This window comes from Halichoeres trimaculatus, unplaced genomic scaffold, assembly GCF_033239565.1.
Source record: "Halichoeres trimaculatus isolate MK-OKI-2021-1 unplaced genomic scaffold, fHalTri1.1 fHalTri1_scaffold_10, whole genome shotgun sequence".
Taxonomy (NCBI): domain Eukaryota; kingdom Metazoa; phylum Chordata; class Actinopteri; order Labriformes; family Labridae; genus Halichoeres; species Halichoeres trimaculatus.
Genome location: NW_027437187.1, coordinates 16547645 through 16619658, shown reverse-complemented (window position 1 = coordinate 16619658; position 72014 = coordinate 16547645). Strand labels below are relative to the sequence as shown.

Genomic DNA, 72014 nt, shown 5'->3' with positions numbered 1-72014 from the left:
CCAGAGGAATCTTAGCTCTGTCGGCGAAGGTTGTGTCATGAGAAATCACTCATCCTAAATCCCTTGACATGTCATACTCGTACAAAAGGGCCCTCACAGGGAAGAGTGAGGAGTTTTTTGGGGGGATGAGAGGGTGAGTTGGACAGAGAAGAAGGGGTTACAGAGGGGGAGGAAGAGGGACACTCAGGGAGAAGGGGGTACTGGGGTCACAGCAGCACCTTTCAGCCAAAAGAGGGGCCTGTGAGGGGACGGCCGAGGCAGCCATCCCTGCTCTTGGCTGGTACCATGTGAAGCTCTCTGCTTCCTCTCTCTTCCTTCTGAGGGGCTTTGTTTCACACGCAAACAGTGGCAGTGGCCCCAACTCGCCCGGCCAAGCGCCGCATCCAAACTGGCAGGGGCGAGAAAAGACGGGAGGGGGTTCAAGAGGGAGGGGGTTGCGAGGATAGCGAGGGAGGGAGGGCAGTGGGCATGTCCAGAATGCCCGTTCTTTCAGGCCACTGATGTCATGCCTGTGCCCACCGTGGGAGAGCAGCGGAGGGACCAAGGCGCCCCTTTCTCTTTCCCCCCTCCACAGTCTCTTTTTCCAGGATGAATGAATCTTTCACAAGCGGCAGCCCATTGTGTCCCATAATCGACAGCGATTATCCCGATTTTATGCTGCCTTCCCAGTGCGAGGAGGTTCCCTGAGTGCTGGCATTGAGGGCCGCTGCGATGCAGCGAGGACCACGAGGGGTTGTCTTAGCAACGATCTGCAGCTTAGAGAGAAAGGGATGAAGGGGAAGAGGAAGCTCGCAGCCACACACACAGACACGCACACTCACCCAGCAAACAAACACATCGCCTGCATGTATAAAACAACTTCATGGAAAATTGTCAAACTCAAATGAACTTCAATGTTTTTTCCCCACCGAAGACAATTTCATGTATTAGACAGAAAAAGTAATAAAAACCATCAAAATGAGCCTGTTTGGAGTTCTTTGCACGCAATTAACGAGCTACTGTCACATGCTTCGACACCACCTTCCACAACGTGCTTTCAGAGTGATGAACATGTTTGCACCAAGAACCAGTTGTGTGGTTAAACATGTCGAGCCCAGGTTGTGTAGATCTGGAGGATGTAAATGAGAAGACAAGTTCCCACTGGTCCCTGAAGAGGCCCGTTCTCATGACTGGAGCATCACAATATACTGTGAGGTAAAGACAACTGGAGCAGGGCCAAGCTCCGGATATATCTGGCCCCCTCCGGGCCTCACAGCCACTTGCCATGCAGTGGGAAGAAACAAGCTTACACACACTGGGTGCCTGGGAGCTGTGAAAAAGCCCCCCTACCACCACCACCACCACCACCACCCCTTCCCCAAATGAAGCTCTCAGCAAACACTTCAGGTTGTGCTGTGCATAGGAAGTGGGAGATAAATTCCAGCATCCAAAGAAAGGGAAGCTTTGTCACACCACGCCTCTCGGTGATGTATCCCTGGACGGTGGTTGGGATGCCTCCCCTGACAGATAGTGATAGAAAGATGTGTGGACTGTCATTTAAACCGGATTATTCCAGCAGCAGCGTAACCCACTGTTCTACACAGAAGACCCTTTAAGTTAGGTTCCCATCAGACTGTTTACCCCATGTTACCTCAAAACTCTGCTACATTCACCCCAAATACCAAGCAAAAATCAAAACCCAGATTGACGGTCGTACCCAGCATGCATTTCAGCAGCAGTTTCTCAGTCAGATCACCCCTTAGAGAGCAGTTTAGTCAGATGGGAGAATCTGTCTTAAATCATATAATTATCTGCTTTTGCTGAACAAAGTCTGCATGCAGAGTCACTAAGTGGCTCATATCAAATATGTTACTATGCAAACCTTGAATTGTTGCTAGATTCTGATCAAAGCCTGGCATCCGGCCCAAGAAGCTGAACAGCAGATTTATAAAAATGTTAACATGAGTCATTTCCAGGCTGTCACTTTTTGTTCATGGCTGAAGTGCTACAGCTTTCATGAAGTCTAGAGCATACAATGAATCCTTGAGGACATAAATCTACAATGTTACATAATGTGTCTGTAAAGAGACAAATTTCAACACAATAAAAAGAAAAATAATGTTTTTTCATATTTGCTTTGATGACTAAAGTAGAGAATTTATCAGTAGCTTGGTGACATGGTTAAGAGAGCTGTTTGAGTTATACTGAGAGAAAAGGAAATCGACAGAAAACAGAGTGTAAGTGTTACCTTATATGTTTGCACATGATATTTTGAATTCAGTTATTAATATGTTCCATATTTACACTCTGTCTTCTCTATCATGTCCATTTTAAAAGCATAATTCTTCGCTAGCTGTAACAAGCAGCCTGCAATAGTGAAGTGGGATTTTGAGGATATAAAGCAGCATGGTAAACATTCAGTGCCATGGTCAGTGACCCCTCTGGCTCTGTTTTAACAGTCTGTAGCACATGAGCCAAAGCGCATTGAACAAGGTCAACTGATGTTTGAATGATCCTACTTTGCCGGTAACGATTAACACAAGGTGTATGAGATGCAGGGCGCAGAGCCAAGATTAAATCACTTGAAAATGAAAACGTGCGTTTTGTTCACAACCTGAATCAACCCATCATCATTTTTCCCTTGAGAGCCAGGTGAGCCTGCAGGCAGGTGTTTTACTATTTGCACAGCAGATTCTGAGCCTGTTCTGAGGCTGAACCCAGCACGTTCAACTTCTCTTATCTCATAGTGTCCTATGGATTGATGCATGATTTATATTCATTTGCATGTCTCTTGCACAGCCTAACTTTGGAAATTATTTTAAACTCAGGATACTCTGATAAAATCAAAAATTATCCAATAATGATCATCCCACTGGAGAAGACATTGCTATTTATGTGTTTCTTTGGCAGGGTGTACTTTGTTCTGCCTGCCTAAGGGGAGCAGTTCAGTCTTTATTAATATCAGTGGGCAAAAAAAAGAGTTATGTTGGGGGATTTTATAACATTCTTCTTTACTTTGTACTATGAGTGGTAGCACTCTTGTGTCTCTCTGTCTATAAATGCAAAGGCATGCAGGTTATAAACTTGTATGACCATCTTTCTACATTACTCATAAACAACTAAATATCAGCAAAGGGCTGATATCAGACTTTTCTTTTTATTTATTTATTTTTTGGCCAAAGGCTCAAATGCTTTCTGCTTTCCTAAGACAGCAACACAGCACCTTTGCACTTGATCACATCTATTTTGAAACCAACACACCCAACAAGGCTGCAAGTTTAGTTAATATTCACTTTTGTACTTTTATTTTTTACTCACATGTACATGGCAATATGTTTATAAAAACTCCATGCTGATAAAGCTTTTTTTTTCAATTTTTTTTTAAATTTAGTTTATTTTTTTTTTCATATATAATTTCTTTTGAATTTGAAGTCACACAATCAAGGAACTAGGGCTCATAGTCTGTAAACCCCAGCCCAGGTGACCTGGAATATAGTGCAACATTTTGGATCTTTACCACAACATATACTCAGTCTGCTTTGAGTTGAAAAAAATAAAAACCATCATTTTCCAGACACTGACCTCTGAGAGTAAATCTCAGGGTGTTTTTTAAATATAGGAACAAATCTCCTTTTTGGTTACTGTCCATCATCAATCATCCAGTGCTGCCATTTGTGAATTGCTCGGTACGTTACGTAACACCAGTTACTCTGAAAACTCCTTTTGATTCTCTCATCACATTTTCCATTTTTATTTTCCTGTTTTACAATCAGGGTGCATCAAGCATCCTGGCAACGCATGACTGCACCACACTGTACGTGCCTGTCCCTCAGCATCCTCTAAGGTTTTCCTTTGTTTGACACAACTCTTTGTGTCCGTAATGAGGCAGTCATTAGAGAGAGCCTCTGGGAATCCTGAGGCCAGTGTCGTAGTCTGCATAGGTCTCTCAGATGTGACCAGTCCCAGTGTAATTATGTGCTAACAGCCTATTATACTGAGGAGCGGTTGTTACAGGGCTGAGTTGGGTGATTCCCATTCATCCAGATAGCAGATAGGAGCAGAGGGATTTAGTTTGATGGCATCTATTCTAACACTCAAATATAATCAAATTCTCGCCTTCATGTCTTTCCCACTCCAAATTTAGGTCTCTTTTTTTCCTTTTCAAGTGAGCCACTCAAAAAATCTTTGGCAGTCATGTGAAAATCTCACATTTTAACTCTTTCTTCTATCATTTAATAGGAGTCATATTCGTGGTGCTATTTTCAGCCACAACCAAAAGGATTTTGTTAAACGACATGTCCACCATCGCTCACCCTCAGTCCCTATTTTCCATCAATAGTGGCAGGGATGAAAGGTCAATAAAGAAAAGATCATCCATAGTCATGGGAGATTTTCTTCGTACAACCTCCTCTGATAGACCAGTGGTCTCACGCATCCATCTCAGACCCACTCCCCTTTCATCCCTCTCCTCCTATATCCACTCTGTGTTCACGCTAGCTGCAGATGAAGCCATGCTGCTATCATTAGCAAAGGCGCATCTGTTTAGCAGAGCTTGCTATATAGCTGAATGCTGCTTTTGATGGCTTTGGTCCGATCCCCACAGGAGCTCATTAAATCTGCCAGTAAGGCAGGACCACCCAACCCACCCCCCTCTTCTACAACCACGGTGCGGTATACCCACAAGCCGAGAGGAGGACGACAGAGGAGGAGAAAGGGGAAGGTGTGTATTAGGCGGAGGGAAATGCCATATAAAGATAGATGTGTAACAATGTATGGGGGAAGGGTGGAGGATAAAAAAGGGGGAGGGTGGAAAAAAAAAGCAAGGTGTGGCTGATGAAGGTGGGGATGGAGACAAAGAAGTGGGATGGAAAACAGATGAGAAAATAAGTGAAAGCAGGGAGGGAGGGTGGGACAAAGGTCAGATTAAAGCAATCAATTGAAGTGGAGAATGAGATTGCGCATGTCGCTACACATCCAGCATATGAGGGGCTTCTGTGTTATCAGGTTATGTGTGGATACATGAAGAGCTGACATCTGTGTCAGGCAGCTGGCCTGCAAAATGAGATTACTGCACAAATTATGTTTCATACATCACTGGGCTCACCTGCCACACTCGGAAAATTTCAATATACGTAGACAATGAATGCTCTCACTGTCTGGCCCCAATCTGGCTTGCTTTCCTGAGAGTATAAAGCACGCATGTAAACACACACACGCACGCACACACACACACACACACACACACACACATATACACATAATATTGCAGCCTTGTCTACACTCATAAATCTCAGTTGGTCCAGTCCCGTGGTATTGGAGGCGGGGTGAGAGGTTTACAGTCTCACTCAGGATTTGCCAATAAGAGGACTAAGGAGGATGGATGTTCTCTCACTAATTAAACACTGGAGCCTGTGGGGACCAAGCACTGCCTGCAGCTACTGCCCTGCCCCTCTCTCCTCACAGCACCTCACAGTGTTGACAGAAAGGGCATTCCTGCACACGCACACACATACACACACACATATAACTCATTACATCAGCCTCCAAGGATGGACAACTACTCTCATACACACACACACACACACACACATGCAACATCTCTAGCACATGACTCACCAATTCCTTATGGCGAGTCTTTATTTTATTTATTTATTTTTCTTTTTTTAGGCAGCTGCGGGGCTTGTTGGGACATATCCAGACATGACAAGTGAAACTCATATCTGTAACTACTCCAACCACTAAATTATTATGAATTTGTAAGTAAGGCTGTATCCTAAACTCCAGTGATGCCATTTTTTTTTATGATGAGAAATCCACCTTTAGCTGTATAGCTACAACAGGCTCTGCAGACCTGTTCGCTAGACACAAAGATAAGCTTTCACGGAAATTCAGTTTCACACAGTTTAGCATGCTTTAAATCCCTCTTGAGGTTTTTGTATTTGAAACATGTCGACTCAGTTAATAAAGTGCCATATTAGAAGTTATCTCAGGGCGAGTTTTCCCATATGGGAAATGTGCCATATGGTCTGCACTGGCTACATGTCATGCTAGGCTCATTAATGTAGCTGAAACTAAAACATATGTAGACATGGCCCAAAGTGATATCATCTAGTTTTGATGCATGAATTGTGAGCATTGTGTTTCTCTTTAATTGCAACACTCTCTGTCTGTGTCTCTGCACTGAAGAAACTGTTTCACATCAGCGCTGACCAGAATACAATAGGGAAGCATATCAGGAGAGCAGGGAAGTGTGACAGAGCTGTCACTCTCTTTTACTCTCTCTGTCTCATTGTGTGTTTTATGTGCTACCTCTTTTCCTCATTGCAATCCCATTTTTTACTGTCTCTCTTTCCACCCATCTGTTTCTACAAGGTATCATTGCAAGTACTACACACCCCATCAGATTGCTTTCATCCCTCTGCTAAGCAAGTCTGACATATTTTGTCGAGAGATTTATGGGACCACACTCTTCTCTTGTTTTCAGACAACACAACTAAAAGGAGACTAAAAACTGCAGTGGAGAATGAAAATGTGTGAAACTCATTGTTGCCAAGCTGTTCTAGCTCAGCAAAGAGAATTTTAAACCATCAATACAAATGAAACATCCTGCCAGAAAATCTGCAAATAATAAGCCTTGAGTTTGTTTCTTTAATGAGGAAACGTGCTGTCTGTGCTGTGGGCTGCTCTCCTTTCAGGACCACTTCAATGACTCTGTTCTTTCAGCACCACATTTATAAACATCAACCAAGAGGAGTTTTCTCTCCAAAGCCATGAAATGAGAGTTAACCACAGTCTATTACTGACTGCTGTTACATGTGAGAAGCCCCAGAGGGACCCCTGCCACTCCACTCTTCATTGTTTTTCTTTCCACGTCATCTTTCTCCGCATACTTTGTCAAACTATGTAAATATTTCTTCAGTAGCACGCAGCACTGGAATGCCATTGAGTCTGAATGCACGCGTTTCATCTTTTTCTCCAGCACCTAATTATGACAGTCTGCCTGTGGTCACAGTCAATCATTATCAGAACCTCTGGGCAAAGCTTTCTCCTCCACACATCTCCTCAGTCTGATCCCAGTTACAGCTAAATCCCCCGAGCCTGCTCATGTCAGCCCGCTCTCAGGGTGGTAACCCCCCCCTCCCTCCACCCCTTTCAGTCCAGATTTAAGGCATACGACACAAATTCCCCGAAATCCCGCTTCTATGTAATCCTCATACAATGAGAGGAATGAGGGATTCCTGTCATCACAGGATTCATCCAGAAAAAAAACAGGATTGTGTTCTTGACATTTCTATAGAAGCTGAAACTAAATTGATTTAAAGTGACGTTTAATTTGGAATAAATTAAGATGATTCTTTGTCTTATTGACGCAAGCTCATAGATAGATAGATAGATAGATAGATAGATAGATAGATAGATAGATAGATAGATAGATAGATAGATAGATAGATAGATAGATAGATAGATAGATAGATAGATAGATAGATAGATAGATAAAGCTCCTCATTAACTAGTGCATAATGCAGTGAGCCAAAACGCCTGAACAAAACCCTCTCTGTGTTCGTTAGCCATTGAGGCCGGCTGCTCTTGGAACACGCCACCCCTACCAGAATAATGGACCACTTTACAGGCCTCCAAGTTAGTTCACAGAATCTCGAGCTGGGAAACCGCTAGCACGGGGTTCATAGGAAGGAGGGGCCATTTAATTGTTTCCTTCGCTTTTTTTTGTTTTTGTAACCCCCACCTCCTCCTCTCGCTCCTCCTGAAAAGGGGGCTGACAAACATGCAATGAAGGGGATTGTTGTGTGTTCCGCTGGACAAGTGGGCGAGGTAAACAAAACAGAGTGTAGGGTCTTGGGATGGGATAGGCTGAGCTGTAGGGGAGCAGCACACATGCAGAGGGAGGATTGGTCAGGGGACCTGTGAAGTAGGAGGGGTGAGGGTCCCGAGGGTGAGAGAGCAAACGGGGTTTATTCCGGAAGAAGTGGGAGGTGGACATGGGTGCCGAGGTTAGTCCTCCGAGTGTGGGCATTGTATCTGGTGCTGGAGTTCTCATGCATGTCCCGTTTTTGGCTCCCCAAAATGTCCGAAAGTGATGGAGCTCTCTGCGATTAAGCGGACAAGTGGCAGCTCCGCTCTGCGCTCCCACAGCTTGGGCTATTTACATACTCAAGAGGAACATTAATGCCAGCCGATCTCCCCTAGCTGAACAAAGAGGCACACAAACCTGCCTCAGAGGCCCATTACGCACTTAATTGAGGATTTGTGGAATAGCAAAGAGGGAGCAAAGGAAGGGGAAGGTGGAGGGGAAGCTGGAGAAGTGGGAAAAGGTGCTAGATTTACTTGAATATGAACCCTTTTTGCATCCTTTAAAAGTTTTTTTTCACTGTGTCCAAGGTTCAGTCAGACTTCGGCTGTTGCCAGAAGGACCATGTGACTTTCATATCAAGATTCATCTTCATCGCCATATGGAAACTCCAGGCAACATCAAATCCTTTATCCATCCTCTTCCTTTTGATTCCCCAACCACTGATCCTCTTATTTTCCTCATGAAAGCTTTGCTCTACAAAAGAAGCACTGGAGGAGTAAAGCAGCTTGAGCAACTGTACAAAATGAATTCCTGCACAGCTGATCAAAAGTTACACGAAACATACTCTAACACACTTTAGACATTTTAAAATCTCTGTTGGTTTCTGAAACTTTCAGATATGTATGTTGCAGTTAAGGTTTGTAAGGGAAACAAGTAAAAAAAACTTATTGCTTCATTGGTGTTAAATGACACTGAAAGTTGAGATTTTGAAGAGTGACAGGATTAGCAAAAGTGGCTCCATCTGATAACAAGCATGAATCTGTCAGCCTCCATCTTGTGGTGTTAACCGTCAGATGAAGTCTGCTTTTTGTTTCGTACGAGTCACTTAATGTGCTTTAATTATGATCCTTTGGTGGCAGTACAATGGACTGATTGTTCTCAATGGCATGGTCTTTGGTGCCAAGAGAAAAAACAAAACAAGAACCCCCCCTACCCCCAATCCGCCCCTTGTTCATCCCTTCTTCTCTTCACCAATCACTCAGAACAATTTTCGTGACTCCCCCTGCTGACCTGAATTCCAGTGCAGCAGGTGCCAATGGGATGTGGGTGGTTTGGGGTTTTTTGAGGTGGAGGACAGTGACAGTATGGAGAATTGGGTGGGATGAGACCATCACTGTTCCCCACAGGAAACACAAGTTCAGCCCTCTCTGGGCCCCTTAATAAAGCATGAAAATGGTAATATCAGATCATCTGTTGAATCAGGAGCCTTTTGAAACAAATGTCTCTAAAACTACAGATTGAAGTGTTTCCAGTGGGAGAGATGACAATATTGTTAACTCAATCACTTCAAACATTTTGAAAATAATTTATTGTTGTGTAAAAGAACCTCAGGCTGCTTTGTGTGACCCAACTAACTCATTAACCCCTGTACTGTGTACAGCTTTAAGACTTTTGGTGGGTTATTAGTGCATGTTTGGGCTTTTCTGGCTCTGAACTTTTGACCTGTGATCACCTGATCAAACAAATGAAACTCAGGTGTCTTCTAATTTCTATTTGGAAAACTTTACAGAAAATTTTTGTTTTACTTTTACACATTCAAAGAAAACAAACAAAAGACTCAAATTGAAATGTTTATTTTCCTTTTAGGATTTTTTTTCCAATGAGGACAAGAAAAAGATCTGTTTACACAGCATAAATGTGAATTTAACTTTTGGAAACTCTTTTCAAACAAATTTCCGGTTCCCTTTTTACTTTTTGAATTCAAGTGTAAACATATTTTTAGCATTCATTAGCATAGATTCAGGCCTACAGGTTCTTCAGATGTGAACGTCACGAAACACTTCAAGATTTTCTTGTCCTTTTCTACATTCTTTAGATATTTTTCTTCATTTAGGTACTTTTATCATTTTTCTGTGTTCAATTTAAGTTTTATTTTATTATTTATTTTAAACCCTCTAAAATCTAAAAACCTCTGCATGGACTCATTTGCTTGTTGTGACTAAAAAAGGGTTTATTTGTTTTTCTTATCTTTTTTTTTTTTTGCTATCTCTTATTTTTTCCCTTTCATTTATTTATTATTGAATACTTGGTACTTTCAATATCTGAGAGTTAGTTACAATGTACTGCCTTTATATGTGAGTAAAACAGTTAGAGATGAAGAAAAACACAACAAAGGGATGTGATTTAGGGATTTAGTGAAGGAAATTAGCACTGGCACATGAATTATAAACACATTAATGACAAATTTAGAGGAAAAAGTTAAAATTTGAACATTATGAAACATATGTACCATAACATTTATGGGCCTTAGTCTCTTATTTTCTGAAAAATAGAAATTAGAAAAAAAAATCCACACAGCCTGTTCCTCTCTTTGCACACATGCCACTTGAGGATCGCAGCTCCTCATCATAAGACATATTGAAAATAGAGGAGAAAGACATTAAACTGGTCACCAATGCAAATTATAAACGTTGAATTATGCACATATTGTTCAAATTAGACTTTGTACACCATTCTAAGAAAAGACACCTCTTGATACAAGCTTCAATCTACACATACAATTACATACACAAAGTAAGAAATAGATGGAAAGAGTTCATCTCAAAGATTAACCCATCTACCTTTTTTCCCATGAAGTTGCTTCTTTGGTCTTAAAATTATGATGAACCTGCAGTGGCGGTTTAATAACCCAGGAGAATCTCCTTTCTGATATTTCTGAACAAACTCTGCCCAGTTTTTCTTTGCTTTTCTATTATCTATCTGCTCCGCAGTCCTTGTGTATTTCCTTAAATGCCTGAGTGAAATGATTGTAACAACCACATCGTGGTTGCAAAAGCAATATCTCAGCTCTCATAAACTTTTAAAAGTTCTCTTATTCTGCAAAATTTTAAGGACTAACGGCCATTCAAATGGCGCTTGCACAAACGTGTTGGGCCCAACACATCCAGAGTTAAAGGGTGAATCTAAGACTGTGTCCAACCTGCATTTTAAGCTAACTCTTACTGTCATGTGGCTATTTGGCTTTGTAGAACTACAGCAGGTTAATGCTGGCTAATTATATGAGACATTAAAATGAATAATTTTATTTAGCATATTTACAAAGTAGTATTTTGAGTTGAGGACTAACATACAGTGTTTGAGTTTTTTAGTCTGTGCTCCATCCCTGACCCATCAGCACAGATTTTAAAGGCTGTTTAATGATGGCTGCTGTCTCATAACAAGACTGGAGAAATGCTTTGACCAAGGCCAGCAGAGATCTATCGTTTTGCCGCCCAGCAGCAGACTGCTGAGTGAATGCCTGTGTTTCTGTTCCTGTGCAGTCATACAGAAGTGAAGGGAGCCAGGCTCTTTGTTTGGTCAACCCATGGGAAAGGCCTCACTCTCTTCTGCTCTCTGAGAACCAAAAACACTGATTCTATAGGGCCGGGCTACAAGAGCAAAAGAAAAAGGAAGCAAAAGAGCATGAATCCCACATTTAAAGAAGATTCACATCAGGAGTACAGTGATGAAGAGTAGGCAAGGAAAATCAAGTACAGAAACAGATGCAATTATTAAGTTAATTGAGAAGGAGTGAAAGAAAAGAAGTGCTAATGGCAGTAAAAGAGGAGTATTGAGAGAGCGGGTAAAAGAGAGACAGAGATAGACGAGCATGAGGGTGGTAAAGAGTGAAAAGAGGAGCTGGATGGTACTTTGGCAGCTTCAGTGTGTTCCCAGGAGGATTACTCAAGCACTAGATGCCATAGACTGCCAGCAAGACCACAGAGAAGCTCCATGAATGGAGACACACAACCACGCACATGCATAACAACATCCACTCATCCCCGACTCTCTGCTGTATCCTGGTGTGTATTTCACCCGTTTCCTCTCCCTTATCTTTAGCTTATACCTAAACTGTTCTTTCCTCTTTCTTCTTAAGTTTACTCATCCACTTTCTCACCTCTCTTTGTTTTATCACTCTTTATTTTTATCACTCTTCCCTGCAGGCTCTTCAAGGAGCAGAGAGAGTTTGACTTGGCCCACCACAGACAGGTAACATATGCTCTGACTCCGGGTGGCTTGTGCAGCCCTCAAGGAGGAGAAAGCAACTCCATCTTCCTCACTCCATCCTTTGAACGTTTATCTGTCTCTAACAAAGTAGGAGACTGTGCTTTACTGTCTGTCCTCCCCATCTCTTTCTCTTTCTGTCACTCCCACTTCTCTTTCTCTCTCTCACACTTCTGGCAGTGTAAAATCTCACTTTGTCTGGCTAGGACTGAAGTGTCTCCACATTGTTCTTGGGTTTTTTATTGTTCCTCTCAGGCGTTATACTGCTCTGGTGTGCGCTGTGGAGCAGCGTGCAAAATATAAAAGCGGCAATGAAAATAGGCTGACGCCGTTTGCTGCCTGTTCTAAGATTCCAGGCGTTAAATATAAACATGACTAATTCACACTGTGAAAACAAGAGTATATTTTCCCATTCCTACCCACATATGAGCATCCTATAGAGTTGAGATTGTCTTACAGCTTCCTTCTCCTTCCTTCTCTTGATCAGTTCATGCCTGCATTCTGGTGATGGCTCATTTCTCAGATTCGTGCAGTTTTCCCAACAAATCCATGCAGCAGGTTATTCATTTAATATTTCTCACAGTGGACTACTTGAATCAATCTAAAAGTACTATTTGAATTGATCTTCTAAATTTAATCAAAGCACAGCCAATGAAGAAGCAATCAGTTAGTCAGCATATTGATTTTTGGGACCCGAGTGTGCACACTTTCCTTTCCTTTCTGTATTATTTACCCTGGCTTGCTCACAACTACCCTCCCCCTCGTGTTCGTGTGTGTGTGTGTGTGTGTGTGTGTGTGTGTGTGTGTGTGTGTGTGTGTGTGTGTGTGTGTGTGTGTGTGTGTAACAAGGAATATTAGACTCAAAGACACACTCACAAACACACACGTTCATGTAAACATCTTCACTGCCCTGAATACCCTGACTGATGTCTACCCTAATTAACGTAGCATCCTCACAGATGGTTAGCAGAACAGATTTAGAGAGGGAGAGATGATTTGGAATCGTTTCACTTCATGTGGGTGATCGGCGACGCCGCAGGGTAAGTCTGGACGGGTGTGGGTGCCGCTGTATGTTGTCTGAATGCACGCATGATTGGGTTGGGGGAGGGAGGCGGGGGTGATTTCATGACTCAATGTTGGACCTTAAAGTCCAGTAAATTCAATTCAGAGACATGTAAAAAAAATATTGCTAAATATAAGCACACTTTTACTTTTGAGAACAGTTCTTAATGAGAGACTCACTTCAGGAAATTTCAACTTATCAAGATCATTTCCATTTCATTCCAATTAGCAACATGAATCCGCAAACATAGAAAAGCTGCTTATAGCAAAACAAAAAATCCATTTTTTTTCTAGATCCACGAGGCCATGTTTTCAACAGTTTTCAGACAATTGGAATTCTCTTAGCTCAAAATTACTGCACGGATTCCTTTACAGTCATAATGCTCCTCTGTAAACATGTGATAATATGCATAATGCGCCCAATCAGACTCCGTTTCGTGTGGATACTAAATCTCAGTTAAAGGAATTAGTTGTTATGGTTGCACATCATACAGATATGCATTTGCTTGTGAAGAGAAAAACATCACCCCCCCTCTTCAAGCTGCAGTACATGCAGTTACGCCATCGTGCATTTTAGCATGTGTGAGCTTGCCTGGTCTGTCGTGTTCATTCATGTAAAGCAGCGGATTCCACAGTGTTGTATTTTAAAGAGCCGCCTCTGGGAAAATAACGACGTATTAGATACATGGACACTTTCGCTGCCAGGATCCTCCCAGCAGTTACACTAAAAGCCAGGCCTCTTCAGACCCCGATGCACGTGTTACAACCAGGTGTTCTCAGCACCACCAGCACAACCCAGCAAACAGGTATGGGCCCACAATGTGTGGATGAAGAAAGAAACCGCACCAGCTCTTATTGTTTACGTGCATCAACATGCCGCTGATAGAAACGCCCAGAAATCCATGAAAAGCATTTTTTTTTTTTAAGTGTCAAGAGGAGTAATGCTGAAGGCGACCAAGTGAAGGTTCCAAGAGAGTTGGTTTCCATGGTGACACTCATGGTGCAATTGGAAAACTGTACATGTGATCTAAAGGGTTAGTGTGTATGCGGTAGGATATGAAAGACAAGAAGGGCTGCAATGATAGCCCTAAGGTGATGGGTTGGACTGAAGCTCTTTAGCTGCCCTCCCTTCAACCAACAACTCCATACTAAGAAAAGATAGATACATAAATAAATTAATTAAAGCATCCCTGCTATTAGGGTGGGGAAAAAGTCACATATTACACATATTTCATCAACATAAAGGTACATCATGGAGTCAAGACTCAGCTTGTTGTCATGTTGCTAGTCAAAAATCACTACAGGCCTAACTGGATTCTCAAATTTCAGATTCATTGTTCCAGTTTCAAGGAAACACCAGAAATTTCTTAGAACAAGTGTCATGAACTCTGTTTTCACAGCAAGTGCTCTCAAAGGCAGTAAGGAAATTACTCAATTTAAAGCAACTTTCCCTTTTTTTCTTTGAAACATCAGTTACTCAAGGTGAGGAGAGAATGTCTGGGGGTCCCTTTTCATGGTAGGATAACACCCCTCAGAGGAAAACATCTCAGGTAAAAAGTGGCCCCTGGTGAGTTAAACCTAAAGCTCTGCAGTCAGAGTTGCCTGTGGCTGTTGTCTCATCAAAAGAAGAGAGACGCATTTTGTCTCCTGTGATGTTCCTGTGCCTGACAGAGCACGGTGATGCAAACTGTGATCATTTCCCCGCTGAAAAATCCGCGGCTTAGTTACTTCTTTTATATATCCACGCGCGGTTTAAGCGGTAACCTGTGACACCAGGAGAAGGATCAAGCACCTCTTTTGTTCACGCGTAACGTGCAGCGCGAAGCTTGTCGCTGTGTGTGCGCTCCGGGACTTTCTCTCTGCATGTTGACACTTTAATGTCTTAATCTATGACCATCTGTGCAACACAAAAAATGATATAAATACAAAACCAAATGGTTGATTCGAGGGAGATCTGACAATTTGGGGTTTTATGTTTTTCAAATGATAAATTTCCTGGAATCACACGTGCACCTGCTGTGCTTTCCCATAAAAGCAATTTCAAATGATTTGACTGTGAAAATAATTAAAATATATGAATAAATAAAGGCCCAAACACGATCACGAGAAACGATCGGTAGCCTACCACCAATGCCCAAACCAGAGCACGTTTATTGATTTTCTGATCTGCTGTGAAATAAACACAAACAGCATCTTACCTTTGTAGAAAACCCCGATGAGAAAACTTTTTGGTCTTGTCCCCTTGCAGGGTCTAGTCTCATCCGCTTCAGAGAGGCTCAGCCACGGCGAGCTGCAGGGCGCACGTCGGGTCCAGGACACAGGGGCTCTTCACAGACCACACGGGGAGATTTTCTGACAGTAAAATCCGAGGAGCTCCGCAGCTCAACGATCCAACTGAATGAGCTCTGCCTCACCTCACTCCTCGGCGCTTTACTCCCCCACCCTCCTCCTCCTCCCGTTTCCCCCCTCTTTGTCTGTGCTGCATGGGAATGCCAGCTCCCGTTGGTTGATGATGCAGCCTATACCGTTCCCATCCCTCTCTTTCTCTCTCTCACCCACTCATTGTCACTCTGATTTCGGAAAACACCATCGAGGCTGATGCAAAATCTGCTCATAGGGAGCAAAACTTCCTTTACCATGTGAAAATCCCTTAGAACCGACAGGAAGCACCCAATTAAGTCACACATTAACATGCAGAGGGTGTCCTGCAGATTCCCTGAGCCTCTCTGCCCTTATTGGACTGTCTTTGATGTTTTTATGACCTTTATTTGGAGCTCTATCCAGAGACTCATTAATGCCACAGTTTTATTTCCATGTCTAGAAATAGCCAACCTAAGTATTTCTTTAATCATCAGGAGCCAATGACATGTACTGCAGATCTGATCAGAGGCTGCAGTCAGACAGAGTGTATCTGGCTGAATATACTGACTTTAAAGATAATCAGTCTGAGTCAAAGCAACAGAGAAAGTGGCCATGAAGCTGGGTGGATTTTTTATCACATATTAGTGTGGTACTCCTTTTGGATCCACAAATGACTCAGAGTGAAGAAATGTGCCAGTCGTATCTTTAAAAATAAGCTTGCAGAAAGTCAAGGTTGGGAGATTTGCCAAAGGAATATATAAAAAAAACTTTAAAAAAATGTGTTTCAGTTAAAGCTCTGAGTAAAGGCAAATTAAAATTAGTGCTTTAGCAAATAACCATCAAAGAAATCCTGGTGAGCCACCATCACATCCAGAGAGGAAGTACCAACACAGTAACAACAAGCTGATGCACAGAAGTGGTAGAAATCTGGTTTCTGTTGGCTGTGTTTCCGAGGAGGCCAATAAACTTTGCAGCTTGCAGAACATGTGCCTTGAGTATTCCAAGTACAGGGGAGAAAAGGTCTCACAATATGACAGATTGAGTCTCCTGAGAAGTTGTTATTGAAAAGATGTATTCAAGATGTACAAGCAGCAGTAGCCACAGCTAGCTTAAGCTCACAAAAATGGTTGCGTTGTGTTGATTTGCCATGGATTCACCACCTGCACAAAGTGTAAAACAAAACAAAACAAAATTAAAAAAACATAAAATCACAAAATTACACTATCTCCCTGATCACATTTTTTTTTCTGTGGTAGACCAAGGTGTACACATTTGGAACAACGTTGTGCATTGCATCTACTTTACAGACACTTGTGGTTGCCACCTGATCAACAATATCCGTGACTGCTTTGGAGCGCTCCAGTTAGTCTGAACAAGAAAAAACAAGACATCAGCTCTTTTATTTTCTTGAGTGTATTGAATTTTCTTTAGTGATTTGAATAAGAATTGGTATGTACACCAGTTTCCTTGTTCAACAAACCTTATACTTTCTTACCTACAGATTCTCATAAAATGTAATAATGAATAATCTTTGTAGTAACAGGCATCAGGAGCAGATCATTATCAATAATAGGTATTTGCTCCAAAGAATCCATAACATGCATCCTTAATTTTGCTTTATAAATGTCCAAAAATGTATGACCAAAGAAAAGGGATACATTAAACAAAGAATAACAATATATATTTTTTAAAAAAAAACAGATTTCAGAGAATGTCACAATATCACAAGCAAGCTGTAATTTAAGGAGAATAAATTTTATCACAAAACCACAAAACTATGTGAATGAATTTGTAAACTTACAGAAATAAGTTTGTAAATTCCCATATTTATTCAGTACATTCATGGAAAAAAGTGACAAACTGACAAGAGCAATCTATTAATTTTTGTCTTTATTCTTGTAAGTTAATACTTTAATCTCATAAATGCACAATTTTAGATGTGTAGAGTTAAAACAAACATCTTATGTGATACTGAATAAGTCATAAAAGAGACATTATGAATGTATAACTGTTAAGTTTTGCATTGAGTCCTTCAATTAAGCTGTCGAGTACTGAAAGGACAAATGTTAACAGACTTTTTCAGTGGAATGTTTAGGTAAATAAATAGAAGATGAGGAAATCCTGGCAGTGGGTTAAGATGAAAATATTTGCAAAGCTAGCTTGAAAAATGATGGGTTGAATGATGATCAATGCAGGGAGATGTTTTGAAGGTGGAGATCTTTTCTTCATCTGTTAAGTTCAGAAATGTCGCTGTTAAAGGCTGATGATGTCTTTGGGATTACGCATTAGTTTTGGATGCCTTCCAAACCAATCAATCAATTTTTACTGGTTCAGTGCCAATTCACTCATGATGGCTGTTGTGTTAAGAACCTGTTCAAAAAGGGCAATACTCTCGGTCATATCAGGATAACATCCAGTCCTGAAGCACAGGCAGGATCAGTCTGATCGCATCGTAATCCACCTTTAATAGAGCAGTTTCAAGCAGTGTGTTCGAGAAAAACTTTATTTTAACAGGAAGTAATCCTTAACTCTGGAACACTGTCAGTAAAATTACAAACAACTTCTCTAACACCAGGTGATTTTTACCTGACACATAGTGTGTCCCAAATCGCATACTTCCATACTGTGTACTCAAAATTTTCAAATTGAGTGTACTAAGCATACTACATACTCACTGGCTTAGTGCGCAAATTTTGAGGGTGTAGTGCTGTCCCAAATCGCATACTGCCGAGCACCGTACTTACCGGGAATGATGACATGGAGTCGACCTCTTCTTCTTCTACATCTAATTGTGACCAGCTTCCAGCGTGTTTCCGCCAAATACCGCCACTATTTGCCAGCGAATTTTCAAAGCCTTTTCAGTAGTATATTAAACACAGCTAATAACACGATCAGCGGTGTAGAGTTTATTAATGGGGGTCGGTGCAGCTGACTGAAGCTACCAAGAGAGCTACGCTGGGCACTGCGGCAGTTAAAATACATCCACAAATTAAATGTCTGAGTGGTGCTTCTGGTCATGTACTCACTGTGCAGGGTCTAACCCGCTTGTTATTATATTTGCCTGGTTCACCGGGTAATGCTAGGGCCCCGGTAACTGTTAGCCCAATGAGCTGTAGCATTCGAGATAGCTGTTAGCTCAACTAGCATTAGCATAGCCCAGTGTTTCTCAATCCTGGTCCTGGGGACCCCCTGCCCTGCATGTTTTAGATGTTACCTCACTCCAGCACACCTGATTCAAATGAATGGCTCGTTATCAGGCTCGAGCAGAGCTTGGTGACGAGCTGATCATTTGAATCAGGTGTGTTGGAGTCGGCCTTTTAAAATCACTCCAAAATTAGTGAAAAATTAAGAATTTAAGAACTAAAAAAATTATTAAAGAAAGAAAGAAAGAAAGAAAGAAAGAAAGAAAGAAAGAAAAAAGGTTAAATAAGAAACAGGAAACTTGTTTTTTGGTCCACCCATTCATGGGATACTTTAGACTTCCCTGGTAAAGGCACAGTCTCTTTGACACACAAAGAGCTGCAGGAGAGAGTAACAAAAAATGCCTTTTTTCAACTGGGTAAGAATGACCAGATGGCAAATTTTTTTTTTTCACCATATTAATTCCTTTTTGAAATCATCACTTTGTAATATTTGTTCATTAACACTGGACCAAATAAGGATAACATGAAAATCCAGAACCACTCTTGCTAACTTCATTTCTCATATGTACTCAGCACATTCAGGGTGGTAATGGAGTAGACCCACTAGTTGACCGCAGACATGGCATCTGTGTCGTGTCTTCCAAGTCTAGGGGGCAGTCAGCACACCTCAATGAGTGACCACTTCTTTCTCTCTCAATCCGAAGGTTGGGGTTTGATTCCAGTTCCTGCAGTCACGTGCCAAAGTGTCCTTGAACAAGTCACTGAACTCTAAATTGCTAGTGTCTACTGTTGAGTAGTGGTGTGTGTAGTGGTGTGTGTTGTATGTTGTTTTAGACAAAAGACATCTGCTGATTGGAATTGTAAAATTGTAGAACATGCACAGGGGCCATCTCTTGGTTTTTCTTCCATAGCTGTAGTGAGCACACATCTGGTCTCAAGTATTGACATCCCCTTGTTAAAAAATCAATCACTTCAGGCTTACCAGCGGGTCGTATGCTTGGTTGTGTGTGCATGGATGACAGGAGCTGGAAGGTAGGACACCAAAGGTAAGGCGGCAAGATCGCCTGATTCTATACACAATCACTATTGCCGGAAGAAATCCAACCAAAACTTGCTTCACCCTTCATCACGATTGCACAATTGTTAGCCTGGAAATCACACAAACACATGCCTATACGGAAAATTGGGTTTTGGATATGCCTTCACAGACATCAAAGACAACGCTAAAGCTATCCAGGAAGCCATTACATTCAGGCAAATCCACATAATGAAAATCATGAAAATACATTTGCTCAGGTGAAAATCACCTGGTGATAGTGTTCTAGGGTTAAGCAAGACCAGACTCCAGATTCATGTTGGACAGACATCGACCTTGACAGGGCTTAAGCCTAAAAGGGATCAAGGGAGATAGAGAAAGAGACAGATATTACCAATAACACCAACAACTTAAAAAATGAGTATATTTAGACTTAGAGATACAGTATCCATAACGAAGGTGACAGTGTGTGTACTATTTTCAGTAACTTGGCCCTGAGTCTGAAAGACAAGATTATTAAGGCAGTTAAAGTCAAAATGTATTTATATCATATTCTCCTTGGTGACTGCTCGGTCTTTCCAGTTTGTCCACTCTCATCAATGATTGTACCACTTACATCTTGATGAAAGAACGAGAATAAATAAGAACAAAAGAAATTCACTACTATCCATAGTGCTCTTACAAAGCGACAGAAGGAAAAAGGACAAAGGAAGTCAGATGCTTGGAAGAACCATCTTCCCGGGAAAAATGAAAATATTTTCCCCACCATCCCACTGACACATTAAGTTTCCATAAACTCACCTAAAATGACTTCTACTGAGAGAAAAACCTCCCACACTGGTAATTTAGCAGCAACCAAGGTCATTTCCATATTCTACTCGTTAAATGACTTATAAGAGAAGTTAAACTAAATTGTTATTGCATTTATGGTCTGGTGCTCTGTTTGCCTTTGTAGCCTATTACTGTGAAACAAAATGTGAGTATGGGGAGTGATAGAGCAAAGCCCTGAAACTGCACCATGCTGACCAAAGCTTATGAGCAGTTAAAATCTGTTGACATTACTCCAGGGTTAAACCTGAAATGCACAGGAAACATTTTTGAAAAGGACTTGCACAATTCCCCATTTAAATAAACCTTCCTGTTTGTTTCTTATGATTGGGCTTGAGAGGACACAGGAAATTGACAAAGAAAAGTAAAGCCTATAGCCACTGGTGCAGAAGTGACATGACAGATTATGTTAATATTTCTTGGTAAGAGTTCAGTGTTTGTCATTTCAGCTTCATCAATAAGAAAAACAAATGTTGAAAACCTTTGATTCATGGGGAGGCTGCAGGCTTATTGGTTCTCCAGACATTGGATTGAGATTAGGATGTTGCTGAATAAAGTTCTGAATTCTGAGTGTGTGTTTTGGTCTGTCCTCTCTCAGGCAGTCCCCTAAATCAGAATTGTGTTGTTTCAACAGCACAGCTTATCAACAACCTGGTCTCTAAAGTGAAACTGAAACATGGATTCTTATCTAAAACAAATCTTGTTCCCTTTTTAGGTAAGGATAGGTTTGATTTCTGACACTTTTTTTTAATCTTTGCTGGACTGTGGTGATCTGTTGATATGAGTATATCCTTGGTCTGTATGTTTACTTGACCAAAACTGATACTCATCACGACCTGCACTCTCAAAATGTTCTTCAGGTGTCGGTCCACAGAGTTTGGGCTGAATTAGGCTAAAGGCTTTTAAATGTTGCTCCTAACTCCTGGAACAACCTTCAGAAAGATCTGAAACTGCTCCAACTGGTCACCTTGGGGGAGTTTAAATCTAATTTAAAAGATTGTTAAAAATAACAGCTGTGGATGTTTTTTTTTATACACCTGTGCTCTTTTAAGAATTGTATTAATTGTTCCTGTGTATGCTCTGTAGGTATGATTTATAGCATTGTTATTGTAATTAATTTGTAGCAAATGCTAATTGAGTGTGCGCAAATGTACTGTTTGTAACTGACTGTATTCTGCTGTCTAGCTCAGGTAACTCTTGTAAAAGAGATTTTAATCTCAATGAGGCTTTGTACTTGGTTTAATAAAGGATTGTTACATATTATAAACTGTCCATATTTGGAAAACCACCACAAACATATCCTCTGAACAGACAGTGCAGAATGTGAAGGCAAGTCATATGAATCTCTAAACGTTCTGGGTTTGATTTGTAGTCAGAGTCAATTTGCCATTTCTGTCAGACAAAACCTTGTGTGGAGTGCCACCTTACCAGAAGATTATCATTTGATGATAACTTTGCTTTTTACCAGTCTAACCCTTCATATTTCTTCATTAAAATCTTTTTTTGGCCTTTTTTCAATGTGGTGACTGTCCTTTGAGATGTCTCGTCTATATCTGCCTATCACTCTGAATCAAAGAACTTTCTTTTTTCAAGAGAGGAATGCCTGAAGAAAGAATTTATATTCACAGATGTGGTCCTCACACAGGGGAAAATCTAAAATCTATTTTTCCTGTCATGAACTTATCTTTTGAAAATAAAGCTAATTACTTTTCCAGTTGTTGTCTGTTTCTTTTGTTTTGGATTTGTTTTGTTTTTGTTTTGTTGCAGCAAATGATGTGTTGTCTGTTTATCTAAATTTTATTAAAAGTTTAATACCCCATGTATATCATGACACATTAACTAACTGCTAAAAACTTGAGAGCATTTTTTATCTCTCAAAGCTTTTTTGTCACAATGTTATTTGGGTTGTTTATGTATTTTGAGCTTGAATCCAAGCTTGTCTGATTTTTATTTAGATGAAGAAAGCTGACTCACAATTCAAACATACTTTAAATGATGTATCATTCTTGTAGTGGTTGACCAGAGAGTGCTTGGTGTAGAAGGAGGTTTCTTCAAAGAGTGCTTAAGTCAACAGCTGCCGGTTATTGCAGTAATTTCAACACATCAGGTTGAAAAACATATCAGTACAATCATCTCTACAATATGGGATTAAGAGGACTAACACTCAAAACTTTGTGGATATGCGCAGATGTCTGGCTCAGTTTGATGCCCCTCAAGTCCCCAACTTTGCAGCTCTATTGGAGTCCACCTGTGGTAAATTCAGTGGATTGGACATGATTTGGAAAGGCACACACCTTTCTATATAATGGGCACAAATCAAGCATGAAGTCAAAGTAATTATCTGTAGACCTCGAAGACAGGATTGTCTCCAGGCAAAAATCTGGGGAAGGGTCCAGAAAAATTTCTGCTGCTTTTAAGGTCCCAGTGAGCACAGTGGCCTCCATCATCTGTAAAGAGAAGAAGTTCAGAACCACCAGGACTCTTCATGGGCCTGGCCACTCATCTAAACTGAGCAATCAGGGAAAATGGGTCTTAGTCAGGACAGTGACCAAGAACCAAGTGGTCACTCTGTTAGAGCTTCAGCAGTCCTCTGTGGAGAGAGGAGAACCTCCCAGAAAGACAACCATCTCTGTGGCAATCCACCAATCAGGCCTGTATGGTAGATGGGCCAGGTGAAATCCACTCCTCAGTAAAAGGCATGTGGTAGCCCAGGAGTTTGCCAAAAGGCACCTGAAGGACTCCCAGGCCATGAGAAATAAAATTCTGTGGTCTGATGAGACAAAGATTGAACTCTTTCAGGTTAATGCCAGACGTCATGCTTGGAGGAAACCAGGCACCGCTCATCACCTGAAGCATGGTGGTGGCAGCATCAGGCTGTGGGGATGTTTTTGAGCAGCAGGAACTGGGAGACTAGTCAGGATTGAGAGAAAGATGATTGCAGCAATGTACAGAGACATACTGGATGAAAACCTACTTCAGAGCACTTTGACCTCTGACAGGGGCAACAGCTCATCTTTCAGCAGGACAACGACCCTGAGCACACAGCCAAGATATCAAAGAGTGGCTTCAGGAAAACTCTGTGAATGTCTTTGAGAGGCCCAGCCAGAGCCCAGACTTGAAGCCGATTGAACATCTCTGGAAAGATTTGAAAATGGCTGTGCACTGATGCTTTCCATTCAACCTGATGGAGCCTGATAGTTGCTGCAAAGAGGAATGGGCCAAACTGCGCAAAGATAGATGTGCTGAGCTTTTCAGCAAAGTATAGGTATGAATACTTATGTACATGTGATGTCTTAGGTTTTTTTTGTTGTTGTTTTTGCTGTTGTTGTGTATAGAATTTTGGGGGGAAGAAAAACAAAAGTTTTTTTTTCCTTTTGTCATGAGGCTGTAACATAAAATGCGGAGGCAGTGAAGTGCTGTGAATTTTTCAGGATGCTCTGTATTGTCAGTAATGAATGTTGGAGGACTAACTTCTGTTTCAGCTCTTAATGAGCAACACCAGGCAGCTTTCTGAAATAGCAGCCACATCACCTTGTTGTTTGTGCTGTATAACCTGCTGTGCCCTTTTGCTGATTTAGATTATAATTAGCTCAACCCAGCACCTGGGTAGAAGTAACTGTAACAGCAATAAACCGTAGGAGCTGATCTTTTTTTTTTTTTATTTCAGAAAGGCCAGCCAAGGCACGGCCCAATGTTCTGAACAATACTTGATTCATTTTTAAAGTGTTAGTTTGCTTATTAGCTAAATAAAACTTTCCTTGTTGCCTGCAGTTATTGGCTTTACGCTGCAGTAATTTAACTCTCAATGGAATTTCAGGGAATAGCCAAACACCCCCCTTGGTTTGCTAGCCCATGAGACAAAGCTAGTGATGTGAGCCTCCAACACTGGGATGTACCAGACTTCACTGTGACAGAAAGTCAATATGTGAGTGCCGAGAATACTCTTTTGCATACAAAGCGGCTTTTAATTCTCACTTGTGTTGATATCCTGACATTTTATTCTAGTTAGAGATCAAACACTGAAGAAAACAATGCATCAATTTAAGTGTAAATTAACCTGAATTTCTAAATGTTGGGGGGACACGTTTCGTTTTTTTCTTTGGATTTATGGGTTTCTAATGCTTGTTTCAGCTTTTAGATACTGTGCTTACCCAGGGATATATAATTAGTTACATTTCACTCCACTCTTAGATGCTTGATCTGTCTGTTTTTGAGAATGTATGAGTCATGGGTATAATAACTGTAGAAATACACAGAAGTTGCTTTTGAGGAACTGTGGCCTCAAAGTTCTTGTAAAAAAAACTTTCTGTGTGCTCCCTACAGACGCCATCAAACCTTTGTCGGTTTTGTTATTAGTTTGTGTAGTTTTACTTGACAGACGCCTTGGCCTGCTTGTAATCAAAGTGATATATTGCATTTTTGAATATGTATATACTTCAGCCTAAATCTCCACAATGTAGCTTTATTTTTCTTCAAAAAACTTTACACAAAGCAATTTGTTTTCACATTTACACATGTATAGAAAATGAATAAACTCTGCCTTTAAAATAAAGGAAAAAACACAATAATCCTTTGCAGTTTTTCTTTCCAGTGTGGGCCTGAGTTCAGATCAGTAACCGTCTGTTGAATAAAATATCCCTTTTGACTGAACTGGTGCTAGTGCTAGTTCCAGGCCAGTGCCTAACTCAGCACTGGTTAGCTCTTGTGTGTTTCCACTGACAAAAATCTAGCTCTATGCAGGTGCTCAAAATTTGGGCTTAGCAAGCACCAACTCCTTCCTGAGACAAAGCAAAGCATTGAGTAGTTCAGGGGACAACCAAGACCAACCGTTAGTGGTAAAACACAGCCATTCTTAAAGACGTTATGAGGAGGATCTGTTTCAATTGGACTGCCTTGCCACCTTCTGACCCGGAGTCTCACACACACTGTTGTGATGACTTTCAGCAAGGCATATGTTTTGGAATTAAATGGAGACCAGATCGAAACAAGTTTGCTTTGTTCAAGACAACTTTTTACTAGATACAATGCGACGAGGTAAGGTATTTATCAGTACAGTTACGTAGCCCTTCAGTTTGAAACATGACAATCAGCACATGTCGTAATGGCTGGCAATATGTAGCAGCACAAGTAGCCTGGGGGTCGGACGTATCTGTAGGTTAACATGACAACAAGCTAACACTGTCAGTATGTCTGTTTGCTTTTTAGCCGTCTATATTTAGCACAGCTTGCAGTCTGGTGCTTCAAGACATGTCCGTGATGTGTAACGTTAGTAAATCCTGATTATGTCCTTCCAGTTATCTACTAAGCAGAGCTAATGTAACCTCACTTTCATTTTATTGATAGACACACACTTTTCTGTCTGACAGTTTGGCTCCAGTGTCCACCATCACTACAAAGTTAATCACAGAATTCATTTTCAGCAGCGAAAAACACTGATCTCCTCACTTCAAAACATCATCATTTTAATTATCTGTTTGATCTGAGGCTAATAAGTTATCACAAATCTGAGCAATGAGTATTGCAAACAACTCACAAACATTTTTGCACAAAACTTAACTTATGCCAAATCTTAATGTGCCCTGAGACAAACTTAACTTTGCACGTGTATCAGAGGTTGAACAGGACGTGTCTTTAACAGGGGTGTGGTGGCAAATTAGATGTTTTGGCAGATTTCTGGCTCATTTTTTTTGTGACTTAAGAATGACAAGTCTCACCATGATTCACTCCTGAATATATTCCAACCGCAATCCATGACGGAGCAGATAGAAATGCATGATTTGGGCATAGTCATACAGCCACCTAGCAGTAAGCACACGAACATCAAATACTACACACATGTTAAAAGTACTGTGTAGTAGTGAATTTTTTACAGCAAATGATGACATCGTGCCTGCTTCTGCTGCCAAAAGGTCACATGTAACTCATTTGTGAGCAGTCAAACCCACTTATGAAAACTCGGATGTGTAACAACTCACACACTTCACAAATGCAATACACCCCTGCACTACAGTGTGTGTGCAGCAGCCTGTTACAAGCAGCATCCATCTCTGTCTTAGCATTTTGCTCTCGGCTAGAATGCACCCCAGCTAACATTGCATGTATGCCAGCTGGGCACTATGATATGACTGTCTTATTTTTGACTATCTGAACTGATAATTGTTAGACAGCCGGACTGCTGCTTCCTCTGGATGACTTGGATTTTATTTCAAATGCTACACAAAACTGTCAGATTACTCATGATATGTAAATAAAATGTAATTGGGCGCTCCAGTATGGCCTTAAAAATGGCATGTGCAGCAAATGAGTTTAGGAGGCCCTAAGTCACCCTAATGTCATATTTTCATTTTCACTTTTTCGAGCAAAATTTTCAGAGGCTGTGATAAACCTGGATACCCAACAGCAATAAACTGTTTTGCCTTTTAAACGTACTTCAACAAGTAGGCTGTGCATGATGCTTTGAATGGTTTCAGGTATTTGTAAGGGGGAAAAAGCTGCCCATACCATTATCACCTGGCAAACTATTAAAGGTACATTAACCCAGCAAGGCATAGACCGTTGTTAATGGCCTCACAGGAGCAATCAGAAAACCTGAAACAAGTGTTATGAGGATGTTCCAGGGTAATAAAGCCAACCAGTCGGCAGAAATACCCAAGGGAGGGGGGAGGTTACCTTGGGGGAGGATGTTAATGCAAGTATTGAACTGTGTGCTAAGCCTTGTAGGGTTGAAGGATTGGCTCCTGTGGTCACTGGTGAATGGCAAACATTTCTGCAAGAACAGCTAAACCAGGAAAATGTTACTCGCTCCCAAACAAAGGAACTGCACCTGTCCATACATGCACGTAATGCCTATTTGCCGCTGCCATTTATCCATTCCTCTCTTTCCTGATGCATCTGCACTCATCTCCTCTACCCTTATCTCTTTCTAGGCTCAGTTACGTCAGGCAGAATTCATAGGCTCCATGCAGCTGTTGTGGAAGTCAAACCATCATGGCTATCATAAATCATACTGCCATTTCTCGCTCTGCGGTTCAGTCACAGAACTGCATATGGATGAAAACCCAGCTGGGGCTTTGCATCCAGAACACAAAAACTGCTTTGTGTGTTGAAATACAATTGTGTTGCATATTTATGCAGGGCCGTGTAGAAGTGTATAAATGACCATCTGCCATTTCACTCAGTGCGGTTGATGACTGGATAATACCTGGCTCTGCTTGGGTTCATACTGTAAATAATAGAGGGCTACAGGGGCAGGGGCAGGAATGGTTGTGGGGGTGTTATGGTGTGTTGCTGGGGGCGTGGTGAGTTAAAAAGAAAGAGTGGGGGTGATATCTCAGAATAGGAAACACATCAATCCTGAAAAGTTAGGCTGCCGTTGCGCCACGGTGCAGCCCACCACAGATGTTATTATTGTTAATTATGTTAGTTCAAAATAAACAACACAACTAACTTTTTGGTAGATGTGCTCTAATATTAGTCTTTAAGACTTGCATAATGTGCTTACCCATGGTCTTCACTATAGGAAATAAAAAGGTGATTTAAAACAGTATTTTTGATTATAAACAAGTGGTATACTGTAAGAGAAAAGTAGTATAGAGCCAAAAAATATAACATTTAAAACATTGTTTGCATGGATATGAATACATAATACGTTAGCTATGAGGTGAAAAACAATATTGGGTTAAAGCTGTTGTTTTTTTTTAAGTATAAACAAGCTAAGTTTAACCACGGGTCAAATTTGACCCGCTAACACTCAAGACGTTGGCAGCTTTCTAACACATTACAAGAGTTAACCAGATTTATGTTTGTTTTGAAACAAATTGTCTTTGTTCAAAACTACTTTTTATTAGATACAACGCAACAATGTAAGGTATTTATCAGTACACAGTTACACAGCACTGTTGTTTGATACATGACAACAAGCAAACAGTCAATTTGTACCGTAGTTTAGTAGCTGTCCATAAACAGCACTGAGAGTCTGGTTCTGTGAGACGTGCATGTGACGTGTATCGTTAGTAGATCCTGGTCATGTCCTGCCTGTCATCTACCAAGCAGAGCTAACGTAACCTCACTCTTCATTTTATTGATAGACTCTCAAGTTTGCACAGACCACTGCAGAATAACTGCTGACTGTGGGTTGGAATGGACATTATCACCTAAAGTTTAGTTTGTGTTTTAGCCTTTACCTTGAGCTCTATCACTCTCCAGCTTTCATTGTTCATCGTTCACCATCACTACAAGTTTAATCACAGAAATCATTTTCAGCAGAGAAAAACACAGTTTTCTTTTCTTGCTACTAAACTTCATCAGCCTGTGTAGTGTTGTCATAGAGAATTAGATGTGCTGTATATCAATCCGGTTCTGCTTGACCCGATCAGAATGGTAAGAAGTAGCATTTCGAAATCACCTATATTGGCGCTGGTAGTCTCATTTTACAGTTTGTATTATGATTGGGCAAATATCTAGAAGGGGGACTTTTTCAAGATCACTTCGAAACTCCTCACAGCCCTTTTATATTTCACTGCTTCAGTACAATATCTCATCAGTCTCATGGTAATGTCAGACCAGAATACTAACCATTTAGCTGTGTGTGAATCTTCAACGTTGTAGTTCAAAGGGTTCCTCTCCTCACAGCAAGAACAAAGCACAGAAAACCCATCAGCTTAACTGGGAAACTGCTCTGAAAGCTAAATATTTTGTCTGGTGTGAAGTATTTTGCCCCTCCGCCTCTTCAGAGTTAACTCTGGAGCTCTCATGGTGGCATTTTCTCATCATTATCCCGGCACTTTGCTCGGGGTTACATCTCTTTTCCCAGGACAGGCAACACTTGGTTAAGTGCTGTTGGTTTTTCTATGGTTGATGCCCTGTGAGCTAACTGGGGCCTGTGAACTGATCATCTCCCAGGATGAGTGGGTAGGACTCTTCTCTGGGAAACACGGGACTTTACCAAGCTGTTGTACTCGACTTTGGTAAACGTGTGAAGGAGAGACAGAAAGCCTTTGAGAGATGTTCCCCTGGATGCAACAAAGACACAGCAGAAGTTTTGCATTCCAAATGTGATCTAAGTGATCTAACTGGCAGGATATGTTACTGACAACAGTCCTGGAAAGAAAAGAAAAAGAACTTCTATTTTTGTTAAGTAACTTCTGTTAAACTCTTAAAAACAAAACCCAAGGAAACAGTTCAATGACCTGTCAAATGCTACATACTAGGGTAAATAAAAAGCCAAATAACACTAAGTAAATATATACAAAATGAAATTAAGAATTACAAAATATTTCTGCTTGTCTGGAAAATATTAGTCTTTGAAAACCAGAGGCACTGTCTCCTCACATTTCGAGGCTGTACTCAGGGTCAGGTTAATGAAACAGACAAAATATAACCTGTCATGTTAGGTTTTTTTAGTAACAGGATTTAAAATTCAAATTAATCTGAATATTTATGAGAACTGATGAGTTAAACAGATGTTATGCGGTGCAGTTTGTGGCACGTATTGACGCGAAGCCTGGCAGATTTTCTTGGACCGGCTTAATCGTCGAGAGAGGAAAGAATTTCAGTTGAGGAAACAAACTGTGTGACCTTGTCACTGTAATACAAGTGTCTAAAGGAAGTCAGATCAGATTACATTGATTTGCTTTCGACACGTGTCAGTTCCTGTTCTTCTTTGGTACTATCCCAACATAAATCACATTTTAAAACATCTCATTACAGCAAGGTGTCTGTGGAGCACTGAAATATTAAAGAAAAGGGAGTAATTTTAAGGAGTTGTTGAGTCAAAGACAGAGGGGTAGTGTTAAGTAACGTGCAGTTATTCATTGATGAAAAGCTTTAGGGTAACTTTTGACCTAGTCTAAAAAAAATGTACAGGAGATGGTGCAAGATACAAAAATCAAGCACTAAAATTTGTTGTGAAGTCCCCTTCTTACTAAGCGATCCACAAATGTGAGGGATCATTTTCCCACTCAAGACATAATCCTTATTTTCTTTTCTTAAATGCATTTCATTTTCTCTTTCTTTGTTATCTGAACTCCTTACATTCTATGAAACAATGGTTTTCCTTGTCAGACTCGGGGTAACTTAAAGCCACATACATGGACATGACATCCACCTCACATATTTTGTTGAAGTATAAAAAGAGCCAGTCATTCCTGTTTGAGTAGGCTGTGAAAAAGTCACACAGATCATCTTGGTGAGATATTGAAACACTTTTTTTATGAAGGAATAAAGAAAAAATGATAGTACTGTACTCAGTAAGCAAGTCTAGAGGCACTGTAGATACATTTGAAAACTCCTGATTTTATATGTTCTGTTATTTCACCCTAAACTTAAAACTTTATGTTTGATAGAAAGCTGCCAGCACAAATGTGCAAATTAAATTCCATGTACATCAAATTGCTTTTTTACTCTAGAACAAAATTTACCATCCCCTTTATTTTTTAACAATTCTACTCTTATCAAGCACCTGCTTCTTCTGCAGTCAGTGAGACCAAATCTTGTCTAAAACGGTTGTTTGATGTGGTTTCTGTTTCCCAAAACCATTATGTAAGACAGTGGTAGCTGTTGTGCCTTTTTTTTAGAACTAGTTTTGCCTCTTAGACTAAAAGTAGTTTAGTGATGACTACAAGAACTGAGATCTGAGCACCTCTCACGCTTTATTTTTGTCTTATTCTTACAGTTTATGGCTCTTCACCAATTTAACATTAATTACTAATTTTAAAGTCTCCTCTGTAAAACCCCAGCTGAACAACTGAATCCTGCGTACTTCCTTCTTAATTGCCCCACACTGTAAAATTACATGCTCCTTATTGCCCCCTTGATGCAAGCTGCAGAGCTTACATCTATATGAACTCGTGTCTGAATAATGGAGAAGGGTCAGATTAGAGGTAATTGATTGAATTAGCACTCAAAAGGAGGAATTGATCTGTGAGTAACGTGCTCCGTTTACGCTAGCAAAAACGGTGCTGCTCTGACCTGTACTCATTTGCTTCACAGCACACGCCCATTGTGTGCTTTTTAGAGCAAATATATGTTTGTTTCACATCATTGTAATGTAATGATTGAAATCTGTACACAGTCACTAGATTGTATTTCTACACTCCATGCAGACATAATGAGTTTAACATGATGGAAAAAAACCCACTGTGACCAGCTTTACCACATCCACTTTTTCTTTAATAAAAAAACGTCATGATTTTTCTTCATTTCAAACAATATGTACATCTCTTTAGTATATGGAGTGATTGAATAACCCAGTACATTACAGCATATATACATACCAAAGGGAAGAATAAAAACCATCATCAGCTGGAGGCTTTGATGGTTTTCTGGTCATTTTCAAGTCTATAACCTCAGGTTAGGAGACCTGAGTAATGAAGCCCTCATATGCCCGGTACATCTGATGTGTTAGCACCCCCTTCAGTTAAAGCCCTGTGTTGTCCAGTGTTTCCACTGATGCTGGATTGAGAAAGAAAATGCCCATGTGCAAAATGCTGAGAAAATAAAGATTGAAGAACAAACTGAAACTGAAAAACAAAGAAAAGGACTGTAAGAATAAAAAAGCACATAATGGAAGCAGAGGGGGGAAAGAAGAGCCAGCCAGTAGGATTTTTTTTTTTTTTTTTTTTTTTACTTCAGGTTGCCCTCTATCCAGTCTTTAAAGTTTGCTACATGTGTGTAGACTGTGTATAGGTCAGGATCACACTCCCCTTGGTCATAGCCAAAGCTCACCAGTCCCATGAGTCTCCACAGTTCTTTACTCTCCCTCTGCGCTTGCGTCAAACCAACAGACGGCTTCTGGTCATAGCTGGCTTGGTTGTCAGAGTGGGCAGGGAGGACGAGGATCCCCCCAGTGTCAGAGGGACATATATTAGAGGGCCCATAGTCAGGCTTCTGGCTGCCACAAAGCATATTGTCTGTGACACTGACTGGCATGCCGTTGCGGGCGTACTGCTGCTCACAGGGAACTACATCAGCAAGGCGGACTAGGCCAACCCTTGCCCTCTCATCAGGGCCTAAGTTTGAATCAGGGAAGGGAGACCAGCCTGTCACAAGCCCCTGTCCTGTGGTGACCTCTTCACCTTGGCTATCTGAGAGGCAGAGAGGTAAAACCTTTTCCCCAATTCTCGCTTTGTCAAATAGTTTCACCACTGCTATGTCAGAGTCGAGGATATGGGGGTCGTAGTTGGTGTGAACCACGATGGAGGCCACCTGGAGTAGAAAAAATTGGACTTGTTATGCAGGTTTTGTTGGAAAGTATAAGAAGAAGAAGAGATCTCAGACAGCTTACCCTGAGGTGTTGGAGACCTTTAGTTTCCCTGTAGTCGTCCCGAAAGTGCTTCCCCACCACCACCTTGATCTTGGCTGCATCCAAAGGAAACACCTTCCCCAGCTCTGTCACGCAGTGAGCCGCCACCACCACGCTGCGCTGGTTCACCAGAGCCCCGCTGCACACCAGCTGCCAGTCAGAAGCTTGGTTGTAGTTGCCATTTCCTGCTCCAAGGTTCTTCTTCAGGGACCCTGCTTGGCTGTCCGCCTTGGTCACCTTTGTCTCTTCTGCTCTGGTGGTGGAGCGGCGGTAGATGGCTGCCAGCCAAGGCCAGTGAGCCTCTGCAGGCCTCTCTGGGTCAAAGGTTGGATGCTTCCCACATACTGCCAGGGAGGAGGTGACAGGATGAGAGGAAAGAAAGGGAAAGGCCGTGAGCAAGAGGAGGATAGTGAAAAAGTAGACTTGTGTCAACACTCATTCTGTAAGACTGTCTTTATAATGTCTTTTCTATACAGAAAAGCTTCTCTTTGAAACATGAGATTGCTGTTCATAGCTTGATTGACAAAATGCAAAGCAGTGTCAAAGCTGGTACAACTTAAAAAGCACTTAAAAACAAGGGGCCTGCGAATACTGAAGGCCCTCAACCTGTGGAAGGAGACGTGAGTCACTGAATCAGAGCATAATCTCTCCATTGTCCGTTTACATCCAAATTAAAACCACTTTTTCTTATGCTTTCATTACATACAAGGTATCTCATATTTTACTCCTTTTAAAAAACAAGTAATATACTGTTGGACCCACAGCTTTTGCTTCTTTGCTCCACCACCAAAAAATGAATCTACCTACGGTGTTTGTTTACTCTTTTAGAGATCTGTACAAAACCTTTTATTAAAGTGGGCCACAGCCCACACATTAAACAACTTTCCAGGCAGGCGTCTAAGGCCAGCTGTCCTTAAACAGAGCTAGCAGCAAGTCGATTAAAAGGCTGGCCCACTGCAGTTTGAACCCTGTACAGGATAGTTTCTGATTCAGGATACAGCTAGAATGAAAAATAAAACTTTTAATGGACCTGTGATACCACAGTATTACATCTGTTCTCGACACGTCCCACTCTATTTTTTAAATGGAAAGGTACATACTGAATAGATCAGCTCCCAGCCTTGGACAGGCTGCCAGAACATCTTTGAACACAAAGCCAACACGGACTGTTTGCAGCTTTAGGGTTTGTTCTGACTTCAAGTGAACTCAACATGTCTGTCTTCATTAGGGTCATAATGCACACGTTAATAAAACCTTTCCACATTTTAATGAGTGTTGTGCAAAGAATCACTATGTCAGAAGTAAAAACAAAATTATAGCTTTAAAGTTTTGCTACAATTTCATGATGTTAGTGCTAACATCCATCACAGCCACGGACGATTTTGAAATCTATGACACAACTGCTTATGGTTAACTAACAGACTTGTCAGTATTTATCCTCAAGCTTAGCACATTTATACTTTGAAATACAGAAGACAGATGCTGGTGGGTTTACCTAAGAGATAGATTAAGAAGTTAAAAACTCATTGATCAGTTAAAGCTTTCAGAGATTGAAAATTTAAAAAAAGTATTCTACAAGTTTACTGGTGTGTAAGTTAAATGTTTTTTTTTTCATTGTTATTGGCTTAGAGTAACAAATGCACCATGTTTTAATAATAACAATTTCTGCTGTTTATATATTGGTTGATCTGTGGTGGTGATTTCTGCTTGTCAGGGAACAAGCAGTCTAGTGCTGCCCTCACCTGGTGAACAGGATACATGACGCCCACTCCACTTCCCAGTTTTGAGGCAAGTGCGTCGAGAGCTGCCGTAGTGTTGATAGAACTGGGACGCACATTCATACTCTATGTGTGTGTAGAGGTGGTGAAAGCCCTGGGGCAATTGGGAAGACATAGGGGGCCCTTTGGAGGGGTCGTCAGACTGCAGCTGCCGGCCCAGAGCGGTAGAGTAAAGCTTGTGCACAGGTGTCTTTCTGAAAAGGGAGGAAGAGGAAACAGTTTAAGATATTCCCCTGGGGCTGAGTGAAAGAAAGAGCAGAAACATGTAATACCTGATGTAATATCCAGCTTTTAGTTGAAAGTTTTGCTTTTATCTCATGCTGTAGTGATAGTCATGCATGCATTATGGAGCATGGGTAAATATACCTGGATGGTGCCTGAGGGGGGAGAACCTTTTGTTTAACCAGCTCTGACACTTTGGGCTCCCTGCATGCTGCAAAATAACAAACAGGAAAATTTAACACACGCAATTTACATTTCAAGGTTCCATTTGCATATTCTGTCATTTTAATAAAGCAACTGTGTGTTTCCCTACGGTGCAGGAAAATATACACTGACCCAAGCACTATGTTGTTATTGTTTCCACTGTATGGAACAGCACTCTTTATAATGCCTTTTAAGAGTTGCAGCTATGATAATAACTAAAGCAGGAGTTCACATTTTAAAATATAACATTATTTTCCTCTTTCCTTATAATTGGAGCACACATAAGAGTTAACATTAAACATGCATAAGAGGGGGAACTAGCCTGGCTCTGTTTGTTGATTAAATAAAACCTGCACACCAGTTTAGAGACGGTTCACTAATTAAGACATTCCATCTAAGCTGTTAAACTACACAAGGACCGAGGTGAATTAGCAACAAGAGCTGGTGCAGGAAGGGCTGGGGGGTCGTCCTTCCATGTTTCAGCATCCATGCTATACTCATACAGCTGTTTGTTGTAGTTTCCTTTTTGTAAACAACTGATATTGACTGATATTGATCTTCTCAACAAACTCTAAACAAGCAAAAGGAAATATTGTTAAAGCTTAGAACAACAAAAAAAAGAAAGCAAGAAAGAAAGAAAAATTGAAAAAGAAAAGAAGCTGCTGTTTTTTCTCTCACAGCTTGTTCTCGTTCTGCAGCTCTTTGATTCACCAGGGAGGTCCAGCTAGTAAAATGTTTGATCACTTACCTTTTGGCAAAAAGTTAAAGAGCATCCAGGTTCAGTTTTGTACTGTGTAAGTCCATTTATTAAGCATTAAGCATTTTACAACTCCTAACTAAATTTTACTACTACTTTTTAATGTCGCCATATAAAGTGAGAAAATCTGAACCCTTTTTCTAAGTCTGAACTTTGCTATTAGAAAAATGAGGAATATACACCCCTACAGAAACGCAAACCTTTAAACAGCCAACTCACATCTATTGTGTGAAGCTAGGCACTTTCATTTTTTGTTTTTGTTTTTGTTTTTGTTAAGTTTGGCACCTCTTTTGGAGAGAGATATAGTTCCCGTTCGGTCATGAACACTCTACAGCTCTGCTGCTTGTCAGAGTACTCCCTGGGTCCCTCAAACCTACATACAGATCAATAGGATACATATGTAGAGTCTTCATAGGAGGAGGATGGGTGGAGGAGGAATTATCAAGACAGCAGCAGCTGGGTAGACATGTGCTGTGATTGGTTGAGAGGGGTTGGGATTAGTGATTAAACATCAGCCTGTCAGCCGATCACAGCCGGGCATATAACTTCTGTGTCCTGCATGAACTTTTGCTAACTTCATTTGCTTCGTTTGATGCTGTCCTGTAATAGGGTTAAAAGTGATGTTTTTCTAATTAGTCAAAATAGGTCATCCATTCTGTGTATTTCTAGAATGTAAAAAAAAGATAAATTAAATATATAAATTTATTATTGCAGGGTGCAAAGATGACTATATCAAAATAGTCTTGGTGCTGATGTTATGTTTGCGTCCTTTGGTCACATAAAGTCATCAGTGTGAATTTCTGCCTGCTTCATATCCAGTTCTAATCTGTCCTCTGAGACTTTAAACAAATAAAATTTAGTTCCTCCATCACATTACTAAACTATACCCAAAATTTTGGTGTTAAAGCAGTTTATTTTGTGTCCATAGTAGTTGACCTTCGACCTTGTGAATACAAAGCGTCCTCACATACTCTTTTTTTTCTATTAACTGTTTCAACGAGATGTTGACTCAATCGCGATGAGAATTTGGGTAATACTTTACCTTGGAGGTCTGCAAACTTCATCACACTTAGGTAATAATTAGATCACGTTTTTTCTTTTTTCTTTGAAATTATCCCCCAAGTTTCATGAGAATCTTATGAAAATTAGCACATAACTTTTGGCGAGATTCTGTTTTGCAGTGCGCCTGTACTCACAGTGTCTATCACAATCAGCTAAGGCCAATTAACAACTCCACTCTTGGTGAATATCACATCTGAAGCCTTCAGTTGTATCATGTAAAACATTACAGGCCTAATCATGAAGGTGAATCATTTTGCATGTGATCTCAATTATGCGTATCAACAAACACGATACTGAAGAACTTGGTGAAATTAAATAACAAATAGCAGGGTTGTGATTTAACTTCAAATAAATTATTTGCTAATAGTGTCACCTTTTAACCTCGCAATTTGGGGTAAATTTCAAAGAAACTGTAAAAAAAACAGAAACCCTACCAATTGTGACTTGCGACAATAAATTTGGACATTATTTTAAAGAAGTTACATGCTAATTTCAAAGAAATAAGAAAAAAACTTTGTCTAACCATAACCTTAGTGTGATTAAATTTGCAGACCTCTAAAGTAAAGTGTTACCAGAATTTGTGACCAAACAGATCATCCCTAAGTCTTAGTGGACCTCAATAATAACTTTACCTCTGACGCAGAGCGGTTGCTTTCCGCTCCAGGTGCCATCTGGCTGGCAGGTACGTCGTGTGTCACCACTCAGGGCATACGAGTGGTTACAGAAAAACTCTACTGTGTCAGGTTTGACTCCTGGAACCAGCTGGTGGTAGCCATGATAGAGACGAGGGAGAGGAGGGCAGCTTTTCTCTGCAGAAAGGAAAAAGACAGAAAGTGTGCAAAAAGCTGAAGGAGACAGCGATAACCTTGTTACTTTTTGTTTCTTCTAACGTTTGACGTACCAGGAATGCTTTGGTTGATTTCTCTCTCCTTTTCCTTTTCTTTCTCCCTCTCCAACTCCTCCTTTGTTTTCTCAGCCGTCTTCTCCTTCTTTTCCTCCTTTGTTTTTTCCTTTGCTCTCTCATTCTCCTCCCCTCCTCTGTACAGGGTGTACTGTGTAACATTAACCCGAGTGGGGATGATTCTCCTCCCTACGGAAACGATGGTGTTGTTTTCTGTCTTTATGTCTTTGGTAGTTTGTTGAACTGAGTTGTTCTTTGTCATCTCCAGTTCAAATATCTCCACTGTGTTTTCCCCTTCAGATATGACCGTCCTCAGCTTGGTGTCATTTGGGCCCACTTTGTCCCGCTCTCTTTTTCCATTCACCTGCTCTTCTTTTCTCTCCTTCTCCTCTTGTCCTTTATCTTTTTTCAAAACTATCTCTGTGATGTCTGTCTTTTCTATATCCAGGTTTGTGTCTTCTTTTTTCTCAGGTGGCTTTGGTACCTCAGGTTCTTTCTTTTCCACCGTGTTTAAGCTGCTGTCTGAGCCTTTGCTATCCTCTTTGTCATCACTTCCTCCTATGGGTTTCTCTGACCCAGTATTTCTTTCCTCTGGCTCTTCTTTTTTAGTCCTATCCTCAGTCACAGTTTCCTCTGGAAGGGTAGCAGTGAATTTATCTTCTTTGCTGACTTCTGTGGTGTTCTCGTGCCCAGTGTTTATATCTCTTCCTCCGACGCTCTCTTTTTCTCCAGTGTTATCGTGACCTTTCTCTTTAGCTTTTATGATGTCTCTGTCGCTGTAGACCACAATTTCTTTGTCTTTCGTTGTGTCTTTGTCCTTTTCTGCTTCAGTAAGAGTATTATTCACTGTCAATAAAGAAGATGAAACAATGATCATTAATCATGTAAAGGCATGTGACTGCAAATCGTTTTGTTAACGTTGGCTGGTCATGCAGGGTGGCTTCAGGCACTGACAATTTCAAATTTCAATAAAATGAGATCAAGGTAGAAATTCTGTTTACACATTTCCCTCAAGCTTGTTTAATTAATTAACTAATCCCTGTTGTTTCAGAGACTTTCTCTGACCTTTGGTGCAAATAGGAGACGGCCCGCTCCAGGTGTTGTTGGGCAGGCAGGTTCTCTGGGAGCTCCCGCTGAGTTCATACGGATGGTAGCACAGGTACTGCAGAGCAATGAGGACATCATTGGGCCCATAAACCAGGAAATGGTCCCCATGTGCTGGCTTTGGTGGAAGAGTACAGACTCTTTCCACTGGCACTGAAGAGAGGAAAGAAAATCAGGCTCTTAAAGTTACACATCTCCAAAATCTTTGTCTACGACAGTGATGTACAAGCAAATGACTCACATATGACCCCCGGAGTCCAAATTTTAATTATTTTGCAGCAAAGTAAACAATCTACATCAATATCTTACCACACTTTGGGGCAGGAGCACTCCAGGAGCCATCACTCAGGCAGATGGCGGCACGAACCCCCTGCAGCTCAAAGCCAGGGTCACAGCGGAAAGTGATGCGGGCCCCGGAGTGATGAAACAAACCCTCTGTGGATCCATGGGTGGGGATTGGAGGCCTTTGGCAGCCCACCACTGAGTGGAAATGCAGGCATGCACATTTTATTCATGAGCACATGATGTCATATTTTCCTTTTCCTCAACTTGAAGCAAGATCACCAAAATTAATACATCAAGAAAATTTAAGAGGCATCTCAAGCATTCCTTAAGTGCCTGTTTATTGCATCTTCCCGCTGCAGGAGACCACACAGACAGACCTGCAGCCAGTTTGTTCACGTCTGGTGTTAGCAGGTCTGACAGGTAAACTATAAACCAAAACCTCATCTTGCAGCTCTTCAGCTCAAGCTATCCAGAGCTTTAAAGCCCAGCCTGCGACCTTAGGGGCTCATTAATGAATCATTTCACCCATTGCGGTAAAGTGTAAACAGTTCACAGCAAGACCCTCACACATGGCTCATAAATAAGGAGGAGAAAGTTGCAATAAAAGAAGCTTTAGTCAAAACTGTTCAGTTTTCCAGTGTTGTAAAAGTTGGTTTTATGAAGTGGGGCAGAGGGGATCAGTGGTGTTGTGTTGGAATATCGTGGTTGACTCAGTTATGTTGCAAAATACTATAAATAAAAGCACCCATGTCTAACACAAGGCTATTTATCATGTCCACACTGCAGGCATCTTTCCCTAATGTTATCCTTCCAGCTAGCGGAAAACTTGGATCTTTTTGAGAAAAAGAAACCACAGAATTCCACCAATTATTGCAAAAAAAAAAAAAAAATCTTACAGACATTTGATAGCACAACATTTTCCTCAAAAAAATCAATTTCTACCCCAACAGTAATAATTCTCAACACAGCATTGTTGCTTATTGCAGTGTAGCAGTTGCTAATATCAAAATGTTGTTTTAAATGTTTCTTCAAAGACTTTGGCTATCTAACAGCTGCAGAAATTTTCATCCAGAGTGTGATGTCAAAGAAAAATGGCAGCACTGAGACTACGGTTTGTCACTTAGGGACTCTTTTTTTTTTTCTCAGGATGTTTAAGCATTGTGTGCTTTGTATCTGTGGAGATTGTATCTGTCTATTTCTATTTTAAAGGCACATTGCAGATTTTTACGTGTTGTGATTCAGGACTACATACTTAACCCAGAAAACACGTTAACTCGAAGGCTACCCCTCCATAACAACATCTGTGCTCCGAAATATTCCTTTAGGAGATGAAATTACATTGGATAAGATTCACAAAGTGTTTCATGGTGTTATTTCCAGAAGGAAATCACTCTATAATCTATGAATTTTTGTCTTGCAGAACTTCTACTTGCAGCAATCTTTTTTGTCCCTCAGGAAACAGAGAAATTCAGTCCTCCACCCAAAAGTGGAATACTAAACTGTGGCTGACCTTTGGATGTGTTTTCAAAGACAGTGAAGCGTTCAGGGCTGTTTTGGGGTGTTTATTTGGAGTTTAAAATGATCCAATCTTGCATGACAGGTCATGTCTCCAGACAAAATGAAGAGTGAGGAGTTTTTAAGGCGGAATGATTACATAATTTAAGAAACCACACAGACTGTAAGGGAATTACCATTCCTTTTGTTATTTTGTGGAAACTATTTTGAAAACTGCACTCTTGAACTGATCAGACGCCAGGACAAATCAAACTGTGGAGAGAAAGTAGGAGTAGAGAGAAACTCTTTTTTGATCTGGGCTTCATGATAACTTGTCAAACTCTCTCTTAGAGAATGAGTTTCAGCCCAGGCTTATACCAGATGACAGGGTGATTATTGAAGACATAAAGTACAGCTGATGTCAGGTTCATACTTAAAATTCTCCATCTGCCTCTGGGGCCGAAAACAGAGACTGGATTTCCTCTACAAAATCAGACATTAGCGCTATCCCAGCTCTACTCCATTAAGATTAACAGCTAAAGATTTCTCAGGCGAATTCATGTGAATGTGCACTGTGTACTTTTTTTTTTTTTTTTTTACTGTGTGTGCTCTGATGGAAAAACTGGCTTGTGTTACAGAAGTTGAATTGTTTCACCATCGGTTTAATGGACTCAAATTTAGCTCTGAAAATGACTCCACTAGAGAAAAAAAGGAGTGGGATTCAGGAAGTCTGTTCTTGCAGGAAGGTGTATAGGATATAAAAACTCAAGTTAGGGTCCAGACACCTATAAATAAGACCTCATAGCCCAGACACGCCCTGATGGAGCTGTACCTCACATGAAGATGGAGCTGAGCCAGTGCAGTGGTTAGAGATGATTGCTTAGGTTTAAGAAGGTATTTAGTGGGTATCTGCAGAAACCAGAATGGTTAGCTAACTTTAAAAGCTGTATGTTCTTCTGTTGAAGAAATCTCATGTCACAGAAGCAATGCCAAATTTACAGCAAAAATATTTGCGCATGGTTATTTTGATCTGCAGCCCATCTGTTGAAACTTGTCAAATATTTCTCATATTTGTCAGAGTTGACCGACCGCGACCAATGATGTGACTGCATGGACGGGAGAGGCAGCTGGCTTGAACCTCAGCCAAACCTCAGACCTACCCTGGTGACCATGAATCACACTGCCCCAACACAGACAGACCTTCAGTAATGAGTCACTTGTTGATGATTTTTGTTGTAACCAGGTGTGTCCAAGTTCTGAGGAATTCATAATTATCAATAGATTAAGTTCAGTGTCTGGAAAGATGGAAAACTCTTGTCATGTCTTCATCATGTTGCAAAAGAATTGTTTGTTGTTCCCTGTGCTTTGACCTTTCTTGTATTTTGTTTCCCTCTTTGCCATTTTACCCCCAACAAGCATGAAATATCAACATTTTTCCATCTGATCACACCCAAGAGGCTTCAGTTTAAGTCAAAAACTCACCATGTTCACACCTCTTGCCAGTGTAGCCAGCCAGACAGGCACAGTGGTATGTATAGGAACTGTCCAGGATACAAGTCCCATCGTGCAGACACGGAGAGGAGCTGCATGCTGTGAACATAAAAGTGTGCAAACTTTAGGATACAAAGATAAATGTTGTACTTATAAGCTGTTTAATAATACAATCTGTATGCTGAAAGGCTTTCCACAGCACGCTCTGTTAAGGGATCTGAGGTTGGCACTGTTTAAATATCACTGTGCGTGTGTGTGAGTGTGTGTTTTCACCTTTACACAGAAAGCCTCTGTTTACTTTTATTAGATCTGGCTTTGCTGTTGGTAACTTGTGAATCTGGGTGCGTGTCGGCTTTGAGTTTTAAACCTCCTGAATGAGGGAATTCTGGAAAGTGAGGACATTTTGTTTGGCCCTCACTTTCTCAATGGGCTGTTAGCAGGAGCAACACCATGACGAAGGCTTCAGTTGAAACGTGTAGGTGTCAGTCACGCACTGTTAAAGGCTTTTTATTACACTGGGTCTCAGGGTAACATGGAAACTTCTCTCTGGTTTGCATTTGTTGAAGTACATGACCCTAAAGGGCCCCGTTACTGAGTTTGATACTTAGCATGACTTTTTAAAATTATTTGGACCAAAGCCAAAAAAAAAAAAAAAAAGAGATCAACATCAGTTTCTTATTAGAAACTGGCATTGAAGCTTGTATACTGTTATAACATTTAATTTCTGTGCTCCAAGTTGCAAGGTCTATAGATCAATGATGTGTTAATGTTACAATTTTTTATCACTTGTATGTTACCTATGAATAAACAACTTACAAGATTTTAGACAAAGTAGTTTCAAAGTGTCATCAGACCATGAGTCAGAGGAAACAGTACATTTCATGATCCATGATGTGATATCAAACAAAACCATCAATAAACTGCTAATGTTAGCATTTTAGCACTGTCTTTTGAGCTTTACTGTTACAGTTTACATGGAATTGATGAACAGATGAGTAAGTATGTAGCAGGATACCAGCATTAGATGTGGTTAATAGCTTTAACTGTTCTTTGATCTTAGCTACATTGATTGAAAGCGGTAAAATAGGAACGCAGATATATGTCTGATGTATAAACTAATTGATGATTCAAGAAAGTGTCTTACTCTGCAGGAAAAATGTTAGGGAGACCAGGATATCTGTGAGAGGAGACTGCTGAGTAAAACTTTATGTGGACACTCTGTATTTTCAATCAGAGCAGCAGAGAAATGGAACATAGTTCCTACCCACATTAGAGACTGTACAGCCTCAGTACTTTTAAAGTAGACTGAAATTATGGCTCAAGGGAAAACAACCATGTGATCACTGATTTAATCCTCTGAATGCATCAAACTAGAGATAATAAAACATCCTTTTAAATGAGTTAGGAAATGAGGTGTGCAGGACTGTTGTTGGGCATATGTTGTTTATATGTGAGTGAGCTTGTTTTATCATTTGTATTGTATGTCCTTTTACATCTCCCTGCCCAGAGACCATGAATAAAAATTATCTCCATAGCTAACTCTGGCTTGACAGTTTTCAGTGTTTTGTATTGTACCCAACAAATAAACTATACATATAAAAATAAAAAAAAATAAAAAAAAAAAGAGAAAAACTTAAATAAAGCCAAATAAAAAAAGGAATATGGGCATTTGGATTAAGCCATAACTTTGAGTTGGAGGATTAAGAAATTCTTTAGCTAGAGTTATACACAAGACCTGTGCTATATGTGACTAAGAGTCCTAAAAATAGGAGTAAAACTTTAACATAGAAATTAAAGAAAATGAAAACTTGTGTTGGTGTTTTATATAGTTGCTGTTGAATGACACGAGTATTTGACCTGCCTGAGTTCTCCTGGAAAGTTGCGAAAAATCCATCAAAGTTTTTGTAGCCATCAGACACAAAAAGGATGTGCAGACTGTTGCCAGAGCTCTGAATCGGGATTGGTCTGTTGTTCCCACAGTATCGACCAATAACACCCGAGCTGATACTGTCACCATCCCGGACCTCAACGTAGTCATAGCGACAAGAGTGATGAAACTCCAGGCTCAGCATCATGAACCTGGAAATGAAAACAGGCATGATATGATGATTTTTTTTTTTTTTTTTTTTTTTTTTTTTTTACAGCCTGAGAAAATTTGAAATAAAACAGAGCCATCTCCATGTCATGGAAATGACTTTCAGCATACAGCAGCAGCTAAACCTCACCATAATTTATGTGTATAAAAGTTGACTGAGGGTTAGTGATGTCTGGTTTCTGTTGTTTATGCTGTATTTGTGTTTTCCAGGAATATTAGAGCACCTGTGTTCCCTGGCAGAGCCTCACCAGCTGGCATCTTCACACAGACCTTTTAAAATCTTCAGCCAACAAACAAGTAATGAGCAATGGTAACTGAACTCAGTAATAGCTGCTGAGGGAGATTTTCCTATTAGGATAGTGTATAAATGGGTCTTACTTAAATCTCACAGCAGCTTCAGACTAAGATCAAGGTATTATTCTTTAACAGTTGAAATGTATACAGCAGTACGTATCACAGCAGAGGAGCCGACTGAGGTCATACCATAGACAGGTAGAGGCAAGTCTAACCACATACACAAACTTTGCCTTTTTAAAACTTGATGACATATTTGAGATAGAGCATCTTAATTATAGACACTTGACAGCAGCAAAACCACTGTAAGCATATTGGGAAACCAAAAAGAGATACATCTATGTCTGTGAGGCTTTTATGAAAGGCTTTCGAGACATTCTCAGAATTTTATTTGCCCTTAACACTCAGCTCTAAGTGCACTTTTAAAAGACTCAACATCTTTATAATCCAAAACATATTAAAATTGTCTAATCCCAGTCTGAATAAGGCTTGTATTATTACAGCTAAGCTGCTAAATGCCTGTTACATTTCATGAATTTGGTTATTTTGATTATTGCCTTCATAATTCCTGACACAAACAGAACAATAGTTGGTTATTGTCAGGAAATTTCTGGGTAAAGTGTTTGCAGAGATTCTCTTTTTCCCTTGTGTACTGAGGATATCATGAAGGAGTTGCTCAAAGGTCTGTTTAAATGTGAATTTAACAGAGAGTGATAACCGTCCTGAGGAATTGTTTGCAGCAGAAAGCTCTTTAAATGTAATTCAATTTGTGTTAGTTGCAGGCAGAGTGTGACATTCAGAAGAGACGCCAGCTGGATTAGGAAAAGCACAGAAGGGGCTTTTTTTCTCTTCCTGATGTAATCTCATTGGCCTCACACTGAAGCAGACATGAAGGACTGAAGAACTTCAAACTAGATGCTGGCATTTTTCCAAATCCTGTAATTTCGCCCATTTATCGCAGACCCTCGGGTAACAGAAGCTCAGACTAATGGCAGATTAAGTAATGGCAAATGCTGGCCTGCGGGATATCCTGACAATTAATGCCAGAAGTAATTCTGGGAGAGTGTTTTGGTGTACTGTAGGCCACCCTAATTCAAGACGGAGAAAAACACAACAAGCTCCCAGCTTTCCTCAGGTTATCCCTGAGCACAGCAGCTATTTTTCATTTCCCATTGATGTTAGATTAATGTTACAGAAAGCACACTAACACTGTAGCACTGAATCAGTTCAGCCCTTCATTTGGATGTGCTGCATGTCACTGTTCACAGTTCGTTGTGAAGGTTTTTCATGAGCACAAAAACTACTTGGCGTCATCACAGCTTTTATGCACATTATAAACCAGATTCATTACAGCTGCATAGAGCCTTTGGTCTCCAGCAAACCTGCACAAATGTTCGCTTGTACAGTGCTGTATGTGTAATGGAGAAAATGACAGAAATAGAAAGTTATCACAAGCTTGAAAAGCAATAACTTTCCCGTATAAAAAAGGGGATGTTGTGGTTTCCAAACTTTGAGTCCAACTTGCCATCCATCTATGACGGACATCTTGTAAAAATATCTGAAATGAGTGGAAATTTGACATAAGCAGGCCAGCCATTAATAACTACAACAGATGGACAGTGAAGAGCCCAAGAAGCTGCTTATACGGCCAGATGAAACTAAGGTGGCTCTAACTTCATCAGCACAAAGGTTTGTAAGATTTCTAAGTTTCAGAACTTAAAACTTAAAACATCCTTATTTACTACTCAACAATTACCTGATTGCAGGGGAACTCCTGTACATGAATTGTCTGCTAGAAAGGAGATTTTGTAAAATCTGTGACCAGAACCTGCTGATGAATTCAATTAACAAGGGTTAGTCTCTAAGGAGAGATTTTGCTGTTGAATCGTTTAGATTTTATCATGATAACAATCACAAGTTTCCATACATGGGAAAAATAACTATTGTATTTACATAATGTGCTCCAAATGGTTGTTTTCCACTGTTAATGAATTTACATTAGCACAGTTGAAGTTATGCTTGCAATGGTGTTGGTGATACCTTAAACACAATATCCTTTAAGTGCCTCCAAAGATAGAAATCAAAAGGAGAGAGATCTAGGGATCTGGGAGGCCATTCCAAATAAAATGTACATTATAAATTTTCCTATGTATGGAAACTTATGGCCAACCCTGTAGAACTTTACTCAACACCTACATATCTCAAAGGCTACTGAAAGGACATAAAACTATAATTAGACATCTGTTTAACCCAGTGAAAGGTGACAAATCATGACATACCCCTTAAAAACTAATAACATTTCTATCAGAAAAAGCCAGCATTTGCAGTATCTTGCACAATATGTTAAAAATGAAGAAATTTCACACTTAAAATGCTTTAGTTTGGTGTCTTATTGCCTGTAAAATTCCCTTTTTTGATCAGTTTAACTTAGTGTAGACCTATCATCTGCAAATATATTTTAAACATTTGTTTTGAAAGTTACTGCTTCCAACTCAGTCATACTTCTTGGGAAATAAGGCATCAAGGTTAAGTTACACCAACAGGAGCTGTGGCACAGAAAACACCGCTAGGGTTGTGTTTAAACTGCAGTTAAAATTTACCTGAATCTGATTTTTCTGCTCTCCTGTGACCTATATCTGATTTATTTTTGACATTCTGAACAGCACTGAATCTGACATTTTGGAATCAGATTCAGGCCACTTTCAAATGTGGTAATCAGGTATCTCTCTATCTATATCTATATCTATATCTATATCTATATATATATCTATATCTATATCTATATATATATATATATATATATATATATATATATATATATATATATATATATATATATATATATATATATCATTTTTTTTAATGCAACCATGGTCTTAACAGCCAAGTTGCATCAAATGCGACTTTGACGCCATTCTGGAGCAGAGGCCACACTCAATGAACACAAACATGGAAGGAGCACAAGGAGAAAAGCAAAAGTGAAACTTAAGTATGCATTTGTGTTTTTCATTGTGGAGTGCTGGGAGAGAAACAGGTAGGGATCAAAAAGGCAGCAAAGCATGCCAAAATAAGCAGCTACTATATATAAAAAAACAACAAAAAAAAAAAAACAGGTTCGTCTTCGTTTCCATAAACACTGTTCTGTACGTGACGTCATTACTGTTCATCTGAGCATGCGGGTCACTTCAAAAGCGCAAGCAGTTCACCATACAGTCCGCACACAGGCCACATTTGAAAATGTAACGTGAACAACCAAACCAAAAAATTGGAATTGAGCAGTCAGGCTTGTAGTGAGAACGTAGCTCTTGTCATAATGTCTCTTTGTTTTGCAGATGAGTTGACAGATTTCACCACAGTCAGTTTGTTTAGAGGTCATGATTTGCCAATGGGTAACATTCAAAACAGAGTGGAGGTAACATTTTGAGGTAAGATGACAGAAACAAAACATGTTTTGGTCTCACTTGAGTTCAATGGTAAAGGGACGGTCCACCTGTATGGTCCATTCACAGCGAGCATTGTTGGGGTAACTCTCCAGAACCAAGTGGCCCTGTCGTTTCCGGATTACACCCCCACACTCTGAAAAACACATGGAAATGAAAAAGACTACTATTCTGGAAACCTTCGCCCATTTTGTGGTTGTTATGTAATTTTTAAAGGCTGTAAATCACAGCTTAATTATCATTTAAGGGTTTACATTCTGCTGCTCTGGTTACAGTTGGAGTTGAAAAGCAATTACGCTTGAGTTTCCAAAGCAACGGTAGAGATCCTATGTTGTGTTCACGAAGACGGATAAACACACAGGGCCAACAAACACAGGCAGACTTTCCAGGTTCTGTTTTTAATTAAATGTATACTTGTTATTCCCCTCGGCAGATAATTTGCATATGGAAAAAAGCAACATTCAGTGTACAAATGTTACTTATTGAATAACTTTATAGGACTCTTATGTTGACTCTGACTTATCATTTAGCTCTCCATGGAAAAGCTCCTGGGTTTATGGCAGCCTTCCAAGCTGGCATAGTTGTCCCAGTGTAGATAAGTTTGCAGGGAGGGGAGGAACGTATAGCGCATGGTATTTATTCAGAAGGGGGAAAAAATACAAAGCTCCAAAGCCTTGTAGAATCCGTTAATTGGGAGAATGAAAAGACTTACTCATGCAGTCTCCACCAGACCAGCCAGGGCGACACTCAGCACAGTATTTGCCACTAATGAAGAAGTCATCCCTGGGCCCCCAAGTCCCATTGTTACAGCGCTTACAGTTTTCAAATATACTGCAACCTGAAAAAAAAGAAAAGAAAAGAAAAGCCAGAAACCAAATTAATTAGAGCTGGAGTACAACTTTTATTGTTCATTCAAAATTCTGGTTTTGTTTGTCTGAGTTGGAAACACTTGCTTAGCCGAACAGGCTGCCATGTTACCTGTAAATAAACTCTGTTTTACTCATTTGGCTCATCTTTCACTTCAGCAGAGCACACAAAAGAAAAGGAGCTGTCTGAAACAGAAATGTGAAGACAGCCCCCTGCAATGGCTTCCTGTGAGAATGGATTTTCACTCAGGAGCTGGCCTCGTAAATGTCCTGAGTATAAGTATGACTTTTAACAACACTGTACTTGGATGTACCAGAGGGAATTCAGGACTGTACACAAGCTTTGGAACATTTTTCTCCTTTTTAACAGTAAAATGTGAAGTACAGGCATCCATTAAACCCCTGACAGCTGTTTTTCCACCCATAAAGGAAAACTTGAGTGGATTCAAGCTGTGAGGAAAAACATTACATACTCCCTATAGGAGGATGGCATGTAAGGAAAAAAAAAAAACAACAAAGAATGAGTTTGAATGTATGAGCTATAGTGCGCGTGTGCAGACTTCCCCATGTAGCTGAATCAAATCCCATTTCTTCCATTTCAGCTTATTTATGCATCATATCTCCAGGTAAAATTACTGTAAGGGGGGTAAATTTAAATATGATCATTTCCACATCTTAAGCTATCTGTCACACTGTAGTCATTTCAATGGGTTGCTGAACATGGGGTGACATTGGGCCATATTTAACAAAACAAATATCTGAGTCCACAGTTTTTAATTAAGTTTTTAAGTTTTATTTGAAGATGCTGTTAGGAGGATCTGGGTTAACTGGACTGCAGCAACAGCTTTCGGCCTGGAGTCTCACGCATAGTGTCATGAAGGCATGACTTTTAACCAGGTGTGTGTTTGTTTAAGAAATGAATGGAGATCGGATCAAAACAAATTTCCCTTGTTCAATACAACTTTTTACCTGAAATAACACACCATGGTTAAGTATTTATCCATACAGTTATGTAGCCAGAGATGGCAAGTAACAAAGTACAAATGCTTGGTTACTGTACGTAAGTAGATTTTTCTACTTTTCTACTTTTACTCATTACATTTTCAACATAAATATCAGTACTTTCTACTTCTTACATTTCCCAAAAAGGCTTGTTACTTTATATATAAAGCCTGGGCCTATATATTTTTAGTTTTTTTGGCGCAGCATCATCAGTGTCAGAGCAAATCTGCCACTCCACCCACACGTTACACCACTAACGTTCAGTATGAACGAGCAGCTGCACGAAATGGACGACGGTGAGGGTCCCGCACAGTCACAGGAGCCTGTGCTTTTCACTTTTTACTCGAGTAGATTTTTGGATCAGAACTTTTTACTTTTACTCCAGTCATTTTTTTACATAGGTATTTTACTTTTACTCAAGTAAGGAATCTGGGTACTTCTGTTTATAGCGCTACAATTGAAACATGATGACACGCAAATGTAAGTTTGTACCTCAGTTTAGTAGCTGGCTATATGTAGAGCTACTGTCAGCCCAGTGCTCAAGTGTAGCCATAGGTTAATGTGACAACAAGCAAACATTGTAAGTTTGTACTAGGGCTGAACAATTTTAGAAAGTAATGTAATTGCCTTTTTATTTTATTTTTTCTGGACCAATATTATGATTCAGCATGTGATTTATTTATTTATTTATTTATTTATTTATTTTATTTTATTTTTTTTTTTTCGCGGGGGGGGTATCTTCAGCATTATTCACTAAATACAAGTAATACATCATTCTATAGCACGAGCAACACAACAAAGTATACTGTCAACATATAAACAATTCTTTCCTGCACTTTCTAAGTGAAAAAGAAAAAGGAACACTGAAATTTTACTGACCACCAGTGGTCGGTAATAGTAACAAACCATACAGATTAAAGTCAACAAGGGGCTTGGCTCTTCCAGCCACAATCATTCTACTGTGTGGATCTCTGTAGCTCACAGGGTTTTTGACAGAGAAACCAGCAGATTGACTTTTGCTGGTTTAAAGGAAGTAAGAATAAGTACAAGTTACTATAGTTCCTCCAGGTCTCTGTACATGATTTTTTTTTTTTTTTTAATTGCAGACTTAGCAGCAATGTGTAATCTTAGTGAATCCTGGTTATGTACCAGTCATCTACCAAAAAAGACAAGACACTTTTATGGATGACTTTTAGGAGGCACCAAAGTTTATGATGGGGTCTACTGTGTTTGTGCATCATAGTAGCTAGCTAACTGACCTGTGACTGTCTGTCTAACGTCATGGATGGAGATGAATGGTAGACTGGATGCATTATTGTACAAAGAAAAAATACTATCAACGTGTAAATAAGACCTGAAAATTGAGTCACTCCCTCAAAAGTGAATACATGCTGAGGCTTTACCTGGATGGATGATACAGGGGTCGCACTCATTGATAGCGTTGCGGCAGCATGGCACCGCATAGCCCACCGGCGTCCCTTGCAGAGGGCATTTACAGCGGATCACATCGTACTCACAGCAGCCTCTGCACATAACGTTCCACTCTGGGCCTGGGCAGTGGTTGTATAAATACCTGTAATCTGAATGAGACAATACGTCAGAGTCAGAAAGTCAGCCAAATCACTTAAACAGGAAAGCAGGAAACATTTGTTTATGTAAGCATCATTTTGGACAGAAAAGGGGGGAACAGAGGAGTCAAACATGGAGAGAATTTGATAAATGTAAGGATCAGCCTTGTTGGAAAAATGAGCCCAGACACAGGTTATGTTCAGCAGTGGAAGGATTCTGGTGAGTTCAATGTTTATCTAAACTGCTGCTGTGCACCAACTCGGGTTATTTCCACTGATGCATGGTTGCAGGCTCCTGGTCAGGCGACCACATGTCATTTAGTGGTTGACCTCCTGTGTGTGCTTATGCTATTCCATCAGAAAACACACCATGTAGGTAAAGTCACTGTCATTGAAAACAGGATTCAATCATGAAACAGAAAGTCGAAGAAGTAAAGTGTAAATATTGACCTTCTACTTTTACCCAATGTCAAAATTTACAGCCACCGACTGGAGAAACTTTGAGCCTGAGCGGTTACTATTATGTAAGAGTGGATTTAAAAGCTAAAAAACACAAGTGGAAATTCTCCGGTGGCAGATGTGGACTGAAGACTAGCAGAAGCAGCACTTTAGGCTTGGCTCATTGTCACCAAAGCATTTTTTACCCTCCTCCTGAGGCTGCAATCATAATAAACTTGACCTGAAACTCCTCCCACATGTTCTTCCTGTTAGTTTATAACTTTAAAACTCACAAACACACTTGTAAGCTGGTTTTATTTGCAAAACCAAAATTGCACACTAGGTATATTTGTGATTTATAAGAGCAATGGGAAACAAAGGATCTCAGACAGAGGCACACTAATGCACCGATTAATCTCTTGGTGGATGTTTGCAGACGGTCAAGCTGAGAGGAGAAGCACAGATGTCTAGGAATGCTGCGAGTCATCCCCTGCTGCCCTTCCACATTAATGATATCATAAATTGTGACTCAAACCAGCCACAGTCTGGCTTTTTTCTTAGTCGTCCCTTCCAGGGGACACTTTGAGGTATGACAGACGCATGGGTATTCATCAAAAAGGAAAGAGGTTGTGTAATGCCACAAGGTCAACTTTGGTGCAGGTATATAAAAGTAGAATCTGTGCTTCATAAAGCTGTTGCAGTGGTTCAGCTGTTTTACGCTTCCTGCCCCTTCCTTTGGTCATTTACTGCTTTGTTTACACAGGCTCAGCTGGAGTTTTGTATTAGCATGTTCTGAAAGCCACATAACATGAGGTCAGGGTGTTTTCTTTCTAGCATAGCATGCAAAAGATGTCAGAATATAAGTTGTTGCCTCTCAAGAAATTTCTGAAGCGATGGCGCCTTTGCACGCCAGTCACTTACTCAATGAGCGCTCGTGCTGTCACACTGACACACAGAAAAGATTTCATGTGGTAAAAAGCAATCTAAACGAACAACCCCTGAACTTGGTTCCTGAATCAAAGCAGACATTCTGGCATTGTCTTCTTTGGTTAAGCTGGGTCTGCCTCACTGAGACAAAAACAGAGAAATTCATGGTTTTAACCTAGAGGGACATTTCTGTGGATTCCTTTTTGACCATGTGTGAGAACCACAAACATCCAAAGCAAGGGCACGGCATGGGTATGGACCCATAGAAGTCTGTTGAGACAGGAGGAAGAATTTGTGCAAATATAGTGAGTACAGATTGACAAACTCACATTGGACAAGAGAAAAATTGCAGCACCAAAAATATTTTCCCTTTTAAACCAGACATTGTCTTCAACTGAAAATAAACCAGACTGTCAAATGTTGAGAAAAAAAAAAAGACTCAAGTGTGTTGTGTTGATGTGGCTGATGTTTCTCTGAGCCACGTGCCTTAAAATGAGACAAGGAGTGAGCTACAGAGCTTCGATTGACTCCAAACCCACAAATGTTCAAGTTTAAAGCTTTCAGCCTCAGCCAGCGGTTGCCATAATGACCTCATCCTGGGCATTGTACCAGGTTCCTATTTCTCAGATAGGAGACGCAAACAGTCTTGGACATCCGTAATTTTTAAAGAACATGTGTATACAATTGAAAGTGAGCTAAGACGGAAATTTACAATCTCTGTGTGTGTATAGGCTCTGAGTATGTAAGCCTTTTAACAGAGAGCCGTGTTGTTGATGAGACATGTTTATCAGCGGATGCAGCAGGTTTGTCCCCTCATGTTGCACCAGTTTGTTTCCACAGTAGCTAAGAACAATTGACAAAACCTTGGCATAGGGAAGGCTCTTCAAGGTCACTGTTTTGTTTTGTTGTGTTTGAAATATTTGCCATAGCAAGTGTATTCCCCACAGGGAGACCAGACATGCTCAGCACTCTTATAGAGCAAATGACCAGAACTGGAAATAAAGCATGGCTATCAATCACGGCTGGCAGGGTCTACCCTCTCATGTTATTAAGCTCATTTAAGTAAGACCTACCCAAAATCTAATGTCAGTGTCAGTGTAAATGTGAAAATCTAGGTTTTTGACTTTGCTGGTTGACATCTGGTTGTTTCAGTCTTATTTGCCAGATACACCTCATGTGTGTCTCTACATCTGTAATGTGCTGATGAGCTGTTTTGGGCCATGACTTGGGATGACGTGAATTTTCCCAGGATACTGATAGTCATTAGTTCATTTTAATATCAATGCATTTCTGTTTGGGATCATTTTTTGCAACATACTTCAAATTTAAAGCTCTGTCTGAAACAGTCACGGCTATCCAGCTTTTAATTTCAGATTAGTACATACATGCTGGCTGACATATTGAACACAGGATCAGTAAACAGCAGTTGTGCCTCAAATACACAAGATATGTCTTCAGTCTGACTCAGTTCTGTTGCGTGTTGACTGCGTTTGTTAACTCACACTGGCTGCGTGTTCAGTCCGGCAAGTCGTATGACTGACAGACAGCAGAAGTTGCCAGACTAAGAAGTTCCCACGCTTCCCATGCCATGATTAGTCTCTCTTCAGTCATGATGGGCTTTAAAACCTCAAACCTGTTGACTCCTGGTCTGGCTCTGCTCATTATTTCCATTTGTCATCATTGTTAAGCCAAATACAAACTGCTTTTGACACAGTTTGTTTTATTTTGAAAGTCACTGGGTGTTTTAAGGTTGTTTCCGGTCACGACTTCCTGTCCCACTCGATCTTCCCTGTGCTGAATTTATGCGCCACAGCTCTGCGTCTAGCAAAAATAGGACTGTAGCGTATTTTGTGCGACATTGCAGGCCAGCTGGACTGCAACAGAACGGATCTAGAGTAAGTTGACAGATTGACCTGAATGGAAACCTATCTGATCTGTTGCCGTGACGGAACGGAGATGGACTGCAGACACGTCTGGTGTATTTCAGATGTTAGGTGTTAAGAGCTTTGTTCTTTGTTCCTTCACCAAGATGAGTGTTTTAGCCAGCCTTTCTTAGAATTATAAATAACGTGGTAAATTTGAGCTGTGAGATGCATTTGTTACCCTAGATCTCGTTCCAGTACCCTGATCTGTTTCTGAATGAACAGACTGTGCAAGTACCCCTCCCCCAACATACACACACTTTGACTATGACTTTAAAGGGGCAAAAGATAACTACTTTTAGTGATATTCTTGAGTTTTTAACTGCTTGATTACAGTTGTTGAACTTAGTTTTGTTTTGGAACATTGAGACATTCATTCAAACTCTGACTTGCTTTCCTTCTCACCCACTGGATCTGAAAGCAGAACCAATACAAGTTTAAACCAACTATTATTGTTATATTTGCATCTTGACCAAAATTACATGAGCCATTAGATGTAATTACCCAAGAGAGGGGGGGAGGGCTAAAGCCGGTGCCAAATGTTTCCTGGCTAATTAAGTCTATTAACCTTGACTATTAGCTACCATGCAGTGATCCCTGCTGGATAAGCAATGTGTTTAAACGGTGTGAAGCTCGCCATGTGGGGATTCTGCAGTGCTAACACTCTGCCTCCTGTCCCTCCTCTCTGAGGTTTGCAAAGGATGCTGGCCAGGCACTGTGAAACCTGATTTATAGAGCATAGCATGAAAAGATTTTATGAGCTAATCTGGTAATGTCATTTCATGGATTGCTGCTGTGTGTCTTTTCCATTGATAGAGAACTGGCATCATGAGGTTGTAACTGGTCTGGTCTACTTAATGAAGCCTTCTGATTTACAGCAGTAGAGGTGAGATTTCTATTTGTGCCACCACAGCCTGAATTAGCTCTTTTATCATAGCTGAGGAGATTATTTTCAGATGACAATAAGATGTGTTCTTCATTGGACTAAATAAACACACAGTTGAGTGTTTTGGGGTTTTTTTTGTTTTTTTCCTGGCAGCAGATTCAGTTTGCTGACCTTCAGCTCTGTTGATAAGACTAAAATGTTTTCATCCCGTGACTGCAAAGTTTCCCCCCTCTCAGTGCTGGACGCATCCTGGAATGCATCTTTATTTCTTTGGACAGCTCTCCCCTCTCTTTAAATGTGTTTACAGATTTACAACATCGAAGAACATTCTTACATAACAGTCTTTTTGGCTTGTGCTCTGGCTCCTTTGAATGTATTCATTTCAGTGATAACCACACTGCCTTGTAAAAACACATCTGCCATGCTTCCAGGTCAACACCTGCGGGTAACCTCAGCATGGACAGTAACTGTTTCATGTGACTTTTTACTGCAGGTTAGGAAGGTCTGAACAGCTGTGGAAGAAAATGTACACAAGAGGACGAGTACTGGCAAGAATGTGTTTGTGTATGTAGAAGCAGATTAAACCCGGTTGTCATCGTTTGAGCTTAAGGTCTATAAAAGTAACATTTTTGACACCGCATTTGTTTTTCCTGCTAAGATACATTGAGAAACACATAAATGGATGTGTGAAAAAAAGACATCAACGTGTGTAAAAGACCTGTAATTTAACCTGTAAGGCTGGGGATGTGCTGTATGCCCCTGGCTGATAATCACAGAGTAGATGTGTTGACAGCTTTCAAAGAGTTACAGTTACTAGGAAGATACAGTGAGGAGTGCTTCCTTTGTATCCATCACAGATATCTAACATTTTTCTATCCAACCAGGCTTGTATTTATATGTTTTAATGGCTGTAATATTGTCTTTATATACTCTTGTTCACAGGTAAAGGGCATTGTGTCTATCTTTCTCCAGAAGACACTGGCATCAAGCCAAATACAACATAAAAACAGATCACAATTTTTCCCCTGAAGTCCTAGAGCCAAGCGTGCAGATTTTTGTGTGGGTTGTTTGGATTCACTATTCTTATGTAAGTGGTATCTGATTTTTTTTTTTTTTCATTCCAGATGTCGAACTCCTGAAGGTACCCCTCAAAACGCATGTCAAGAAGCTACAGAAATGAAAGCCCAGTGGTAACACAAGCATCATAACAGTTGTCATGTTGCCTGAAGGAGACTCCAGTGTATCACAAAAACATTCCACTCTATCAGGTCTAATGCAGCAGAAACAGTGTTAAAACCACACAGCTCAGATAAACAAATTTATTGTGGATCCAGTGACTGACATCATTTTAAGGGTCAGAGAGGCGATCACACAAATCAAAGTGAGTCCTGCATGCCTGACTCTGACCTAAAACCTCTAACATCTGCCTAAACCAAAACAAAAGGATTTGTTGTAGTTGTGGACTATATTTCTTACTTAAAGAATGAATTCTCAAAGACTTTAAACCTTACAGCTGTTGCACAACTGGAAACCACCGTAAGTGATAAATAGATACACCGCATGCAAAATGTTCTGCAGCTGCTGACTTTGACCTCAAAAGTGACTCATATTGCTGCATCAGCTTCAAACTGTACAATCACCTCCAGTGAACTCTGCTAACTTCTTCTCTGCTCCTCAAAGAGTATAACCCAAGGTCAGCTTTTGCCTCTTTATTTCCTCTAATTATGTTTCAGCATTGACTTCTCTTCCTGGGCAAATGTACAGTCAGTCGCTGCCTCCACTGTCTCAGATAATGTCTGTAACTGATGTCAACTTTGATTCCAAAATATTACATATAAGAAAAACAGCTGGTCACTCAGCTCTCTGTGGTGTACACTTATTGCCTATCCTTCTTTTTGACTCCTCAGACACTGAAACTCATCCGCTTGAGTCATGTCTTGCTGCAAACCACTTTCCTAGATCAGCTATTTTTAACTCTTAACTAAGCTAAAGTGCACAATGCAGAGTTCAGAGAGGCCTTGAAGATGAGTCTAGCAGACTTCTTAGATCTGACACAAAGCTTTAGCTGAGTCAGAGGCACATGTTGCACATTTCTACACATAAACATAGGACTTAAGAGTCTCACTCATCCACTGTTAGCATGATAGATCAAGGCCCTGTTTTTAACTCCAAAATGCAAAACACAGTTAAAAAAAATCTGCACGGACAACCTGAGATTGAAAATACTGTAGTGAGCATGCCAGGCCTGTAGTTGGCACTATAACTGTCTTGTCAAGAAGCGGCTTTTGGTAGATCTTCACTGAAGTAGAGTTAGGCCAATCATGTGAAGCGGAGCATGACTTCAGCGTTTCCTCTGAAGACTCCAACTTACTGTTGACACGGCAACAATGGTGTCAGTGTTATAGAAAATTTACACTCTGGAGACGTTTTCAAAAGTTTGTGTTTTAAGGTGGCTAAAATGTAAACGAGAGGCTGAAACACAGCAGTACTTTGGCATTTCATCCTAAAGACGTCATTGTGTAAACAGCCTCTTGAACTGGGAGCAAACCAGCTTTATTAGCTAAGCTGAGGCAGCTAACCCTGCTCTAGATTTTACAACAGGAGTGATAAAATGACTCCTGCTGGTGTTCTGAAACAGATTTCTGCAGGCTGTCAGGCTATGGGGCTAAAAACTGACGTACTAGGGCTCTGATAGATTTTCACTTCAAATGTCTGTTGAGCCCCAGATCCAGCAATCCCGGTAAATTTCTAAGACTTCTAGTTTTGCTGAAGCACAACACATCAATCCAGTAGAATAAGGCTTGACAGGAAGTTAGACACCAGAAGAACGTCAAAACATCTGGTTAATTTCAGAATAAGACACTCCTTGTTGACGCTAGTTCCTTTGCCACTTCACTTCATTCAAGGACTGGAGTCATCAGGTCAGAGGTTTTCCAAGGCCATCGATGACAACTTCCCACCAAACATTGGACGTTGTAGAGACATTCAGATCAAGTCAGTATTGAATCAGTCCGTCGAAGACCATTTCTAGACGTCAGAGCAATGTGCAATGTAGGTACAAATTTTGACATCTAAATCTCTTTTTTTTTGGATGATGTAATGACATTCAGCATTTGGATGTCATTTGCAGACCAAATTTAGACGTCAATAAGATGTTCAAAATAGATCCAAACATTCAGACGTCATTAGTAGACCTATTTTAGAGGTTAATCTGACCTCTATAGTACTTCCAAAAAAGACGTAATAAAAACTTTCATCCTGCACCTTCAGGAGGCCTGATTTTTGCATTTCAGTCATTTCAACGTCGCATTGCGCAGTGGGTTAGATGAGGAGAAGCCCATCATTGAATTGGAAAAGCATCGATTGAGCGACTACTGCAGAAAGTCATCGGCTGCAGGACTCCAGATGGAAGACCAATCTGGGATCTGATGGAAGCAAGGCTAAGCCAAGCAAAACTGGTTTAAATATGGGTAGGTCAACAGTATAGTCAAGATTATGACAATCTTTTCTGGAACTCTCTGTAATAATGTGAATTGCCATGTTAGCGCACCTTTCTGTCTGTTACTGTGATGTTCACCCATTTAAAAAAACAAAAAAACAAAAACAAAACATATTTCATCATTTACCCTTTGAGGTGTCTACCCATGCACACTTAGTCAGTTTTATTTGACCACCCTTCTTTGTATAACCTTTACCACATCATTAAATCACAATGATTCCCTGCTGTAACTCAGTCACACGTTAAAAAGAATGAAGAAAAAAATCACAGAGAAAAGAGAGCACCAGGTTACAGTATCCTCCAGTGAATAAATATTTTCCTTCTGACAAACTGGTGTTTATATTTTATGCTGGAAATAACAGTCATAGTTATTTTTCCAGCAGCTGTGAGTGCATGTGGTGTGCATGTACAGTTTCTTTTACCTCCTGCCCACAGCAGCTGTCTGGTATTTTGAGGCTGGAGTGATTTTGCTACCATGGAGCAGGGAAACTCCCAGGGGGAGCACTGCAGGCATTGTGTATCCAAATGTAGCCCGATCCTCAGCGCTGATCCCGCTGGTCATCCTGTATATCACTTTAAATAAACTTCCCTCTGCTAGGAAGCCACAGACTCAAGGAAATATCCTATCACTATTATCCACTTTGGGAAATTGCATGTAGACATGCCAATATGTAGGTCAAACAGAGACTGGGGTGTGCATATTTGATTTAAACTTCAAGTGACCTCTTGAGTTTGTGATGACCTGCTATTTTCCATGTGGACAATCCTACGCTATGTTTTTCCTTCTTGTGACCACAGTCAGGGCCAAGATTTCATGCTGTACGATGTTAGATCATCTTTATTTATGCTATCCTTGGCTTTGTTTCATATATAACACTATCTAGAAGCACAACGATGTCCATGTGGACTGGATTTAACCAAACATAGGGAAAAGTTCAAAGAACAGGACATCTCAGGACATCTGTGGGTGGAGCATCCTGAACAGGACACTTCAGACAAACTCCTGATACGCATGCACAGCACACCTACAGGTTTTCCAGAAGGGCTAGAATCAAGAATGCAAATGGTTTGATAACTGACTTTAAACAGGTTTTCTTTTAATCCTTCAGCAGTTAAGATATCTGTAAGAAGTAGGGGCAGGGTGATGTGTGAATGCAGCATGAAAAAATGACACATCACCACAAGCAAGTGGATGATGCCTGGAGCAGAATTTGATGATTAATACTCTTCTGGCTCGACTCATACAGAAGTATATTGTTTTCCACGTTTCTGCAGAAATGTCCTCAGTACATAATTAAGTGGTATTAACACACATGTGTTTACCCTTTCAACAAAACAAAACAGAGAATGTTAAGTTAGTGCATGCAACACCGATGAGTGTGTGTGCAAGCAATTCCAGAGAAGTCAGGGACTTGACTTCTTCCTGAGGAGTTCCTGATGGCTTGAGAGCTCCTCAATTAGCTTGAAAAATGTTGGGAGTTGATACATGCAAGGAGCTTTAGATCGAAAACAGCTCGAAAGAGGCACCCAAACATGCACAAATGGCCATAAACACCGACACGGGCAGATGCAGAGAAGCCAAAAAAGTCAGGAACTGCATGTAAACAAGTCTGCTCTGCTTAACAAAAAGAAAAGAAACTAACTCAGACTGCTCACTGGAAAACAACTATCATCAGCTGATAACGCACGATTATGAAACGAGCCGTGCTTACTGTGAGTGACTCAGCTGACAACACGCTCTGCCAGAGGAAACTCTCTTAATCACTCCAGCTGAAAAACAGCTGCTCTCTGCCCAGCCCTTTGCCACATTCACCATTAATACAAATTGAAAGGATTATTTTACGGGGGAGGGAATCAGACAGAGGGCAGAGGTTTGGTTGGGGAGCCTTGGAGACGGTGTATGGTATACACATTACCAAGCCAGCGTGATTGACTCAAACGTGACTCATGTCTTCCTGCGGCAGTTCAAATGTTCAAACAGGGTAAACAAGCAAGGATGATCTCAATCTAAGCCTCAGCACACTTTTAAAGGGAGGCTCGCACACAAAAGGGAGCACGTGCCAATTTCCAACAGCTCCATTAGGACTTAAATGCCTCAGTTTACCTCAAGGAATGTGTGACAACAACCGTCTTATTTAAGAGCAAAGAAAAAGCACATGACTTTATCTCTCAGAAAGAACAACTGCAATATGTAAAAGGTTAATAAAGATCACAGAAGTTTTTTCAAATGAGACTATAAACAAACCCCAAAGGGCAATCCCTCTCTCTATTTCACAACAAGAGTTCTTAAACAAAGATTGCACAAACTTGTCAGTGATGTTTTCTTTGCTGCTTTGTAAAAGCTGGCTTTAGCATCATCTTTCCATGTGTCTCTCTTTTTATGAGTCCTGCTGAGCAGCTTAGTGCTCTCTACGGGGAGAAAGGAAGAGGGGATGGTGAGACAGAGCTGATGCCGGCTTTTTGAGAACAAAGAACATAAACCAAGAGGCTGCACCAAACAGAGACAGAGAAAGGGAGGGAAAGACAAGCAAGTGGTTCTTGTCAGTCTCTTACCGTAGGGCCAGGCTCTGTCCTGGGGTAGGAAGCTGAGGATGAAGAGGGAGATGAAGAGGAACCAGCCCTCCTTCCCAGATATAAAGGTGATGGTCCAGGGGTTTGTGCGGGTGCCCCTGTGGGTTTGCCCCAGCTGCAGTCCCCGTCCCGCAGACAGCATGCTGCAGTCTGGAACTCTGTTTACTTTCTGAACTCAGCTGACATCACCTTCCCTCGGCCCTTCAGTCCTTCCCTCCCCCTCCCTCCATTCCTCCCTCTCTCCGTCTCTCCCACTTTCATTCTCTCTCCGTTTCTCTCCCTCTCTAACTTCTCTTTGGCTTCAGGTTACAGCCCAGCCTTTCAAAGGAGTTCCACTTGTAGTGGTCTCCCAAAACTCCCCTCGCTCCACTCAGAGGAAGACGTCACTGCCTGTGAATGAGCACAGGCTCCAACGTCTTTATGCTTTACTCATTACTGTGACCCTCACACACACACAGGCGCACACACATGCACACAATGAGGGGAATTATTGTATGTGCCTGCCACACTGTCAAGACCAATAATGTGGTGAAAGAATTTATGGCACCTTTACTGTTCATGTGCTCAGGACGAAAAAATCCTGAGATCAGTGTTTCTAGGTCCACACCTTTTTAAGTCAGCAAAAGCAGCTGTGAGCAGTTTCAGAGAGCATTCCTAAGTTATCATTTAGTTGGTAATTAAAGTGAGACGGAAGACTATATATAAAGACTTAATAAGGATTAAGTGACACAGTAAATGATTTGTTTTATTGCTCAGTTAGATCTGAGGACTGACGCCACCCTTCATGACATGATACAAGCTATGAGATGAAAGCTCAGAGCATAAAGACCTAAAGAGACAAGCATGTAGGTATGTTTTTTTCATCTATCAGTGCCTGTAAGGCTCAATTGTTCAAAAGTTAAATCTATTTTTTTCCCATTTCACACAAAACCAAAGAATTCCAACAAAATCTAAGGATTTAAAGGCTTTCACAGCATTTCATTACACAGAACATCATTTGGAGAGCTATTACATTCAACAGCTATTAAAAAAAAGATACATTTTCTTTGCTTTAACAATCAAAACTTTTACAAAAACATGGACTATTTGATTAAAATGAGGAATGGCCTATCTCCATCTCTTCACATCATACAAAAGCAGGTCCAAAATACCCCAGCCAAGGATGCTGACATCTTACAAATTTGGAGCCCTAGAGGGATCAGCTGGTCTTGAAAAGCCCTTCTGTTCAAAAAACCCACATTCAACTCCTCTCAGGCTGGAAACATTTACAGCTAAGCAGATTCTTGTGTCAGTTTGGAGCAGGCAATCAAAGTTATGGAAAAATATCTTCACTCGTGTAAGTTTTTGTTGCAGTTTTTTCTGTGCTTCCTCATTCACTAATTCTGTGCACGCACAGTGTGAGCACCTCATTTTCAGCACAAAGTTACTGGTTGAAAGCTAATTTCTCTTCAACATTTGGATTCCAAAGAACATGCTACAAACATATTATAAAAACAGAACCATGGTTTGTATTTTCATCTTAAAGTTTGACCCATGCCCCATGTTGGCATTGAAGAGGCTGAATTTATCACTCAGTAGGTTGCCAAAGCCCTGTTTGCATGGGATCTATTTCAGGATGATTTGTTTGTCAAATATGATTCAGACAGCATTCTATACAAACTTTTTAACAGCACTTTGGAAAGACATAAGATCCTCAGTAAATAGGCTAGAAATTGTATTATTTATGAACTTAATGACAATAAACAAAGCGCACATCACTAGTTTAGTGTCACACTCAGGATATTACACTAATACAACCATGACCAAAGAAAATACAACATCAAGATATTATATACACAACAGCCAAATGTTTAAACAGCTCCATAACCCCAGAGGTCTGAGGAAACATGGAGCCTAAAATAAGATTTGGAGTCTCTGTGTATGTTGCAGTTTGGCACATGATCACATTAGAGATAGGCCTCAATAAGAACTGGCCTTTTGTGTAGTAACTTTGATGTTTTAAAATGATAACATGTATTCTACATTTCCAGAAGTTTTTAATGCACATTGTTTGACTGAAGCCAGCTGACTGGATCTCTTTTTTTTTCTTCCTTTTTTCTCAGAATGCGCAGCTATAGCTGTGCGCTGCAGAGTGAGGTTCTGCTGCTAAAGCATTGAGGGTCTGTGTAGCATTTTCAATCAGAAACATGAGAAAAAAGAAGTTATTAACAGACTTTACTTATCTCGTGCAAATGCCCCACACCAAAGACTGACATCGGGGGTAATAAAAAAAACTACAGGAGGTCCCACACAATACTAGTCCCTTGGAAATAAGAGTTAAGTTCACCAGCTTCAATTCTGAAAAACTGCCATTTCTATTTTTTGACACAGTTTGTCCTGTACACTATTTTTATTTTTTTTTAAAAAGTGCATGAACTTAAAATAGTATTGAGACAATAAATAAATAAATAAATAAACTAATACATAAATTATGCATAGTAAGCAGGTAATTAAGTGAATTCAATCTTAACAGGATGAGACAGAGTAAAGATTTTTAATGATTTATTAACTAATGCGTCACAAAAAATAGTCCCTAACATTCAAAATTTAGTACCAACAGTTCTCCTCTCCACTTACCCATGGACTGCATAAATTTCAAAGGAGGAGTCCGCAGGATTTTTCTAAAAAATAAAATATCAACTTCTACAGGAATAATCCTGGTCAATCATCACCAATGGGACTCTATACATTTGTGTCAGTGTCTGTGTCTGCCTCAACCCTCTCCTCAGCCTGTATGTTGATGTTTTGGTTGTATTGGGATGTTTCTGGTTGAAATGTAAGCCTGGTTACATCAGCCAATCACAAAGCACCCAGTAAGCAGGTGACTTTGGGTGTTGATTATCACGTGCAGAAGATAATCAGAGCAGCTATGATAGTTAACGTAGCACAGAAGAAGAAACACACAACCAAAGTGAAACAAAACGCCAACAGATTAAGTTTTTTACTAAACAAGGGTGAGGCTTAGCTCAACTTTCACTCACTTTTGGAGAGCAGCTTAAGTCAGAGAGCAACGCCAGTTGATACGTGTCAAATACCCATGATTAGCTTGTGCTAACACGCCAAGTCTAGTGCACAGCTCTTGAGTCTCTCTCATGAAGAAACATGATGCTACAGATGGTTGTTGGGCTGGTGAGTGTGTTTAAGATTGGAGGCTGTGGGTGTGCGCTGCTGCTGGCACTGAGCCAAGGAGGACGAGCCCAGTTTGCAGACCCTACCTTTAAACTTATTGTTGATGTTGTGTTTACATTAGCCTGCTTTACTGTGACAAATCACGTTACTGTAGAGTCTGCCAATTTTTTCTGCTGACATTTTAACAGATGTAGAAAATAAAAGCAGCACCTGTATGAGGTCCCCTTCTTAGAAAACTTTTCTTTTGGCATTTTCTTCTTACTCAAACCGGTCACACACTGGGTTGCAGCTCTGGTTGCTTCCTGTCTCTTTTCCTCAACTTGTTGATGTCTATTTCACTCAGCTCTTTCTGTTTGTTTTCCTCCTCAAATCTTTCTTCTCAGCCATTAACTGTAAATCTAATGTTTTGTGCTCGGTAAACATATTGGGGATAAAATATTTTCCACGTTGTTTTGGGGTATTATGCAATGATATGTAACATATGGTTGTCCCTGCATTACCTTGTTATTTTTTTAGGATATTACCCTCATTTTGAGGTTTTGACCAATCAGAGTCAAGTATTTGACATAGCTGGGAGGATAGAAAAAACAACTTGTAATTGAGCAATAAATTTGTTTTACCCATGATTTCAAATTGAAGACAACAGCAGAGGAACAGCCCATGAAAACAAGTTGTTGAGCACATTTTCTTTTGTTACAAGGCGTGTTTTCAGGGTAATCTCCAGGGTGTGTTTTATTTCAGCTGGACACAGCTCTGGAATTAATTAATTTGTTGTTTTTTCCTCACTGAGACTAAACGCTGCATGCAAGAGCTGACAAGGGAATACAGATCAGAAGACTCAGAGCAAAAGAATCAGATATCACTGTCAGCCGCTAAAAACAACAGGGTTCAGTCTACGAGGAGCACATAAGCAGTGTTTCAGTCCTATGTGGAGATGTTTGAAAGGGAAAACTGAATTCAAGAGCTTATGGGGGAAATAAAGAAATAACGACAGGTGGTACTAAAAGAGACCAAGGGGGGAAAAAAGAATAAGGAAAAAAGGAGGTAAAGGAAATAATGTCTGCCTTGCTTTGCTTTCCCTCCACCTTTCACCACCTCCCCTTGTTTGTCCAGATGCCTCATGGTTTATTATGTGAAACCCAAGGCTTTTAGGTAAATGTGCTCACTGGTCTGCTATTTTCAGAGGCCACAGCTGCAGTCCAATCTGTCAGAGGAAGACAGATTTGGCAGAATAGGTATTTATGGTATAGAAAACTTCACATTTGATTCATTGGTTCTTTTCTAAATGGGTTGTCTTGCTTAGAAAACAGGGTAATTTTCTTTAAAAAAAAACACACACAAAGACAGAGCAAAATAACAATACACTGACCTCTAGAGAGAAAGACCTTTTATTTGATCATATATAAGGCTGAAAGATCTTTTTACCATTGAGAGATATCCAAAAGGCTAATTTGTCCATCCCAGGAGAAGTTATCTTTGTGAGAACTAGCTCCACCATCACTTTGTTGCTTACTTGAAAAAGTCTTGCTTCATTTAACACTACATTTCAATTAAGGCTAAAGCTGTGTCACAATCCTATTCAGCTGTGTCTGATTGAGGTCAGCTCTGTCCAGGCTTGAGTAGGTTTGAATAGCACTTGTGCCCTGAGTGCATCACCAGCCCAAAAAAGGCCGAAATCTGTCAAAAAAAAAAAAAAAGGGGGGGGGGGGGGGGGGGGGGGGGTTCTTACCAGTAAAAAACCCCTGCAGATGGAATCATAGGTAAGGTACAAAGCTTGGTGAATGGGTAGATACACGTAAGGAAGAAAAGACCCCAACGTGCAGCTTCATAGAGCAGAGGAGAGTCTGTGGGTTTTAAACGCGAAAATTTGCAAAACCTGTGACAATGCATAACCCCTTCTTCTGCCTCTGGCTAGTATAAGGATTTTATAGCATTACTACGAGCAAAGAAATAAACTAAAAACACATTTTGCCTCACTTTTTGTGCCAAGTTTATGAAGCTAAACAATACAAATGCTTTTTTGTATCTTTATTTCTGTTATTGCGTCAAGATGCAGAAGTAAAATGTTAAAATGTTTAAATGTGGATTTAAAATGTTATGTGTGTGTGTGTGACTTGCTTGTTTCTGGTGTTGCTCTTGTTATGCATATGAGTTTTAACCAATCAGAATAAAGTATTTAACAATGTGCTGAGAAAGTTTGGTAATAGGAGAAATTAAAAGGGATCATCACCAACATAATGTTGACTGAGCATGTTTGGATCACTGGATAGTATGACATGGCTGGATATGGCTGACAAAAACCTTGATCAAATTTGATTTATGTTTTTATATACATTGGAAGGTTACCTAAAAAGAACTAAATTGGCTGGTGTTTACATACTTTATTTTAGTTTGACTCTGTTTGCCAGGTGAAACCCCTCTAACCACTAAACCTTGGCCCATGTTCTATGTTCAGTGTACCATCTACAAAGGTGCTGTCATCAAGCTTAAAACCAAGATGTCATTAAAGGGTATGTAAAAATACTACCACCCAGAGTGGCAAGCATAAAAAATCAACCACAGACCACAATGAGTTACTTTTAGATTATTTACATGCCCATATGTCTTTCATGGATGGTAACAGCAAGACCTTGAGGGAATTATAGGCTGAGACATGCCCGGGCTGGGTAAGGAAGGAGTATTTCGTAAGAATCGAAACTAAGCAGCAACATCCATTGTTGAAAAATGAGGCCAAAAGAGGAAATGAAGAAATGCAGTCCCTCAAGTTTCCACTTGAGACTGTCTGAAAAGCCAAGAAGACTTTTAAGCCCTGATTCCACTAAGTGGTCCAGCTTGGTTTGTCTCGGTACAGCACACATTTTGTGGCGTTTCCAATGACTAATCCCTGGACAGATTCCCAAATAACCAAGAAGAACTGTCACCATTTCTGGGACCCTTTAATTGGGGTGTCAGACTAAAACAATCTAACCCCAGAAGGTGGAGCTACAACACTTCAGTCTGTGTATTTGTCAAAAGAATCATCACTTACAGTGGTTTTATTCCTCCTTGTGGCACACAGACTTCTCTGAATAAAGCTTGATTGCACTTTGTAACAAAGAGCCACATGGAAATCACAAAGAAGGCAAATTGCTGGATGTCTTCCATCATTGCTCTTTGTTTACTGTGTCGTGTTTTTCTTCTTTGTTGTTTATTACCAACACGCTATTATGTAACTAACGCGCCAACAGCATCCAGCTTATACCCCGCCTACCATGAGGTGGCTGTGGAAATGCAAACAGAATCAGGCTTCACCAATCTAAATCATACCGAACTATACTGATCCAACAGGACTGCTTGGTGGAAATGGGGCTTTAGGGTCCATCATACAGCCTGGGACAAAAAAACTTCATTCCTTATTTGTGGAAATTGTATAGGATAAGATTTTGTGTATAACTCATAGGGCCTTTGTTAAGATCAAATTGAGATTAAGAGCTATGCACAGTTAGGTATAACCTGGGGCGTGGATGATTTCACTGACTGTTGAGCACACTGCAGTTTGTCAGGTCACCAGACCATGACCTCAGTCCACCACTTTGCCCATTTTAAGTTTAAGTCAAAGTTATTTGGTGTCAACATTTCCATCAAAGTGACTGCAACCTTTGAGCTTCAAAAAGCCTCTTTAAAAACCAACAGGCGACCTTACCATGACAAAAAAAGTGTTTTTTAACTGTCAGCGACTACAGCTACAGCCACAGCTAATCAAAGCTAACCCAGGAAGCTTAAAGAGGGAAAATGTGTTCTTAGTCGGGATGCACAGATCCAACTTTTCTGGTTCAGATACTAATACTTATACCTGGGCTTTGGCTATCGACCAATACCAATACCGATCTGATACCAGTGTTGAATAATAACCTGCATGCCCTACTGTGGGGTAAGACTGGTAATGTTTTAGGTAAAAGGCATAAAAAATGCGTATACGGAGTTACTGCAGTTAATATTTATTTAAACTATAAGATATTTAAATGTTTACCAGCAGTTTGGTTAAAACCATGCTTTAGAATGTGCAGATATTAATATTCAATTGTAATATTTTATACCCTGTAGTCTGATAATGCAGCAAAAAGGGAGAGAGCTGGTCACCTTGGATCAGCACCATGGATCTGGCCCGCCCCACCAATACCGATCCAGTTTTGAGGGGCACCAATACCCGGATACCAGGATCGGTACTGGTGCATCCCTAGTTTTTAATTGTATTTTTTTGTCGTGTTCTCTTTTATTTTTTTTTTATGCTGGGCAAAAAAGTTGCATTTGGTGTGAGACATCTGCTGTAACAATAACTGACTGATTTTGAAAGAAAGTGACATCAAAAAGATTTTTTTTTTTTTTCTCCAGTCTTTTGGGAAAAAAGCGAGGTCATTCATACTTTCTCAGAGACTCAACTAAATCAGTCACAGAGAGAGTTCCAGCTGCTTGTATGTAAGAACTAGATCTACTAAGACAAACCAGGTTTCCCCTTTCTTGAAGGAATCCTTTAGAAGTTTGAAAAAGGATTATTGGTATTGTTTATATTTTGTATAATTCCTGTCAAGCAGACTCTTACTGTCCTGCTTTTATTTAGTGATCTACTCCTCTCAAAGTCCATTTCGTGTTTGTTTGGTCTTGAACAGACATCACAAATTCAGGACTTCAGGGAAAATCCAACTGACATTTGGAAAAATGTAGTTTTTTAATATGCACGGATACCTCACAAAGAATGCTTCGTGGTATGTTTGAAATTAAGTGTAATAACAGTTAAATGCATAGTTAAAGCCTGATGTTAATGGAAATTTTTGCACTACAGGAGCCTCCATTGTTTAGATCACCTTGCCAGAAAAACAGGACCCCCCTGATATCTTCATTTATCATTACTGCTGCTGAAGCTCCAGCAGGGAAACATTTTCTCACGCCACACGCATCGCTCTCATCCTGGCTTGCATTAGAGAAGCTCCTCAGTTGGCACCACAGTGACTGTGGTTGGTCATGGACAGTGGGCTCCATGCCCACTGTGCACAATGAAATCTTATTACAAAGTGCACGAAGGGAGGGAAGCAATGGAAGCACAAAGAAATTACCTTGAAGTCGATACACTAAATGGCTTCCACGTTTGACTCCACTTTGGTTACAGGAGATGCTCCTTGCTCCTGTCTGAAAATGCTGTCTGGTCAGAGCATGATTAATGCTTCAACCCTGTGCGTGTTGCATTTGAGGCCCAAGAGTTCCTGCAGGGTCAGAGAAATGAAGGTGTCTGACAGTGGAGCCATGTGGTTTTAATATTAAGGGTCTAATCACGGCATCGCACTCATCTCATTTCTATGGTTACAGAGTGGACACGGGGTAAACACGAGCACTCTTTTTTTTCACTCTCAAAAGCTAATAGTCTCACTCCATCATGGCACGAACGCCCATTTCTGTTAGATGTGGATGGAAAATAGGCCGCCTGCTTCACAGGTAAGACGAACGCCTTAAACAGCTTTTAAGCAGAGCCGACAGCAAGCATTGCCAGGAGCACAGAGCCATGACGAGGTGCAGTTAAGTAACTTAATAGAGCAGGACAGTATCAAACCGGACGCCAAATATGCTCTCATTTGCAAAGAAGGCATGTTTTTATGAAGTCTTTTATGAATAACTACTCACTTCGCACAGCCACTGTGCTAATGCTTACTTTACTGTCCCTTAAAGAGAGAAGGGCCGCCTGCCTGATTGTGCTGTCTTTACTTTCTAAACCACGGGTCATTTTTTTTTTCATTAGAAGCTGTTAAAAAAGAGGAGAGAACAAAGAGAGATATGATAGATGCTGTTGAGAGAGAAAATGAGAAAACAAATAGCTTCAGTATACCACGATTTGAAACACAGTTCACATACCAGTTTGCTTTAGGATATGTGCATGAACCCTCTGACCCTGGTTGCATGAAACACATTTCCCTGCATGCTTATCATCCTTATTTTGACATTTCATGCAGGCCTATAGGTATGCCATGAGAGATTAAGCTAGATACAGTGCCTGGAGAATTACATTTTACATGATTGCCGCTGCACATGCGATCCTAGATTCCTCTGTATTATCTTATTATATTTCTCTAATCTATTGAGAAACATCTAGGACAGTTTTGGCTTGTCATGTACCCACAGCAAATTGACTCTGCCTGGCTTTCATCAAAAAGTCAGGTCAGATGCATTTACATGTAACTTTGAACGGTGCTCTAAATTCGTCTCCACCCAGTAGGGCTACACAGCTGCAGATCACCGGGCTGCAAATGACAAAGACTTTCATTTCATATGCCACATTAAAACTCTGTTAATCCCACAGCAGAAGGTCTACGTACCGGATACTGCGACAGCAGGGAGCCACATTAAAGTCAAGATTAGTAAGTCAGCCCTCAAAGGCCTCTATAGATAGGATGGTGGCGATACTGTGTGTATGTATGAGCATTTGCACATGTGTGTGTAACCTAGTGAGCTATACACCCATTTAATATCCAGCATACACATGAGCTCTTCCATATGTACCTCCAGGAAGACTCTATACAGTCATGCTAGTCCCTGTTGCATGTAGTCACAGTATGAGCATAATGCAAACCTTCTGATAATCTGCTTTCAGGGACTCTCAGGAAAATGTGAGCTTTTTTAAAAGAATATAGCTGATCCCTACATAAAAGAAGAAGACCGTTCAATGGGAAACAAGTTATTTTAATAAGAAACAGCTTTATATAGTTTGCAGCACATGTGACAAATCCACAATCCAAGGATTTCCATGCAACTCTATGTGAAGCCAAAAGAAAATTGAGTCCACAATAGCATACTTGAGCACATACTTATACATATTCCTGCAATGTTAAATATTAAATACAGGCTTAAAGGTGTTTGCTTATCTAAAACATCAGCCAATAAAAAGAGATTTTGTCTTGACCAACAATTATCACTTAAGTCTTGTTCAATATTGTCTGCAGGATTTGTCCAGTCCAAACACCCTGAGTAGCATATACCTTGTCTTAAGTGTCCAAGCTTATGGGAAAACTGTGGACTCCAGCTGCAAGCTCCAACACAAGCACTTATGAGCACAGCTAAAGCTCTGAAAATTAAATTGCTGAAGGGGGAGAATGGGCTGAAGCTTTGAGCAGTAGCACTGGGAGCCTCATGAGTAATTGCTGACCAAGCTCCTAACTTGGAAGACGTAACCACAGTGGGATTTCAAAACGAAAGGAACTCTCATAACGGAAACATCTGAGTGACACGAAAAGA

General features: G+C 40.4%; 1 protein-coding gene across 1 annotated transcript; it reads right to left on the bottom strand.

Moving 5' to 3' along the window:
• Window positions 1–31707: 31707 nt before the first annotated feature.
• pamr1b (peptidase domain containing associated with muscle regeneration 1b) lies at window positions 31708–61747 on the bottom strand. Its single transcript, XM_074677708.1, has 14 exons — window positions 61572–61747; window positions 51182–51358; window positions 48623–48748; window positions 47932–48046; window positions 43943–44160; window positions 42073–42180; window positions 39121–39291; window positions 38773–38964; window positions 37708–38553; window positions 37439–37615; window positions 34928–34994; window positions 34526–34755; window positions 32766–33127; window positions 31708–32686 (listed from the first exon to the last, which is right to left on the bottom strand). Exons 1-14 carry the CDS (start codon window positions 61729–61731, stop codon window positions 32105–32107), a joined length of 3531 nt encoding a protein of 1176 aa, XP_074533809.1. The 5' UTR covers window positions 61732–61747; the 3' UTR covers window positions 31708–32104.
• Window positions 61748–72014: the final 10267 nt, after the last annotated feature.

What these genes read in the sequence shown, in the direction of transcription:
- pamr1b (XM_074677708.1), bottom strand. Translation starts at nt 61,731, where the DNA reads ATGCTGTCTGCGGGACGGGGACTGCAGCTGGGGCAAACCCACAGGGGC. An exon ending in TGGCAAGAGGTGTGAACATG is followed by an intron (nt 39,292 to 42,072) that starts GTGAGTTTTTGA and finishes ATTTCCACTCAG; the next exon opens with TGGTGGGCTGCCAAAGGCCT. An exon ending in GCAACCGCTCTGCGTCAGAG is followed by an intron (nt 34,995 to 37,438) that starts GTAAAGTTATTA and finishes GTTATTTTGCAG; the next exon opens with CATGCAGGGAGCCCAAAGTG.